This window comes from Sturnira hondurensis, unplaced genomic scaffold, assembly GCF_014824575.4.
Source record: "Sturnira hondurensis isolate 20B ecotype Veracruz unplaced genomic scaffold, ASM1482457v3 Scaffold0012092, whole genome shotgun sequence".
NCBI classification, from domain to species: domain Eukaryota; kingdom Metazoa; phylum Chordata; class Mammalia; order Chiroptera; family Phyllostomidae; genus Sturnira; species Sturnira hondurensis.
This window is the reverse complement of record NW_028084723.1, coordinates 43,734-115,822: the sequence shown is the minus strand read 5'-3', so window position 1 is coordinate 115,822 and position 72,089 is coordinate 43,734. Positions and strand designations below refer to the sequence as shown.

The 72,089-nt window shown below is 43.0% G+C and overlaps 2 gene segments (V, D, J or C); both read right to left on the bottom strand.

Annotated features, from left to right (window-relative positions):
* Window positions 1–26,480: 26,480 nt before the first annotated feature.
* On the bottom strand, window positions 26,481–53,112 carry LOC118997019 (immunoglobulin heavy variable 3-23-like). The segment is given in 4 exon segments: window positions 26,481–26,587; window positions 34,480–34,806; window positions 34,909–34,987; window positions 53,044–53,112. Coding segments are annotated over 4 exon segments (582 nt in total).
* Window positions 53,113–63,745: 10,633 nt separating this feature from the next.
* Window positions 63,746–64,279, bottom strand: LOC118997022 (immunoglobulin heavy variable 2-70D-like). The segment is given in 2 exon segments: window positions 63,746–64,113; window positions 64,206–64,279. Coding segments are annotated over 2 exon segments (414 nt in total).
* Between the last annotated feature and the right edge of the window lie 7,810 nt (window positions 64,280–72,089).

Here is a 72,089-nt window from a genome sequence, read left to right as displayed (position 1 = left end):
AAGGCCATCAAGCATGATTGTCACACTCATTCCCTGAAGGCCTTCAATGGTCAGGCAGGATCTCCTACATTAGTGTCTGACATCTGAGACACTCACACTGTGGGGATGTTACCAAGCACAGGAGGAGACCCAGTGGTCTCATCTTATTCAAGATCATAGACCACAGCTCTACCTTCCCCAGAGACTCGGCCCATATGAGGAGACAGCTGTAAGGCCCCATATCCCAGGGGAAAATTTAACTTGGAATTGGAAGAGAAAGTCGCATGCTGGACAGTCTTTTCCCTGTAAGTGGGACAGCACTAAGTTTCAACTCCCGGGTCCTTCAGGGACCTCTATGAGGACAGTTTTTCCTCTGGAAGTCACTAATCCTGTGATGCAGGTATAGGAGATCAACTGGTTACTGAGACACATTGGAATGAGATCAACAGGCACCCTCATCATTTTGAGCATAAAAAGAAATTGTTGACGAGGTGTCTTTAAAAACATGTGTCTAATACATGTTAGACATGTATTAGACACTTTTAAATGATCTTCCAATCAGATTTAAAAGGTATACTATTTGTGTACAGTTTCGGAATCAGAAAACTCTAGTATATCTATAATTAACAAATATTAATATTATAATTTCAAAGAAGAAATATCTACCATGGCAAAGAAATTTGGGAATATATCAGTCATTCTCTATGTATTCTTTTTTACTAAACATTTTATTGTTGTTCAAGGACAGTTTCCTGACTTTGTGTCTTAATCTATGATTCCATTTTGTTTTCCGTAATTTTCCCCCAAACACAGACAGGTAGGACATCCTGAACTCTTTTAAAAAAAGTTTTTACTCATTTATTTTTAGAGAGAGGAGAAAGAATGGATAAAAGAAGGGAGAGAAACATCAATGTGTGACTACTTCTCACACATCTCTCACTCAGGACCCTGCCCACAACCAAGGCATGAGCCATGACAGGAAACCAAACCAGTGATCCCCCACTTCACAGTCCTGCACTCAATTCACTGAACCACACCAGGCAGGGCCTGAATTCTTGACATTGGACGTTTTGTGATGGTGTCTAAGCCCCCTGTTTCTCTCACACAGGTCCTATGCACATTGCAGAGACCCAAAAATAACCACAGCAGAAATACTCACAATTTTACATCATTGGAAAACCAGAGAAGAAAAAAACCACAATTATGTATGTTTACAACCCAGAAATCTACATTTGCTGAAGATTGTGGCAGTGCCTTAACTGACCTCTTTTCTCAAACTAGTGTTGTCAGTGATGTTGTGGTTCAGGGGGCAGGGAATGAAGTAAATTCTAAGTACAGATTAGCTCACGGGCAAGGGAACATCTACCCTCACAGGAAACCCTCACTCTGAGCCTTTCTAAGCCCTCTTTCTTGGGATGATCTCCATGGTCAGAAGATGCTGGGATCTTCCACAAAACACATAATGTACTTAATGTATAATAAATACTTTCTTCCATAAGACATGCAACTTGGAAACATAGTCTTCATGTTCTCCTCTGTATTTATTTGCTTAATGGTTCTTCGTTGAGACAAATTTCTTTAATTTTAGCGAATTGTACTTTATCAACATTAAAATATAAATTTGTTAGGCATTTTCCCCCAAAGATCTCCCCAGAAAAAGATCAGCCTCCATTTTCCATGTTTATTGGTTACAGAACATATAGGAATTAGAGCAGACTCTTTGAAAACAAATAAGGGGAAGATGCTTCTGTTAGAGTCATATGCTCTGCTGAACACTGCCCAGAAGGCATGAGTCCTGCAGCTGGCCAGGTTAGAAACTGAGCTCTGCGGGACTGTGCCACACTGTTGGGTCTAGCCTCTAATTATATTCAACTACAAGGGTCAGAAAATTTGATTATTCATTGGAATTGGACACAAGAGTGTCTGAAAATGACTTTGCCTCTTGTCCATCAGGGAAAGCTCTCTGTCTTTACAATAAACCCTTCTAACTCAGAGAATTCAGAGGGAAGCACAGAATCAGGAATCCAGAAAACTTGCCCGAGGGAAACTGTTACAGAAAGAGGAAACCACACAAGAAACGAGCCCAACCCTCCACTTGCAGCTGCTCCTCCAGTTGTCCACATTCAAAGATGCTCAGTTCCCACTGATGGTCACAGCTCCTTCTGCTTGAAGTTGTAAGTCCTGTCTCACACTGAGTTTCAATCTCTTTGTGTTTCACTCAGTAATGCATGGCTGTGTCCTCAGCTTTCTAGCTGTTCATCTGTAGATAATCAGTGCTTTCTTTAATTTAAATCATTTCATTGTTTTTCAATTATAGTTGTCTGCATTTTCTACCTATCGTCCTCCTACGCCCACCAAACCAACCTCCCTCCCTTGCTTCCACCCTGCTTTGGTTTTGCCTATATGTCTTTTATAGTACTTTCTTTTTTTATTTTTTATTTTATTTTATTTTATTTATTTATCTTTAGAGGGGAAGGGAAGGAGAGAGGGAGAGAAATATCAATGTATGGTTGCCTCTACCAAGGACACACAATGTATCTTGTGTCCCCTGCCAGGAACTGGCCTGCAACCCAGGCATGTGCCCTGACTGGGATCTGAACCGCGATCATCTGGTTCGCAGGCCCGTGCTCAATGCACTGAGCTACACCAGCCAGGGCGTTTTATAGTACTTTCTGAATACTCTTCCTCAACTATATACCCTTACACGTTTCCTCTGGTTACTGTCAGATTTTTCTTAATTTCAATTTCTTTGGTTATATTTTGTTTACTTTTTTCTTTTGTTGATTAAGTTCCAATTAAAGGTGAGATATGGTATTTGTTCCTCACTGCCTGACTTATTTCATTTAGTATAATGCCCTCCATTTCCATCCATGCTGTCACAAAAGGTAGGAGCCCATTCTTTCTTTCTGCTGCATAGTACTCCATTGTGTAAATGTACCATGGTTTTTTATCCACTCGTTTACTGATGGGTATTTAGGTTTTTCCCAGCATTTGGCTAATGTAAATTGTGCTTCTGTGAACATTGAGGTGCATAGGTTGTTTTGGTTTGGTGTTTCAGGGTTCAAATCCCTAGAGTGAAATCGCTGGGTCAAAAAGAAGTTTTATATTTAATTTTCTGAGGAATTGCCATACTATTTTACCCACTGGCTGCACCAGCCTGCAGTCTCACCAACAGTGCACTAGGGTTCCCTTTTCTCTACATCCCCTCCAACACTTGTTTGTTCATTATTTTATGATGGTCACTCTGACCAGGGTGAAATGGTATCTCATTGCGGTTTTCATGTTCATCTCTCTGATTGCTAGTGATGCTGACCATCTTTTCATATGTAACTGGGCCCTCTGTATGTCCTCCCTGGAGACATGTCTGTTCAAATGTTTTTGTCCATTTTTCAATTGGATTTTTTGTCTTCCTGAAGTGGAGCTGTGTGAGTTCTTTATATATTTTGGAGACCAAAACTTTTCCCAAGGTATCACTGGCAAATATGCTTTCCCATATTGTTGGTTGTATTTTTATTTTAATGTTGTTTTCTGTAGCCATGCAGAAGCTTTTTAATTTTTTGAGGTCCCATTTGTTACTTTTTCCTTTATGTCTCTCTCCTCAGTGGAGATAAGCAGTGCTTTTGAAATAATCACTTTAAATGGTGAAACTGACATTCACTGATGCACTGTATTCTGTTGTGTGACTTTTAGCTTTCTTTCTAGTAACATCTCTGGGCTCCAGTCTCTTTCCTGGGGGATGTGTGATGGAATATTCACTGAAACTGAATCCAGAGCCTGTACAGAAAAATTTCTGACTCCTGCATGCTGTCTCAGGTACTTGTCAGACTCCATCAGCTTCACCTCACATTGGACACCTGTAGACAAGAATCTCTCATTAGGAGTACACACACATTCACATACTCAAGCCCCACTTTATTCATAATGTTATATGTAAAAGCATCAGAACAAGTGCCCAGCTCAGCTCAAACTTCATGGTTCTCCCTCTGTGTTAGCTGCTGAAGTGAGTGCAAACAGCACAGACTCGGGAGCCAGGGCTGCTCTCTCAGGGGTAGGAACATTAGTGGGGATGGGTATACCAGCACATGGAGCACCCCACCTACATTTAGTCATCTGATTAGGAACAGAGAAGTGAAGTCTGTGGGTGAGAGACCCTATTCGACTCAGAGGGACAAGCATCCTTGTTGTGCCAGAGGGTATTTTATAAGAGGATGATTAGTCTGTGTGCCATAGAGTTATTGTTGTTGCTAATATCTACCATTGATCAGTGCAACACAACTTAATTCATTGATGTATTTCACATACACAGTGTTCCATGCTATTCACTTCAGAATAAATGCCCTTTGCAACCTTGTCCATGTGTGGACACACAGAGGGAGGTTCTTTCCCCATTGTCAGCATCCTGGGCCTGAGGTCAGTGGTCACTGCAAGGGCTTTTCTTTGTGCTTCCAATACAGAATTCATGCCCATTGTGTGTCTGTGCACTGAGAACCCATCAGTGTTGATAAAGGGAATGGGAAGAAGGAACAAACACATGTAGAGTGTTTTAACTGCCCTGGATATACTCTGTGCTTAGCCTGCTCTCTTTCTGTGCCTAATGACTTATCAACTGCCATCTCAAGTGACTGTCATGTAAACCACACCAAACAATGAATATGTAAGTGGATACTGTGATCCAGATGCCACACTGTCATTATAATTTACAATGTCTGGGAAGTTTGAAAACATGGTGTGCCTAGTTCAAATGATCAAACCTAAGTGAACCCTTTAATGCCCTTGGCCAATTCTCCTCCTGAGGGTCGCTCCTGTCCACACCTTCAAGCACACATCAGCCATGTTCCTGTGACATGGTGCCTGAGAAAACAACAAATTTCACCTCCAGTGCAACCTCATTCTTTGCTGATGTGGTAAATACTGAAAGGGTTCATGGATTAAACCTACTTCTAATGCTGCCTTCCTGCTACATCTGCTTAGGAGCCTACCATAATATCCAATCTGAACACTTTTATCTGTGGAAGAAAATAACAGAGAAAAATTGCCCTGAAACATCACTGGAAGAACAGCCAGGAAGTATTTTTTACAACACAAACAGCAGTGAAACTCTAGACAGTCAACACGTGTGGTCATGTTACACTATAGTCCCAAACCATTCTGGGTGTTGTAACAAAGTCCTGTGGCCTGAGATTTTGGTCAAAAAAAGAAATCTATTACTCAGATCTGGATGTGAAAATGCAAGAATAGATGCTGACCATTTAGGTGACTGGTAAGATTCCACTTCGTAGATGGCTGTTCACTCTAATCTCAGAGTGTAGATGGGGCAAGGCAGCTTCCTCAGTCCTCTCTCATGAAGGTCCTGACTCCATTCATCAGAGCTCCACTCTGGGACGAACTCTCCTGAGGCCAGGCATTCTAACACTATAATATGAGTCTCAAATTTTAATGTGTGAGTTTTTGAGTGACATAGTCTCTCATAGAAACACCAAACTAATAAAATCATGTTTCTGTCCAGCTGGAAGGCTACTCCAGCAGACCTTCCCAAACTGAGGATCCCTATAGTCTTGTAGAAACTTTCCAACTTTGGGAGCAGAAAAAGGATGCAAGTCCTTCAGAGCAAACCAAATACCTTGTATAGTAAACAGGTTCCAGCCTAAATTCTGAAATAAGATGCCCATATAATTTAATATTACTTCCTCTTGTTGCTTACAAATAACAACTATTCTCATTTTCTAGGGCCTGAATTTGTTTTCTACTCATAATGGTTGTTTGTTTCATGTTTTCACTCGTAATTCCTGGAATTTGATGGAATAAGAAGTAAGGATAATTTTTTCATGTTGGATGCTGACATGGTAAGATTCATCCTTATATCTCCTCTTGTGCACAGGTGGAACATATGTAGGGAAAGTGTTGATTCTCTCTAGTTCCATGCAGGTGTGAGATCAGAACCACACAAACCCATCCTGTGAACAGTATCCTTTTTAACCTTGTCAAGGATGATAAAAACCAGAATGAGGATCCTTACCTGAAGTTAAACAGCCATTCCTGACTTGCTGAAAAGTCTGCCCTGCTCTCAGCAGACTCCACAATAAAGTGACAAATTGTTTCATAGTCCCTTTTTGTGTGTGATATTACCATCCTGGATACCTGTACCAAGTTAGGGTGGTGGTCACTCTACACCTACATGCTGTCAACTGCTATTGGTGTCATGAACATGGAGTCAAGCCAACACTGTCTCCCCCAGGGCAGTTTTCCTCTGGCATTGGGCTCATATGCCTTTGTGCCCACCATTCAGCATTCATGGGTCTGTTGTTGGCTGGCTTGGACTCTGAGCTGTGTGGGGCTGAGCTGCACTGTTCAGTCCAGCAAAACGTCTGGTTGGATTTCACTCATGTGGGTCATGAAGATTTGATGATTCAACTATGATTCATTAGGGTAACATTAAGCAAATGTTGTGACTTTCTGCCTCCTGTGTGTGTGAAAATGTTTTCCTCCTATTACAGCAAGCCTCTGAAATTCACATAGCTAGGAAGTAAGCATGGAAACATGAAGAAAGTCAGGCTCCCAGAGATAAACTGCTGTGTGGAGAATTAATCCCACACCTGCCAGGAAACCAACAGTTAATATGCATTTGCAGCTGTTCTTGTACTGAACCCAGTACTCAAAGTGCCCTACGCGCCCCCTGGTTTCCTGAGAATCCCCTGCAGGCCAGCCTGCTTTTCTCCTTCAGGGAGGTGTGTGTCTGAGCCCACAACGTCTTCCCCTCACTGTGTCTCTCACAAAGTAATACACGGCCCTGTCCTCAGCTCCCAGGTTGTTCATTTGCAGGTAGAGCTTGTTCTTGCCATTATCTCTGGAGATGGTGAATTGGCCTTTCACAGAGTTGGCATACTATGTACTACCACCATCAATATTAATTGCCGAAACCCATTCCAGCCCCTTCCCTGGAGCCTAGTGGACCCAGCTCATCTAGTAGCTACTGAAGGTGAATCCAGAGGCTGCACAGAAGAGTCTCAGAAACCACCCCCCAGGCTTCACCAAGCCTCCCCCTGACTCCACCAACTGCACTTCACACTGGACATCTTCAAACACAAAGATATCAGGTCAGACAACTCTTGCCTGTCCACTTACCTTTCAGATGTATCCACTCACATACTCAGTGTCTCCCATTCTCTAGAGATTACCTATTAAAAGAGCAACAAAGAAAACCCAGATGAGCCCAAACTCCATGGTGAGTGGTCTGTGTTCTGTCCTGAGAAGAAACTGAGAACATGTGGGAATGCTCGGCTGGTCTCCTTTCCCAGAGCTGTAGGGCTGGGGCTCAGCTGCTTTTCATGAGCAGAGGAGTCCTATTTCCATGTCCTATTTCGATGCCATGCTGTGATGCCATAGACTGTGCTAGAACCTGGATTTTGCTTCCAGAATGTCATATGTGTGATGCTGGGCCAGAGACAAGAACAAAAATTTCCCTTTACTTTCATGTATTTACTTTTCCCAGAGCACAAGTCCAGTTTCCACAAATAAGCGAATGTTCTAAAACTCGGTAGGCATCACCTTGTCTAAATCCCCAAAAGTAACCCTGACCAAGGATTCCAAGAAGGCACCTCAATGAAACACTTCACTCAGAGGACAAGGAGGCTCCAAGTGGGCCCCCTGCCCAATCACAACAATCAACAGGAGCCCTTTCTACAGCATCTTCTCTGCCTCTTCCCCACAGTGTATCTGGTATCCTGAAACCTTCCCTGAGTTTCTGATGTTCCCATGGCAGCATCAGCCCTGGTCTCAGATCCTCACTGTATATGATGAAGCCAGGGAGCCCATCATCCTGCCATCTCCTCTGCTCAGCCAAACCGTCCCACCCACCATGGTCTGTGACACACTCACCATGCGGGTCATACCACTGTGATTCTCACACAGGAAAACACAGCCAAGTCCTTGGCTTTAAGACTGATCAGCATGAGGTAGTCTGTGCTCATGGACATGTCTGCAGTCATGGTGACTCTGCTCTGGCACTTCTGTGTGTACTTTCCTTCACTATCATGAGGGTGATTCTCCCATCCACTCAAGCACTTGTCCTTGGACCTTTTACACCCGCTGTTTCCAGTGTCTGATGAAGGTGTATCCAGAATCCNCACACTCACCATGCGGGTCATACCACTGTGATTCTCACACAGGAAAACCCAGCCAAGTCCTTGGCTTTAAGACTGATCAGCATGAGGTAATCTGTGCTCATGGACATGTCTGCAGTCATGGTGACTCTGCTCTGGCACTTCTGTGTGTACTTTCCTTCACTATCATGAGGGTGATTCTCCCATCCACTCAAGCACTTGTCCTTGGACCTTTTACACCCGCTGTTTCCAGTGTCTGATGAAGGTGTATCCAGAATCCTTCCAGAAAATATGCACTGAGGTTTCCTCTACTCAGCTGCTGACAACACCAGCTGAACCTGGGAGTGAACAATATGGAGAGGAGACAGGAGTTTGTGGAAAAGCTCATTGAATGTCCCTGGTCCCCCTAAATCAATGGACTGGAGAGCTCCTTATCTGTAGGCTCCAAGGAATAGGCCTCTCCAGCTTCTGTCTATGGTGAGAGGCTGGACAATCAGGACTCATGTAGGGGAGGGTGTTTGCGATTGATGCTCAGGGTACAGGAAGACCCACATTTAACATAGTCTACTTCTCATTTGCATATGCAGACAGTAGAGGGCTTCATAGCTGAAGACTTGACCCCACCTGAGAGAAGGTAGAGGACACAGAGACAATGATCTGAGGGAGTCTAAGGGTCCACGTCCTACACGGAGTTATAGAATATGGGTACCCTGGCAGACCTCTGAGCTCTGTGCTTGTATAACTCCTCCCACTGAGGAACAAGCTTGTCACTGTGTACCCACATTTGAGAGACATCGAGACCTTCTGGACCAATTCTGGGCTTTATTGTCTGAATGTCTTCTTCCTGGATCAGTGTGTCTCAAAAACTCTCCACCTAGTGAGTTAATAAAACAATCCCTGTTCACACTACCGTATCATTTAAAGATAAAGAAGCCCTAGAAATAGAATAGACTCTGGTTCTCATGTATCATGGAGTGCAGGGAATACCCTGATAGAATAGGATATTTACAGTCACCACATGTCCAAATCTTTTTTTAGAGGCCTTCATGAAAAGAGAAAGACACAGGTCCTCACAGGAAAGTCCTTACCAGCTCCTCCACAACTGCTCCTGGGACAGCTGATCCCAGCTTCCGGGTCCTTCCCACTCCCTGATGACAGGTTTGCATCATGCTGGGGCAGTTCCTGTTGAGCCTCAAACAGCATCCCTAGTCCGGAATTCAGTGTTGTGTCCTGACTTCCAGAAACTCCCTCAGGGACATTGTGTGCTTTAATTCTCTGGACAGAAAGAACTGACCTTGCTGTACCTGCAAGATGCACTAACACAGGCAACACCCATTGGCCTTGAAGTTCTTGGGAGGCTTGGAGGCCTCTGATGTCCTCAATTGCTCTGGGAGAAGGTCCCACTTGAGTTTTTCTGCATGTGGCACAAATCACACTGCACTTCTACTGTTCAATGAATGACAAACACTAGCTGTGCTGGTTTTCATGAAAATGTCCTCCAAGTCTTCCTTCTTTGCTGCACTTGTCACTTGGAAAGGACCCCCAATGGGTTTCAGGTCTCACGGTGTGTCTTTTGATTCGAGGTTATCTCTGTGTGAGACACCCAAGTTGTTTGTTTGTTTATTCTTTGTGCTCCATTCACATGGCTATCTTCCTTTCTGACCATGTACCCCATGGACCTCAGACTCCGCATCCAACATGGAGACAGACTCACTGCTCAGGAACCCACATCTGCACCTCTTGGTCCCTGCAGGAATCAGCATCTCCTCCTGCACCTGGGTTCCTGATTAAACCCTGATGGACTTGTCAACAACGGTCAAGGCATCAGGAATAGAATTATGACACCCCTAGCTCTGGCTGGTGTAGCTCAGTGGATTGAGCACTGGACTGCAAACTACATGATCGCGGATTGATTTCCAGTCAGGGCACATGCCTGAGTTGTAAGCCAGTTCCCAGGAGGGAACACATGAGAGGCAACCCCACACTGATATTTCTCTCCCTCTCTCCTTCCCTTCCCCTCTAAAGATAAATAAATAAAATCTTTACAAAAAATTAAAAAATAAAGAGTAAATCTACTCCCAATTGTGTGATTATATAAAAAAATAATTATGACACCCCTGGTTGTTACTCAAACTCCTTTTCAAAGGATCCATTCTCTAGGCCTGGCAATTGAAGCACTGTGGTGATGCTCCCTATGCGGGCTCTGCATCCTCCAAATCCAGTCGCCCAGCAGGCACGGAGTTCTCCCTTAGTTCCAGGGACAGACATGAGCATCAGTTTTGGTTTTCACTGTGTGTACTGAGGAAGTCTGCATTTTTGGCAGGACCTTGGACGACCAATGCTGGATTTATCCAGGATGTTTCAGGTATGTGTGCCACCTGAAGCATATCTGAAAGTCAGTTCAGGCACTGCATGTTTATCCCCATGTAGATGCTGTCATCATGCGTTGTCACACTTGGGAACTGCATCAAGTAAATGGTATTTCTAAAGAAGTATTCACAGTAATCTGATAAATCACATAAATCTCTATCATTTCAGGAAATATACATCACTAATATGTGCACTAAGCAAGGTTTCTGAGTCAGCATAGCTCATGAACACAGGCAGCAGGGTGGTGCTTGCAGAGTTGGAGGAGGAAATTGGGAGGTGTTTCCTGGCTGGCAGTTTCCATCATGAGGTGGAATCACAGCTGGTAGTCTGCAGTAGAGCTCAAGCATGGAATGAGTCACAGTGTGTTTTACTGTCAGGAATTTGTGGTGGACACATCACATGTGAAGGGTTCTTACTGTGAAAAGTTGTCGGGAGAGGGGCCATGTTAAAATAGAGTGGGAACAGCCATTACAGAAAAATCACTTGGCATACCTTCGCTGTCCATCCTGTGCAGGGCGTAGACTCAGCACAGTCACCTTCACACTGGGTCCCCAACACAGCATTTCACACAACTGTTTGCATGGAAAACAGAAGGAGGTAACCTGACTAAGGGACTGAAAGTTGCAGACAACTTTCTAAATTTTCATCACCATGTGGAGGTAAAGACTAACAAAGCTTGTCTGCTGTTATAGGAGTTCCTCCCCACCATTCCTACACCTGCATCCCTCCCTTTCTCACACACACCCCATGCCTTCAAACCAGTCACAGCAGAATTGGGGTTTTTTTCTTATCTGTGCATCCCAAAGGGCATTTCTTTGTGATCTTACATGAACACTGGTTGCTGCTCACTTGTCTTTTGTATTACAATATCATTACAATACTTCAAAGGAAATCCTGCTCTAAGCAACTACATAGAGCTACCTTGAGGACGTCATGCTGAGAAATCCTGCTCTAAGCAACTACATAGAGCTACCTTGAGGAAGTCATGCTGAGTGAAGTGAGCACAGTTGAGCAAACAACAAATGGTTCCTCATGCATTGGAAATGCAGGCAGTGCAGAAGCACCAGAAAAAGACAGCATGGTGGTTGCCCAGAGCTGCTGGGGGAGCATGTGGAGTTGCCTTTCCAGGGAAGAAGCATCCTGTGAAGTAGGTGGTTAGGTTCTAGAGGTCATTTGATCACCACTGCACCTGGGGTTATCAAGAAGTATTTGTATTTGGTTTGTGCCAAAGGTAGATCTAATATGGAGTTCTCAACACAACACAAAAGGTCAGACAAGACTTCACCTCAAGTGTGAGGGCATGAAGAGTTACAAGGGCTTCTGTCAAAGTCAGAATGAAGAAACTACTTTTAAATGTTTTACCATGACTGAAGTTGGTCCTACTGTAATGTGGACCATGAAGAATTTACACCAGAACAGACACCAACAGTGGCAACAGCTGGACAACATACACAAAGACAAAGTGTCCTTCATTCAAGCCCAAGCTGCTGGCTGATGATGTTGAGATCCAGGCAGGTGCCACCAAATGACAGTGGGGTCCAATTGACCCCACTCCTGGGATGGAGGCTTTGTCCTGGACCCAGCAACCCTGGGACTCTGGTTCACTGACTGCCTCACTCTGACTTGCTGGCAGGGTTCACCCATCAGGACAGGTGGTCACTAGCTGCCATGTAATAAGATCTGAGCACCCAGCTCCTTACTGAGTGTAAAGAGCACCCATCTTTGTCCCCATCAGCAGGTGAACCAACCTGCCTTAGGGTTAGGTCAGAAAAATGGTTGGTAATCATCTAACATGTGGAATTCCAAACCGATTCCCATGCAGATGCTTTCATTTCCACCAACGAGTGGAGGTGCTGGAGGTCTGGGTTGGTGATAGGTCTTTGCAGGTGATGAGGGACATAAGAAAATCAGCTATCTGGAGTCCTGAACCTGTATGAGAACCAAAGAAGGAGGCACCTGGAGGAGACAGCTGCTGTGAGACCAACAGCAGACCTGGTGGTGGACACTGTGCATCCACAGGAGCCTGGAGGTGTTTGTTTCCGTGGGGAGCCATCCATTTTTTATGACCTGCTGAAAACCAGGGAACAGTCAGTCTTCACATGGTGGAGCTCCCCACCTGGAACAATGAGAAGGTGACAGAAAGCTCAGTCAATCCCTATCATTTGGGGTGGCCCTGTGAGCACCAGGGCATACCACTCTGTAGTCTCTGAGCCTGACCACTTCAATTCTGAGTGATTATTGAGTCACCTGCATTGATGTCTGCAGCAGCTGATCATTATTGTCACTGCTGAGTAGAATTACATTCTACTCAGATATTCACAGACATTCCCTAGTTTCTCACTATAAAATAAGGACATTTGTGTTGTTTATAGATTCAAATTCAAGTAAAGGGGCTTAAATCTCTCTCTCTCTCTCTCTCTCTCTCTCTCTCTCTCTCTCTCTCTCTCTCTGTGTGTGTGTGTGTGTGTGTGTGTGTGTGTGTGTACATAAAACTCATGATTCTAAAGCAACCACCCATAGAGGTAAATGAAGGACTCAGGTTAAATATAATTTCTCAAGAAACTGATTCACTATGTCAAGAAAGAATAACAGGGCATAGAGGGACTTGGTGAAGGAGAGATATACAGCCATGCTTATTTTGCATCTGCACATGACTATCACACCTCCTTATTTATTGTCTGCAGTGAGAATCTGTGGAATTAGTTTTACAGATAAGAGGAAAGAGGAGGGAAGAGTTGGAGTTGAGAGTTTTGAGAGGAAAATTCTGTTCCCAAAGAAAGTAGCTTTTTAATCGCCAAAGTACACAGTTCCCCCTAGTGTTGTTCACTATGTTCACTGGACTGCATATCCCTTGATGTCCTGAGTGACCCTGCAGCCCAGCCCTCCTGTCTCCTGCAAGGAAGTTTGAGTCTGGGTTTATGCTGATTTCTCCTGGCCGTGAGTCTCACACAGTAATACACGACTTTTTTCTCAGACTGTATGGTGTTAAAAAAATTTGGGCATTGGAGGTGTCCCTAATGATGCTGAGTCAAGATTTCAGAATTGAGTTAGAGTATGTGGTTCAACCACTATTTATAGCACTGACCCACTGCACACCTTTCGGAGCTTTGTCAGTCCAGTGCATAGAATATCTTCTTAAAGAGAATACAGAGATTCCAGAGACGGTCTGCATGGCCTTCATCCAACCTGGGTCCAACTCCTGCACCTGCATATAAGACAGGACATTGGGGACAAGGGACAACGATCTCTGTCAGTAATATTCAATTACTACCTTCCTATAGACCCCTGTGTGTCATCACTTATTTGTGGAAACTGGACTTGTGCTTGGGGAAAAGTAAATACATAAAGTAAAAGTAAATACTGACCCTGTCGGGCTGTCACTGGTCAAAGGAGGAGACCCAGCAGTCTCACCTTCTTCTAGAACTCAGCTCTGCCTTCCCTAAAGACTTCAGCTATGTGAAAGGAGAGAGCTAGGAACACCCATAGCTCAGGGGAGGACTAACCATGGAGCTGGGAAATAAATTTGCAGGTGGGGCAGTCTTTCCCATATCAATATGGTGAGACTGAGGTCAGGTATCTGGTCATTCTTGAACCTCTGTGGGGACACCACTTTGCTCAAACTCACTCAACATGTGTGTCAGGGATAGGGGATCCCCTCTGTTATGAGAAACATTGAAATATGATTGAAAGACAGCCTCACTTTTATGAGCATAAGAAGAAATGCACTAGTAGAGAAGAAAGCACTTTTAAATTCTCATGCATCTTCTAAACAGATTCATATGGGATTACCATTTATTCAGATAGTTTATATAATCAAACACTGATACATGTGTACCATTAACAATTTTTTATTTTAAAATGTTTTATTCATTTATTTTAGAGAGGGTAAGGGAGAGAGAATGAAAGGGGGGGAAACATCAATGTGTGGTTGCCTCTGGAGCACCCCCCAGTGGGGTCCTGGCTCACAACCCAGGCATGCATCCTGACTGGAAATCAAACCAGTGACCCTTTTGTTCACAGTCCAGCACTGAGCCACACCACTGAGCCACATCAGCCATTGACCCAAAATTGTATAATAGTAAGTTGAGATGTAAATAAAATCTACCATGGTGTATAAAGTTAAAAAGAAAGCAAGTAGTTTTCAATATTGTATTTTCTTTATTTGTAACTTTTTTTTTTATTGGAGACACTTCAATTCAATCAAAGTCAAATGAGGCTAAATATTTTTTTTTATTTTTAGAATATTTTGATTATTTCCACATCTTCCTTTGCAATATATTTCCTTTTGAATACCCATGGCATATTACAGAAATCCTAAACTAATGATATGAGAGATAGTCACATTTTTACATGGAAAAAATTATTAGAAATAACAATAGCAATTAGGTGTGGGAACCTTGGAGAATTTTTATGTGTTGAAACTTTTACAGCATAGTTTAACTGATCAGTTAAACAGATCAGTTTAACTGATCTGTTTTATCAGTCTAGAGTTGTAAGTGATGACGTGAAAAGGCAGGTTAATGAGGAGAATTTTCACAAAGATTTGTGTACAAGAGAGGGACCTTCAACCTTGACGTCATACCCTCTCTTCCAGGCTCTCTGTGTCCTGTTTCTGGGGATGGTCACTGTGGTCAGAGGGTGCTGGGCCCCCCCACAGGACATATAATGTTGTTAATGTAAAATTCTCACATTTTTCAATCAGACATTACTTGGAAATATCTTCTCTGTCTCAGTTTGTCTTTTAATTATCTTAATGTAATTGTTTTCGGTTTGCTGGCACATATATTTTTAATTATACAGTGAGCAATTAATCCCTATTTTTATGGTTTTTTATTGCATGATGTTAAAAAATCTTCTCAGAAACTGGTCAGCCATTTTTGGGAACTGCCCTGCCTGGTTTCAGAAGCTAACCCCCATGGCTATAGCTGGGTAAAGAGACCTTGGGATCATAAGCCACTAAGGAGATAAAGCTTATCTCTCTGGTAGGGGTGCCATCTCTGCCCCTTTTTACTTTACCCAGCTTTGCTCCCAGCAGATGACTGGTTAGCCAATGATAGGTAAGATTCTGCAAGGGAGAGACAATCTAACACAGGATTGCAACGGGGCCCTCAAGGAAGAACTGGGGTGAGCTATAAAAATAGGAAGTGATGGATCCTCACACCTTGGTTTTGACATAGCCTGAACCCTCATTCTATTTTCAAGAAGTCTCCTAATCCCTTGGCTGCCTTACTTCCCCTTCCGGACTTTAGCCTTAAACAATGACAGGTGGTAGTGCAGCCTTGGGCAGGAGTGGGTGGTTCCCTGGGATGATCAAGCCTAAGAAAAAATGCATAAAATCCTATGAAACCTGCTTTGCTGGTACCCTCAATTTAAATGATATGGGTCTAATAACAAAATGAGTTTGTTTCCCCAAAGTTATATGGCCCTTTAGCCAAATGACACTGATTCAAAATAATCCCTCATAGTTCTTTGAATGTTATCTATTGTTTGATCATTACTGCCTGACAATGATTGAGCTTTATATATAAGCCCTGTATTTTTATACAATTTAAACTCAATAAAAGCCCATTCAAGAATAGGCTTTTGGCTCTTCTCCTTTGAGAGATCAAGCACCTTTTCTCTCCAAACAGATCATGTCTTCATAGACTTATTCTCATATGTGGTGGATGGGGGCTCTGTGGGCATACCCCTCCCAACAAGCATCCATTGTCCATGCTGATTGGTAACAGTGGCCATAAGAACTAGAACAAGCTCTGGATCCATGAGGGGATCATTGCTGGAAAAATTACTCATAACCTGGGAGTGACTTTTAATATGGCTAATGGGACGATGCTGGAGATAGTTTGAGTCACATAAAAGAAATACTCCAGGCCCTGGCTGGCATAGCTCAGTGGATTGAGCACGGGCCTGCAAACCAGAGGATCGCGGTTCGATTCCCAGTCATGGCACATGCCTGGGTTGCAGGCCAGTTCCCTGCAGGCCAACTCCCAGCAGGGGACGCATGAAAGGCAACCATACATTGATGTTTCTCTCCCTCCCTCCTTCCCCTCCAAAGATAAATAAATAAATAAAATCTTAAAAAAAGAGAACTACTCCAGATTTTTTTGAACAGATTGTTACTAGCCCTATGGGTTTAAAGACTCTTTTAGGAAGTGCAGGGCAAGAATGAGACAGATTACATCATCTTAGAGAACACAGAGATATTTATTAATAGGGGTTTCTCTGGTTTCCAGAACTGTGAGACGACAAAACAGACTGAGTGGTGAGAATATGCTTTTCTGTTACTGGGACTGGGAGACACTGAGAAGCTAGAGATGCATGAAGGAGGCTGGTGGGAAGGCTGTTGGTTTATAAGCACATGAGAGGCTACTTAAGAAGGCCTTTCTGCATCAATACTAGAAAAATCTTAAAGATAATAGAACATAATAATCCCTGAAATAAATGTGAATCATAGTATCTACAATCAGTCATGTTGGCTGTGGCTGTCTGCATTTTTTTGGTAACTGTGACTTATTTTATGACCAAAGGACATTGTTATGTATGATTACTTCAAAGATCATGGGATTCAATGTCTATTCCAAGGTAATCTGGATGAATTGTAATATGATAAGTATATATAACAAAAGAAGGCAGAGGATTAGAATACAGGACAAGAAGAAAGTGATGTGATTACTGATGCCAAAATGACCTTTTCAAGGATGCAGAGAAGGAGGGAGAGGTCTTGGAATGATAATGCAGCTCTAGGAGCAGGAAAAGGCACACTGACAGACTCCAACATATGAGGTTGTTCAGGCTGCTGTAACAGTGTGCCGTGGACTTGGAAGTTGGTAAATAACAACACATATGACCCACAGACCTGGAGGCTGGAAGTCCAGACAGACTCCAGGAGCTAGTGTAACAGGAAATAAGCTTGACACTACTCTGTGTTACAAAGAAATAGAATCACAAGAAGATGTACTAAACAACTCATTAAAATAACTCATATGGACAGTTTCTTTGCAAGCATATTGCAAGTGCCAGTAGTTCCAGTCCTGCTTGTGCAAAAAATGGCTTTGACCACAATTTTGGGTAATACTGGTCAACAAGGCGCAGGAATTTGGCTGGCGCTAACCAAATCCAAGATGCTCTAATTAAAGATATATGTTGGGACCAATAAAGACACTGTCTGCACATACCTGGCCTCTCTGCCTGATCCCCTTGGTCTCCTTGCCTCTCTCCCTCCTTCTAAGCCCTCCTTCACGCAGTGAGATGTTAAGAAGGGCCTTTAGATAAGACCTGACTTTGCTTACAGTTTTTGCTAAACTGGCTAGGACAATCTGGATCCCTGGTAAGGGGCAGATGGCCCTGGTTGAGCTCCCAGCTGCTTGTGAGAGGCTGGCAACATGGCAAGGATTACAGCAGTTTCCCCACAGCTGTTCATAGTTCTTTATCTCAGGGGCCCTTCCTTCCCCCCCTCTCCAGTCATCCCCTGACTTTAAAAGCTTTGATGAAGAAAGGAAATAGGTCTCTGGGGAGTTGAGTGACTCCAAACTGGATAAAGTGCCTCATGTGCACAGCCATGAGACTCCAACCCCAGAATATGTGTTCTCTGAACCATCTTCGACTTTGTATGAATCAATAGGCGTTGCATGGTGAAAAACATGGGTCAGTGACTAACAAAAGTCCTGGTTCCCATGTGTGGCACTTTTGGTGTTCTGGTTAATGGACTTCTGGTTTATGAATATTTGCCCTATGTGAAAGCTCTCATCTGTTCTTTTGGGACCTCTGTGAGATCAATTTATCTCCCTCAAGTGAAACTTTGTTTCCAGCTGTTCCATGTTTACCTCCTTATCTTTTTCAGGACTTCACTTGCTATTTGCTGTTTTGTTCACACAGAAAATTTATGTCATTTTCATCTGGGCGTTGGGCCATTGAAAACTTTGAAGGTCATTCATGCTAATGTTACAGTCTCTCCTTTTAGAAGATTTAGTTTGAGAATATTTTGCGGTTGAAGTTTTTCTTTCATTTAGATCTTATTTTTTTGTTGTTTTTTTTTTGTTTGTTTGTAAATGGCTGGCTGTGTCTTGATCCCATCAGAAAATCTATTTAATACATTTCAGTTGACTGTTCAATTTACAGATATAAGGAAATTACTACTTATAATTATTTTGCAAAAGATGTAATAATTAGAATACAATATCTTTGGTGCAAGATTTCATGCTGTTCCATCATAAAGATTCTACTTAGGAAGTATTTCTATAACGGTTCAAAGAGGGTGAGAAACTCTGACTCCCTTCCCAGAATGTAAGCTCAGAAAGAAGAGAAATGAGAAGATAAGTCTTCCAGAAACTCTTAATCCTCTTCCTGGAGGGGTGGGATCAGTGGTGGCCCAGGTAACAGTGGGATAGAAAATTCAGTCCCCCAATGTCTGTGCAGGTGCAGAAATAGAAAGGACAACAGCCTCATTTCTTTTTGTTTTTTAATATTTTATTTATTTATCTTTAGAGAGGAAAGGAAGGAGAGAAGGAGAGAAACATCTGTATGGTTGCCTCTCTTGAGTCCCCTGCTGGGAACTGGCGCACAACACAGGCATGTTGCCCTGACTGGGAATCGAACCACGATCGTGTGGTTCACAGGCCCGTGCTCAATCCATTGAGCTACACCAGCCAGGGCAGCCTCATTTCAATGGAAAGAGGAAGAACTTGTATTTTTTAAGTCAAGTCACTCTCCATCCAGGCCTGATATCTCCCCCACCTCTCCTCCAGCCTCCTTAACATTGGCAAGGCTAGATGAAAAAAAAGGAATTCTTGTTTTTAACCACTATTACCAACAATATTGTTTATATGTGTGGTAAAAGGAGAATTCTCTAAAGTGAAATTTTTCAGTGTGATATGGCCTGGAAAAATAATTGATATTAAGAAATAAGTAGCATAGATGGTAGGTAGAAAAAAGAGGGAAGGTTAGGAATACTATGGGAAATACAGAATCTAAAGAACTTGTGATACATGGACATGAATGAAAGGGGGGAATGGTGAGGGAGGGGTGTGCAGGGTGGAGGGGAGTGAAGGGGGGGAATGGGGCAACTGTAATGGCATAATCAATAAAATATATATTTTTAACAAAGAAATTCAGCCTTGGTTGTTCTGGCTCAGTGGCTGAGCATTGGCCTATGAACCAAAGTGTCACGGATTTGATTCCCATTCAGAGCACATGCATGGGTTTCAGGCCATGTTCATAGTAGAGGGTGCTTGAGAGACAATCACACATTGCTGTTTTTCTGCCTCTCTCATTTCTTCCCTTCTCCTCTCTAAAATTAAATAAATAAACAAAACTTTAATAATGATTCATGCTGTTTATTCTGTTACAGAATCTGTCAAGGTAAGAGCTTCGGTAACATTTGACTTTAAATTTCCATACTCGCTAAGAACTAATAAATAGAGGTAATTAAAATAAAAAGTTTTAAAAAAATTTATATGGCCTTTGGTAACTTGGAACTTTGAAATTTCAGTAAGTTTAATGCTGAAATTGTTAAATATCTGGATATTTTGAAGTGTCAGGAAACTAAATGTTAATTGATCTGATTTTCCTACTTTGGCTTCTTAATGCAGAGAAACTAGAAAGTGGATTTGGATCTGTTAGTGAATACAGCTTGTTCATTATTTGAAATATGTTCCTTGAAAATATGAATGTGTTTGGCAGTGGGAAATATACCTGTTCCTGAAAGTTATATAGTGTCCATGTAAGTACCATTTAAAAATGCTAGTTACTTATGTTCAATTGTCACTACAAATCTTGGTTTCTAATAATTAGCAATTATAATTAATTTGGCAAGAATTTTTTTTAATAGTAGAGGCTATAGAGTATGAAAACAGAAGCTGAAGAAAGTAATTTGTTCTAAAGTTGGTTATTTTAACTAATTTTCAAAATAAATAAAGGGGACTGTATGCAACACAGAGAGCTTACACAAATTAAAGTTATGTTAAAAAGAGCTCTTGAGAGGAAATTAAATAATTCAGCTGAATCATGAATTCAACTAGGTAAATGAATCTAAGTATCAAAAGTAGCTAAATCAGAATTTTTTGGTTGTTCTTCAGTTACTTAAAAGTGGAAAACATTTTCACTTTTTCTTGGAAAGAAGAAATTGTGTACTTTTTAAAAGAGTGATGTGTTTTTGGTATATGGTGTAAGTTGGTGCTCGAGTTTCATTTTTTTGCATGTGGCTGTCCAGTTCTCCCAACACCATTTGTTGAAGAGGTTATCTCTACTCCATTTTATGTTACTGCCCCCTTTGTCGAATATTAATTGACTGTAGAGGTTTGGGTTTATTTCTGGGCTCTCTGTTCTATTCCATTGGTCTATGTGCCTGCATTTATGCCAGTACCAGGCTGTTTTGCTTTCAGTGGCCTTGTAGTATAGTTTGATATCAGGTATTGAATTGGCTTTTGGTCATTGCAATGGTTCCTTGAATGCTGCACAGATTTTACATTTTTCTCATAAAGAAGGAATTTTGGCCCTGGCTGGCTTAGCTCAGTGGATTGAGCATGGGTTGCAAACCAAAGTGTCGCTGGTTCAATTCCCAGTCAGGGCACATGCCTGGGTTTCAGGCCAAGTCCTTGCTTGGGGGTACACAAGTGGCAGCCACACATTAATGTTTCTCTTCTTTCCTTCTTCTTTCTTTAAATATAAATAAGAATAAAAAAATAAATAAGAAGAAATTTTGAGCCAATTATGCCTACTTGATATGGTTATAAGGCATTGAAAGTTTTGTCAAATAATAAATATGTTTTATTTATACACACATAACTTTATTAGTAATATGGATATTTAAAGATCATATAAAAATCTCAAAGAGTATATAAAGTCCTGGTATAACCTGATTTGTGATTTTAAGATATCTTAAAATGCATATTTATTTGTCGGTTGCATTATAATCAGAACTATAACCATGTCATTTTAAGTTTCTTTCTTTGTTGTTTAGGGGTAGTCATTGTTTGATCTTAGTGCATTAACAAACATGTTACATCTTTGGAAAGATCTATGGGGAGAATTATGACTTACTGTAAGTCTTGTATTTCTGAGAATACATTTTCATATCCCATTTTTAGTGAGATAAATATTATTATGACTTCATGGATTAACTGGATTTGTAACAATACTGGCAAATAAATACAAACAAATTTATCATGAGATAGGATTAGTGAAGATGATTGTAGTTTTGTGAATTATGATGAAAATATTGCTAGCTTTTAATATTTTGTGTTTCAGATATAAGAAAACTTTCATAATTCTTAAAGCAGTTTGGATATTATACTCACATAAGCAATATTGGGGCATGTATCTCTTTATCCTTGTTTGATCACTTTGGAATTTGGGTACCCTTATGGATAATGTTATTATTTCCATGGCAATATAGTAAAGTAGATCCAATAGGAACCTAATGCATTTATAACAAGACACATAAAGCCAATTTCCAATTGTGGTTTTATTAATCAAGACTTTGTAATTCCATGTCTGAGAGATATATGCCTAGACTCTGGATATCAGTAGCACTTTAAAAAAATCCAGATTGGAGAAACTGAGTGATATCTTTTTTATTTAGAAATTCATGGAGGTCTTTACAGGCAAGGAGTGAAGGTTGCTTTTTTGGGAGATGGTAAGGAAGAACCTCAAGACATTTTGGAGGACCTGAGAAGTTGTGAAACCCACTCAAACCTATAAGTATATCAGGAAACACCCAATAGCAAACATGTAGCTTTGACTTCTCTGCACCCTGGGGCCAATTAAAACTCAAAGTGGCAATTCTCTATAAGAGTCAAGCAAAGCACATTGGAGAGAACCATCATAGTCCATTTTTATTCCTGTTATGTTTATGCAAATAATCAGGCTGATTGAAACTGGACTTAATGCAGTTTATGAATTAGTGTTAATTTCTCTTTTTGATAAGAAATGAGGGTAATCCTATGAAGAGAAATGAAGTGTGAACAGACAGTGTACTACACAGTTATGGACATTAAGGTCCAGTTCAGTTAATTTCATGCAAAGTAATAGTGTTCATTTATGAACAGAACTGGGTCCTATATTTTTCAGGAATTTATTTTATAATACTGATGTTAGTGACACATTTTACTCCTCCCTGTCACAGTCCCTACTCCTAGTCATGGAATACAATGTCTAGGCACCAAGGCCACCATATTCCATGCCCAGAGCTCAACTCCTCTCTGACCAAGAACAGGGCTCCATCGGTTCTGAAGGGAAATGTCACTCTTCTTCAGCAGCAGTTGCAATAAAGGTCAGGTGCCATTTTTCCCTAAAAGGATTCAGAGCCACATTCTTGAGGAGGAAATAGAGTATGCAGATAGACAGACAAAATGAGAGGGAGAATGAAGGGCAGGTACAGAAGGTCACAATGACAGAAATCTCAGGTGCCTGGCAGCAGACGTGATAAATAAAAATGAATAAAGAGGCATACAGGCAGATGCTGCACTGCAGTGGTAACTCAGCTGATGAATGATGGGCCCAGGGGCTACTCTGACATCTCACAACCACCATTATTTATCCACAGTTGCCTCAGATACACTTTGGATTCACATACTTTGTATCAGACACCAAACTGACTTAAATAAAGAAACAGAGTTGGCAATAGGGTTAATGAGACAAATGCAGCAACAAGCCTCCTTCAACCCATTAGAATCCCAAGTCATATTTAAAGTTATCACACTACTTTCTCTATTTGACTGAATGTCCCATCATGTTTCTCTCAGCCACATCAACACAAATACTCAGGAACTCTCATTCTCCATAAATTGCCTCTTAAAATTACAATAAAGAAAACTCAGCTGATCCCAAACCTCATGGTGAGTGGTCTGTGTTCTGTCCTGAGGAGAGGATGGGAAAGCCCTGGAATCCTGAGCTGGGCTCCTGTCTTAGAGCTGCAGGGTCTTGTCTGTTCCTTTTGTGAGCAGTGGGGCCCTATTTGCATGCATTTATACTATCTACGAAGCTCTGTAGTTGGACAGTGACATGGAGGACAGGGTCCCAGTGTATGTCATTTCTAAGGGCACATGTCTGGAAAACTGTAGTTGAACAAGAATTTATAGAAAAAAGAATTACCCCCTCCCTGCCTTGTGCTGTTTGGTTCAGTTGGTTGGAGTGCTGTCGTGTAACCAAGAGAAAATGGTTTTGATCCCAGATTCAAGAGCATATGATTCCTTGTCTGGGTGTGTATGGGAAGAAGCTGATCTCTCTCTCTCTCTCTCTCTCTCTCTCTCTCTCTCTCTCTCTCTCTCTCTCTCTCTCTCTCTCTCTCTCTCCCCCCTGCATTTCCTCTCCCTTTTTTTCTAGAAATACAATGAAAAATGTATTCTGGTGAAGATGAAAATAGGAATAAAAAATAAAATAATTAATTTCTACATTTGGTCCTGTGTACTCTCCAGTTTTCCAACTCTTCCAGAAGATACACACACAACCTAGGAGAGTAAATCTTCATAAGTCGGGAGGGGATCAAAATGAGAAATCCCTTTGAAAGTCACCAGTAATGAATTCACCAAGAGAATCTAACCCTTATGGCCAGAGCAAGTTTGTGTTCAGGAGATTGAAAATTCTTTCTGATTTTTTTCCCCCTACAAAGTGATCAGAGTGTGAACTGAGAACAGAGTGTGACCCTAGAGCATGGGAACACTGTGTTAGAGTAGGTGGAACATCTGTGTGGAGATCATTAGGAGAGAGAAGTGTGAACTTCTTCAGAGAAGAAGACAGAGCTCTCAGGTCATGTTCACTCAGTGGAGTTTGGTGCTCAATGTGGAGCAGTCTCAATACCTCATCTTTTTTCTAGATTCTGAGGTAAAGCCAGGTACCGATATTGAGGAAACAGAATAAACTCAGTCATGACCAGATCTGCTTAGGTGATGATGCAGGTAGAAATCGAGGAGTAACTGTGTTTTAATTTTACTATGGAGAATCTTCAAGGAAATATTTCATATGAAATAATAGATATCAGCACAATGCCATTGATAAGAATATTATTTTATTTGTTCATTGATTAAAGGATGAAAAATTATTCAAGTAACCTTCCATTACTGGCTGATGGATCTAAGTTTGTATAAACAGTTCATCCTTGGAGGTTCAGCCTTAGGTACACAGTCAGCATCTGTGTCTGTGCACATGTTATGTAGCTGGAATCAGGAAGCAGGAGAGAGAGTAGGTTTCAGTCCCCTGGTTTGTCTGTAGTTAATTTCAGAAGAACCATCTCCTCTCCATCACAGTCCCTATCCATGTCTGCATAGGATCCTTGGTAGTGCTGCCTCCATGGCCATACATGATGGGCATCCACTGTACTTGAACCTGATATACTGAGTATATAAATGTGTTAATGGGAAGAGGAAGCCTGTTCATGAGGATACATTAACATGCATGGTGAGTGAAGTTCACCTGAACTAACATGCATGCAGGATGGTCATTCCTCTACACTGTGATTTTCCTCATCATTTAATCAGCTCAGTTTTTCACCTTTTTTTTAAATGAAATAGCCACACACAATATATAGACTCGCTCAGGTAAGAAAGCACTGGTTTCAAAATGTATCCATATTCCAGATTCCAGGTGAGGCCCACACATCTTTGTTGTTCATCTTGGACAGACAGGTGTCATGACTAATTTCCAAGATTGAGCTCACAATTATTTAGTCTCCATCAGGGTATATTCATGGCAAACCTCCAATTTATTCGTGACTCTCATGGATAATCTGAACCTCATAGCATTTCTGGATGGATCACACATCAGTATTAAACCTGGAAGTCAGTGACCGGGACTAGTATAATAACAGAACCTGAGTCGCATCCATTCCTCCACCTGATGTAAAATCAGACCAGACATCAGAAGACACTGCAGATGCCAGGTATTGTCAATCAGGGTGAGAACAGAAAAGAAGCACAGATCTGAAGAACAGTGTATGGTTTCTATTATCTGATACAAAGTGGGTTCTCTCCTCTCTGGGAAACCCCAACAGATGAAAACCTGAGGAACTCACTCATCCATCCTGGAAACTAGAATAATGTGAGTTTGGAACTCAGTACAAAGCACACTATGTGAGCAAAAAAAAATGCTGCAATAACTCATTGTGCAAATGAGCAGACTTAACCTGGTTAATTATCCCATCTGAGCCTTCAAAGGATATATGTAAAAAATCCAAAGCAGGTGCTATGAAAGGTCAAAGTTTAGCTCATTATTTTAGTTAAAGATGGAGCTCCTACCCTTTGAAACAACATGGATGGAACTGAAAAGCATTATGCTGAGCGAAATAAGCCAGGCGGTGAAAGACAAATACCATACAATATCACCGTTAACAGGAATCTAAACAACAAGACAAACAAGCAAGCAAAATATGTCGTTACTCTCAAATACGGAACAGGCTGACAGGGTCCAGAGGGGAGAGGGGAGAGAATCATAGGGGAAAAGGGGATGGACTCACATTGAACAAGTATAAAGGACACATGGACAATAATTAAGGTGGGGGGTCAGAAATAAGAGGGAGGTGGGGAGCACTGGGGGGCAAGGCTGGGAATATAAGACAAGACTGTACTTGAACAAGAATTAAATAAAAATAAAAATAAAAAAAGGAATGGAAGAGATTATAGCTGTTTATCTCACTCACATATTTGAGGCCTCAAGAAAGGTTCTTTTTGGAATCAGAATATTTCAAATAAATCTTGTTAAACTCTCTATTAAACTGCACATATGGGATAGACACACGGGTTTTATCTGCATTCACTGCTCTAGTGACAACTTCCAAAGACAGCAGATATTGTTTCCTGTGCCTGTGTTACCAGAAACAGCTAATCCAGCAGCTGTGAGGGTAATACCTGACCAGAGACCAATCCTCAATGGCCCTTTGAACCATTTAGATGTTTTCATCCAGCTTCACTGTCCATGGGGAGTGAATATGTTGCATTTCTTGTGCAGGTGTTTCTGTGATGCCTTCAGGTCATCCCCTGACAAATCCTACTGCCCATTCAGCTGATAGAAGATGCTTGAATTTGCATTTTTCCACTAGTGCATTCAGGGAAGGAGGTGCTCACAGTACAGCATCATCACAAACCAGCACTGTGCAATGTAGCCAGGGCTCTTATACTCACGGTCACCACCACTCGCAATCTCTGCAAAGACTGAAAACAACATTTTTACATAAAACTTATTTAAAGTCTCAGAAACCTGAACAGTCGAGTCCCAAAGTCCTCCCACTACCACTGGTGGCCCATTGTTCTCCCCTCAGGACACATCAGCTGTCCTCTGTGACATGGGAACTGGAAGAACCATGCATTCAGTGACCTTCACTCACAGTTGGCCTCTGACCTACTGCATAAGGATAAGAAAATATGATGGAAATGGTCTCTGTATTATTTTATCCCCTGAATCTGGTTACATTCAGCTGATATTGGTCAGTAGGTTTGATGTGTCTTCTGAATCGGTCACAACAGTGTCTAAAAGAGACTCTTCCTATTGATCACATGAGAATGCTGTGTTTCCAACACATTTTCTACCCCAGAGACATCATTAGTGACACAGAATCAGGGACCCAGATAATTTTGTGGAGGAAAACTGTTAATGAAGAAGAAACCAGCAGAAACCCAGCCCAAACCTTCAGCTTCACCTGCTCCTGAAAGCTCCTTGAGTTTAGGTATCCAGAGGGATTCCTAGTGGTTGAAGCTCCTCACACAGGATGGGGTGTGCCTAGGCTCATGCTAACTTCCCTTCACCATGTGTCTTATACAGTAATACACAGGTGTGTCCTCAGCTCTCAATCTGTGCAGCTCCGTGCACGCTGTGTTCATGGATATGTCTGTGGTCATGGTGACTCTGCCCTGGATCCTCTGTGCATAGATTGAAGCACTATATTGAGGATCAACTTGCCCCATCCATACAGCTCTTTTTCTTGGGTCTGTCGCACCCAGTGCACAGCATACCTGGTGAAGTTGTGTCCAGAAGCCTTGCAGGAGACCTTCCCCAAGGCCTCAGGTATCCTCACTTCGGCACCCACCTGCACCTGCTGAATCATGCAGTGGGCACTTATGAACAGCATTGAGAGTGGGAGAAAAATCTCACTTTAGTGTACATGATCACCTCCTCAAACCTGGAACTGCAAAGTCCCTTACCTCTGGCAATTGCTACCAGGAAGAGAACTCTCCAGATTCAGTCCAGGGTGAGGGACTATATCATCAGGAATTTTATCGGTGGTGGTGTTTACGGTTGATGCTCAGGGAACACAGACCCACATTCAAACTAGTCTACTTCTTCTCATTTGCCTAAGTATAGGGAAGAGCTTTCCATAGCTGAAGAGATGACTCCACCTGAGAGAAAGTAGAGGACACAGCGGCAATACTCCAAATGAGTCTGAGGGTTCAAGCCCTACACAGTGTTGTAGGATATGGGTCCCCTAGAAGATCTCTGAGTTCTGTGAAGACATAGCTCCTCCCACTGAGGAACAAGCTCCAATGGAACATGCTCCTCGTTGCAAACCCAATTTTTAGAGACATGGAAAGCTCCCAATTCTGGGATTTAATGCCTGAATATATTATTTCTGGATCAGTGTCTCTACAAAATTCTCTACCTCATGAGTCAATAAAGCCATTCGTATTCACAGCTCCTCACAATACAGATAGATATACAGAAAACCCACAAATACCATTGATTGTGTTTCTCATGTATTATGGGGTTCGGTGAAAGCCCTTATAAGATATTTACAGAAACCATATGTCCAACTCTTCCTTTGGAGGTTTTCATGAAAAGAAAAGGACACAGGCCCTCTCAGGAAACAGGGAATCTTGTCCCAGCTTCTCCTGAACCTGCTCCTTGGGCAGCTGCTGTGAGCTTGTGAGACCCACCCTCCCCCTGATGCCAGCTCTGCATCATGTTGGGGAGGTTCCTGTCAGGGATCATAGAGAATGAACGTCTCAGCATCTCTAGTCCAGAATTAAATGTCCCCTGACTTCCAGAAACTCCCCCAGGGACACTGTGTGCTTTAAATCTCTGAACACAGAGAACCAAACTTACTAAACCTCAGGGATTCTGCAGGCCCTCATAGCTGGGGTTCTGTGAAGACACCAGGAAGCTCCTTCCCTGAACCTGCCTGATGCACTGACGCAAACAACACCCCTGAGCCCTGAAGCTATTGGGAGCCTTGGGAGTCTCTAATGTCCTCAGGTTTCTCTGGTGGTAGGTCATATCTGATTGTCCCTGCATGTGGCCCAAATCCTACTGCACTTCTACTGCTCAATGAATGACAAAAATACACCACGATGATTTTTGTGCTAATGCACTCCAAGTCTCCCTTCTCTGCTGTACTTATCACTTGGGCAGTGCCCCCAGTGGATTCTAGGCCAGGGTTTGTCTTCCTAGGTGAGGTCATCTCTGTGCGTGTCATCCAAGTTTTTGTCTATTCTCGGTGCTATATCCACATGGTTATCTTCTCTTCTGAGCATACCTCAGACTCTGCATCCCATGTGGAGACAGACTCATTGTTCAGTGACCCACAGCTTCAGTGGTTAGTCCCTTCAGGAATCACCATGTCTTCCTGCACTTGGGTTTCTTGTTCAACCCTCATAGACTTGCCCATGTTGGTTGAGGCATCATGGGTAGAATTTAGAAACAATTGGTCATTGCTCTGACTCCCTCTCAAAGGAGACATTCTCTAGGACTGGTCATCGAGGAGCTGTGGTGATGTTCCCCTCCTGGGCTCTGAGTTCTCCAAAGCTATCAGTCCAGTAGGAGCTGAGTACTTGCTTAGTCCCAGGGACAGACAAGAATGTCTGTTTAAGATTTTGCTGTCTAAGGAATGTCCCAGGTGCCTACTATCAAGGAGAACACAGAGAATGTTTCCATTTTTTAGGACAATGGGTCAGTGCTCTATTTATCAAGCATGTATCACTTATGTGTGTCACCAAGGCATTTATGTCATTGCATATTTATCCTCTATGTCAATCTTGCTATGACCATGTATAACCACTTTTGCACCTGCACCAAGCATTCTTTTTAGGCAAATGTTCACACTAATATAAGGAATCAGATATATCTCTATCATTTCAGTTAATGTTAATCCTGAGCTTTTCCACATTAAGGCATTTTGCAGTTGGTGGTTTTGCAAGATCATGTTGGAAGAAAATTGCCTGCAAGATCAATCACTGAGGACCCTGGCTGAGGACCAGGGCATCCAGGGAGGAAGAATACCTCTGCTTCAACTCTAGAATCCACCACACAGGCAGGAATGGGTTAATTTATGCTCTTCAGTTTGTTTCAGTCAGTATCTTGGTGGAGTGAAGGGTGTTCATTTGCATTGGGAAAAACAATCTGCTTTTCTGAGCCACCATTTCACAGGTAAGTTCACCTTTAATCACACAGAAAAAAAACATGATTAACCATCAGATGAATGTTTAGGCACCTTGTAATATACACAAACAAACACAAAACCAACAGTCAAAACAGAGCTATTTAGGGGAAGAGTTCCAAGGCAAAGGTAATATGCATCTACCCAATGCATGTAGATAGTGTGAAGCAACCACTTTAGACTGTGGTGAATGATTTCCTAGGTACCTGTGGGGGCAACTTTGCCCTCAAGTCCCCCCATCTGCCATGGATGAAAGTAAACATTACCAAAACATGTTCTGCTTGGGGAGGAGAAGTGGCCAGTTTCTCAGAGGAAAAAGGCCAGGAGCCCCTTCCTCCAGGGCCCTTTATTGGGTTGTAATATACAGGAATACAGGGTGACAAGGATCAAACAAAATATAACATTTCAAAGAAATCTGAGGGCTTTCTCTGAGTCAGTATCTGTCAGGAAAGGGAGTTTGCAAAAACTTTGGGAGACATACTCATTTCCTGCTTGGACCCTTATCATATGAATGAAAACACTCTTAATAGAGCAGGTTTCATAGGGGTTTTTAGGAATTATTTTTATGCCAGATTTCCCCCAGATACCGCTCTAACAAGGCAAGGAGCTGCATCCATCCCCATCAGGTTTTCAGGGTTAAGTGGATTAGAGCCAGGAAGTGCTTCTCCCAGAGGACATGGGGACTGGGGCTATGCCACATAGCTGGGGGGGGGAGGGTCCATTGCTCCCTCTTTGTCACAGCCCCCCTGAGCTCTTCCATGCTGGCCTTCCAAGTGATCAAGTCTGGCTTAGGCTGCCCCTCACTGGGAGGAGTCTTATCCATCATGAACATTGACCATGGTTTGGGGACAGGGGGAGAAAACTGAGGCAGCATTAGCTACCAGAAACAAGCTTTGTCTCCTTTGTGGCTTGCAATCCAAAGGGTGCCCAGTCATCCTTAGCCATGTGGGGGTAGTTACAATTTCTGAAACCAGGAAGAGTGGTTCCCAACAGGTACCTACATGTTGAATGTCAGGTGAAGAGGAAGCTCCCTGCCAGAAATGAAGCAAAACCTTAATGAACCTCCATGTGTCCCATGCCCTGCAGAACCTGTGGGCCTTGAGTGTCCCACTTATTTGTCATGCCACCTGTAAGGAGGCTTGTGTCTGCGCTCACAATAATTTCACCTCTCTGTGTCTTCTGCACAGTAATACAGGGAAGAGTCCTTAGCTTTCAAGCTGTTCATTTGCAGATAGGCAGTGCTTTGGGAATCATTTCTTGAGATGGCAAATCTGCCTTTCACAGATGCAGCATATTCTGTTGTGTGACTGTTAGCTTTGTTTCTAATAAAATCTATCCACTCCATTTCCTTTCCTGGCGCCTGAGGGATCCAGTTTATATAGCAGTCACTGAACATGAATCCAGAATCTTTGCAAGAGAGTCTCAGAGACCCTCCAGGCTGCCTCATGTCTGCACCAGACTCTGCCAACTGCACCTCACATCTGACACCTGTGAACAAGAGACTTTCATTAGCAGCAGAAACACACACACACACACACACACACACACACACACACAGAATACCTCAGTCTCTCTGTAATGCTACCATGTAAAAGCTTCAGACCGAGTGCCCAGCTCAGCTCAAACTTCATGGTGCTTCATTTTTTTTAACTGCTGCAGTGAGTGCAAACTTCAGAGACCTGGAGGTTGGAACTGATCTCCCTGATGTGCAGGGACAGCTGCAAATCTAGGTTTATCTGCACATATTGATGTACATTTACATGTTATTCTTCGCTTAGTGACAGATAAGTCAATTCTCTGAGTGAAGGTCCCCATTTGACTAGAGAAAAAAGCACAACCATTCTAACAAGGGAAAGTTTTATGAGGGGGTAGTATCTGCACGTGCTGTATAGGTATTATAGCGATTGCTAAATTATATCATCTGGCAATTTAACACGATGTAAGTTACAGTGATATTGAGCGTGCACAGTGTTTCAGGATACTAAGCTCAGCATAAATTCTTTGTATGGCATTGTCCATCTGTGGACATACAGAGACAATCATTCCCATCATCAGCCTTCTTGGCTGAAGTCAGTGTGAACTGCAAGGTCTGCTGTCTTGTGCTTTTAAGTCAGAATCCCTGGCCATTGTGCATCTGTGCATGGAAAGTCCATCATTGCAGAGAAAGAGAGTGGGAAGAAGAAACAAACACTTATAGAGCATTTCAACTGCCCTGGACACCCTCTCTGCTCAGCCTCTTCACCCCCTTCCCCCAATCTCTTGACAACTGTCACATCCAGTGACTGAGGCACACACAGCACATTAATAATTATTCCATAAGGGGTAATTATAATCAAATGTTGCACTGTCATTGTCATATGCAATCTCTGGGAAATTTCAAAAACGTCATACTTAGTTTAATTCATAAAACCTACATAAACCTTCAGTCCTGCTTGTTTAATGTTACACGAAGGTGGCATTCATGCCCTCACCTACAAGTGCACATCAGACTTGTCCCTGTGACCTGGTGATTGGAAGAAACATGCATTTATGGATTTTACCTCCAATGAACAGTGGACCTTCCTCCATGAAGATGTCACTAATACTAAAAGTGTTCATGTATTATACCCACTTCTAATCCTTGCTTCTCACTACATCTGTTTAACAGCCCCCCATGACTTTTGACCAGGAAATTTTGCCTATAAAAAACACCAGAGAGAAAATACCCTTGAATATCACTGGAAAGACACTAATGCTGTACTCTTAACAACACACATGGCAGGAAATCTCCAGGGAGGCAGCCCTTGTGGTCATGCCACTCTACAACCCTACTGCATTCTTGGTGCTGTAACAATCTACTGTGGACTGGGTCATTAGCCCACAAAAGAGATGTATTTATCAATAATCTGGAGGTGAGAAATACAGTAACAGCTGCCAGCAGATTGATGTCAGTTACAGAAAAGATTCCTATATTACTCTTCTCTCACTGTAATCTCAGAGGGTGGATGGGGCAAGGGAGCTTCCTCTGTCCTTTGTTATAAAGGACTTGATCCCATTCATGACAGCTCTACCCCAGAAACATCACTTGCCCCAAGGCCCCATGTCTTAACACCGTCACATGGGCTTCAGGTTTTAATAACCTGGGAGTTTGGGAGTGACACCAGATCATAGCAACAGCAATATAATCCAATTATGGCTCCACCCAATTGGAAGGATGGTTCAGTAGAGCTCCCCAAACTGATTATCCCCATAAATCTGTGGATTCTTCCATATGTGTAAGCAGGAAAAGCAGGAAGTGGATCCAAGTCCTTCAGAACAAGCTGATGTCCTGGTAGAATGCACAGGTTCTACCCTACACTTTGAACAAACATGCCCATATAATTTTTATTTCCCCACTTATTGCATACATATAGCCATTATTCTTATTTTCTATGGGCTAAAATTATTTTCTATCCATTATTATACGTGGCTGTGCATTCTCACTCGTTTTCCCTATGTGCTCAGTGAAATAAGGAGCCAGGCTCTAATGTTCAATGTCTGATGCTGACATGTTGGGGTTCACCTCGCTCTCTCCTCCTGCACATGTGGGAAATCTGATGTGGAAATGGGGATTCTCCCTAGTTTGATGCAGGTGGGAGGGAGATAAGAACCACACAAACCCCTCCTGTGAGCAGGACCCTCCTCAGGGGTGAACAATAAATCCTTAACAGACTCCTTTACCTGACATCATGCAGCAATTCCTGACCAGCCGAAAAGTGTGCCCTGCTCTGAACAGACTCCTCAATGAAGGGACAGAAATTTTCACAGCCCCTCTGTGTGTGTGACATTGTCACCCTGGATATCCACAACAAGGTATACTGGGGGGTCCCTCTATGTCCACATGATGTCAACTGCTATTGATGTCATGAATGCACAATTAAGGTTTTGCTTTCCCCTCTGGGACTGCATTCCTGTAACTCTGGTGCCCATTATCCAGCATGCATGTGTCCTGCTGCTGGTCACCTTGGACTCTGAGCTGGGTGCGGATGGGCTCCTTGTTGACTCCAGCCCAACAGGAGCATCTGGTTGGATTCAGCTGATGTGGGTCAGTTGGTTCACTGATTCATTAGAATAGGGGTAACAAATGTGCGTGACACTCTGACTTTGGAGAATGTGAGAATGCTTTCCTCTGAGGACAAGCCTCTGTAACTCAGATACTGAAGAGGTCAGCTCAGAACCATAAAGGGAGTGCGGTTCCTAGAGGAAAACTGCTGTATGTAGAGTCAACCCACACCTGCAGGGAAACATGCTCTTTTTAATTATTTTAATTTTAATTGCTGTTTAAGTGCAGGTTTCTGCCTTTTACACCTCCCCACCAGGCCCTTTCCACCTCCTTCCCATTTCCAAACCCCACCTTGTTTTTGTTCATGGGTCCTTTATACCTGACCAACCCTTCCCCCTTTCCCCTGAAACTCCCACCCTTCTTCTCTCTGTTCACTGTCAGTCTGTTCTTCATTTCAGTGGCTTTGGTTATATTTCGTGTGTTTGTTTGTTTTGGTGATTAGGTTCTTACTAAAGGAAACAATCCCTTAAAGTTCATATGAAGCTCCTTCCAAACTGATAACGGTGCTCTGTGTGACCCAAGCGCCCACTGGTGTCCTGAGCCCTCCCTACACCCCAGCTTGTTTCTCCCATAGGGAAGTTTATGTCTATGCTCACACTGACTTCCACTCACTGTGTCTCTCGCACAGTAATACACAGCTGTGTCCTCGAATCTCAGGTTATTCATTTGCAGGTAGAGCATATTCTTGCTATTTTCTTTGGAGATGGTGAATCGGCCCTTCACAGAGTTGGCGTAGTATGTGCTACCACCGCCATAATTAATTTTTGATATCCACTCCAGCCCCTTCCCTGGAGCCTGGCGGACCCAGTGCATATAGTAGTCACTGAAGGTGAATCCAGAAGCCACACAGGAGAGTCTCAGAGACCCCTCAGGTTGCACCAAGCCTCCTCCAGACTCCACCAGCTGCACATCACACCAGATACCTGCAAACACAAAGTCATCCTTGTCAGAAAACTGTCACATTCTCACCCTTTCTCTCAGTCATATGAACTCACATGCCCAGTTTCTCATTCTCCATAAATTACCTCTTAAAGTTGCAACAAGGAAAACCCAGCTGAGCCCAAACACCATGGTGAGTGTTCTGTGTTCTGTCCTGAGCAGAGACTGTCAACTCCTGGGAATCCTGAGCTGGGCTCCTGTCTCAGAGCTGCAGGATCAGGGCTGGGCTGCTTTTCATGAGCAGAGGGACCATATTTGCATGCCCTCCTCCTATATATTGAGCTCTGGGTTTGAATGGTGACATAAAAGACAATGCCTTAATGTGTCACATACATAAAGTTGCATGTCTGTTAAGAATTACTTTGCACATTTGAGCCTCTGTCATCACTATTGATCCACATGTTCCAGGAGCTGGGCACAGGACCTTAGAGAGTAAATGTTCATAAAAGATCAGTATTTAAAATGAGAGATAACTTTGAATGTCACAAGTATTGAACAAACCAGGAGAATTTATGCTCATGACTAGAGGTAGCGTTAAAGCCCCAGAAGGTCCGTGTTCAGGTGAGAGGAAGTTCCATCTGGACCTATTTCTTTTAGAAAGGTATCAGAGTATGCACTAAGAATAAAGTGTGACCTTGAGCACATGGGCCCAGTGTTGGAGGGGGTCTGTGTGGGGCATTGGAGACAGAAGTATGAAATTTACAGAAATGCACACAGTGCTCCTGGGACACATTTCATTAGTGGAGTTTGGTGCTGAATGTTCAGCATCTTCACTGCTCACCTTTGTTTTTATTTCCAAGACTCTGTGGTATAACCAGGTTCCACCATCGGGGACATTGAACAATATCAGTCATGACTAGATCTGCTTAGGTAAATATGTAGGTTGAAATTGGGGAGTAAGTATTTTTAAATTATAACAATTTCATTATGATAAACCTTCATACCAATCACTAATGCAAAATAACAGAAAATAAATGAAACCATCATTGCTGTGAAAAGTCTCATTTTCTTTGTTCATTGATTGCTAAGTAAATTAATCCATAAAATTGCAACCCCATCCTGTGATTGGTCTGTTCAGGCATTATGGTTCTGTGTTATTTTCACCATCAGCATTTGTGGCTCTGTGGACCTGTGACATAGTTCTAATCAATAATGTAAGAAACAGATCCATCCCTGCTTCATCAGAAGTAAATTTCAGAAGCTTGATCTCCTCCATTTTCATCCACTTTCATATCTCAACATGACCCTTGAGAATATTGTCACTTTTCTGTGTGAGACAGTTGTCATCTCTGCATGAAGTCATATGCTCTGTGGATCAGTGTTCAGAAAAAAAAAAAAGGACTTTCCCATGTACATGGATGGTGGCATTAAGCAATCCTGGAGCCAGTATTTCCAGTTTTTTGTTCCTTATGATGTAATTTGTCCTCCTCACACAGCAAGTTCAAGTTGTCTTGTAACTTTTCTCAGAAATGGCCTCACATAGGCATATTATTGGTAATATCAAAAAGAACTGATTTGAAAATTAACCCACCATTTTTACTCAGTCATAGAACATGATATCCTCAGCCGTAAGATAATTAAATCTTACTATTTGGGACTGGGAGAGACCTAGAGAGTATTACGCTGAATAAAAAAAATCCAGATGGAGTAACACCAATGCCATGTGATTTCACTTATATGTGGAATCTAATGAAGAAAAAAAAGCAGAATAGAAACAGACTCATAGACCTGGATTTGGGAGCCTGGATGGAAAGGGAAAAGTGACAAAGTAGTACACTTTGACAGTTACAGGGTAAACACAGGAGGTAAGTCACAGCACTCATAATAAAGTCAATAATATTGTAATAATTGTGTGTGGTGCAAGGTGGGTACTGAAAACACTGGCCCATCACATCACAAACTGTGTCTGACCACTCTGCTGCAGGCTAGAAGATCAAATAATATAATGAATAATGGCAATTGGAATTGCAAAAGAAAAAAATATTTAACCCAAATTCCAGGGTACCACAGGCAAGAGACATGGCTGAATTCTAGGGCTTTACTCACAGGTTTCACCTTTACTGTGAAAATTCTGAACTTCTTTATGTTTATTAGAGACTCTCATTGAGAACCCTGGCCTAGCATTATTTCTCTGGTGGTCCCTACCTCAGTAACTCCTTAGGAACTGCTAATTAGGACATAGTATTTTTTAAGATTTTTTTTAAAATTTATTTATCTTTAGAGAGGAAGGGAAGGAGAGAAGGAGAGAAATATCAATGTATGGTTGCTTCTCGCGAGTCCCCTGCTGGGAATTGGCCTGCAACCAAGGCACGTGCCCTGACTGGGGATCAAACCGCGATTGTGTGGTTCGTAGGCCCACGCTCAATCCACTGAACTACGCCGCTGGCGCAGGACATAGTACTTTAATCTGACTTGCAAAAGGGCTTTTCCTGATCCTCCCAAAGATTTCAACTCTGTGGGTTATTTACGTTACACACACCCCATGCACAAAGCCTTGGGGTGTGTGGTTGTCACCAGCATGGATACCCACACAAAGCTGTTGTGTGTCCCTCTGCCTCTGTGTGCTGTCACCTGTACTTGGTGCTGTGAGCATGATGCCAAGTGATGGGTGATTCTCTCAAGGTACAGATAGACCCATATTTAACCGAGACCACCTCTTCTCATTTGCATATTCATGAGGAAGAATGTTTCATAGTGGAAGACATGACCGATGTGGGAGAAGACAGAGGGCATAGGGACCATGCTCAGTGGGAGACTAAGGATGAAAAGTCCTAATCTATGTAGTAGGACAGGTGTCACCGAAAAGATCCCTGAGCTCTGTGCAGACATAGTTCCTTCCATGGAGGAACAGGCCCCCGTAGGACATGCTCTTTATTGTGAAACCGCCTTTGAGTCACACACAGACCACTTTGGGGCTTTAATGCCTGAAGGTCTCATTTCTGGATCAGAGTGGCTGCAAAATGCTGCATCTAGTGAGTTAACAAAACCATCCTTGCATCTGGTTACTCAGAATTCAGATCTAAAGAAGCCACAGAAATATGCTCACTGACTGCGGTTCTCTTGTATTATTGAGTTTGGTAAATGTTCTGATAAAATAGGATATTTACAATCACCTCATGTGCAATCTTATTTTAGATGTTTTCTGGAAAACGGAAAAACATAGGCCTTCAGAAGAAATTCCTCCCAGTTCCATCTGCACTTACCTCTGGGAAGCATTCTTGACTTCCTATGTGCCACAAACCCCCTGTTGCTCAGCATGCACCCTACAGGGGAGGGTCCTCTCTGCATTGACAGGATGTGGAATTCTCAGCATCTCTAGTCCAAAATTATAGGCTGTGCTCTGACTTCAGTATTCTCCCTCAAGGACATTTTGTTCTTATAGACCTCAGGATACAGAGAATTGGCCTTATTAAACTCTGCAAGGAGCCCCCAGACCAGAGCTCTGCTAAGCAACCAGGGGGTCCAGTATCTGGAGCTGCAAGATGCACTGACTCATCCAACACCCACGAACCCTCAATCCCTCAGGAGCTTTGAGTACACTGAGATCCTCAGGTTCCTTTGCCTGCAGGATCCTTTTAAGTAGCCCTGCATGTGGTCCTAATGCCACTGCACTTCCAGTACTCAATAAATCACTTGTTCACAGTGATGGTTTTTATGGTGATGATCTACAGTTCTCCATTGTGCTCTGTTCTTAGCACATGTGTAGGTCTGCCACACTGACCCTAACCTAGCAAGTCCCCTGATTTGACAATAGAAAAAAAGCAAACATCACTGACATACAGAATGGCAAGTGTCCACTCTTTGTTTTTTCCTGCTTTTCAAGGGCCTGGAACCTTAAGACTCTTGTGAGAAGGTTCCTTGCTTGTCTTCAGGAGGGTCAGACCCAGAGGACAATTTTTCTAGTCAGAGTAGTCAACACTGACCCAATATGTGGGGAGATCACACTGTATGGAGTCCAAGGGTCCCCATTCTCAGAGCTTACAACCAGGAGACCTGAGAGAAGACCCATGGGGGATGGGTGTCCCCACAGGAGCAGAATCAGGTACTAAGGCAGGGACAGGGAACCCAGAAAATTGGCCCTGGCTACTTAGAGTCCCCTTTACACAGTGATAGGACTTTTTACACTATGTGCACTCATGTCTTCAGTGTCCCCTGGTATCCTGAGCACACCCTGCACTTCAACACTTTTGTCTTTCCAAAGACATATTTTTCTCTGTGGTTGCACTAGTTTTATTTCTCTGAACCTCTCACACAACAATACAAGGAGGTGTCTGTATGCAGATGTACATCCACATGCATCCAGACTGGAAAGAGGGTTGAAGGCATGAGATAGACCAATACCATATTCACTTTGGTGGGAAAATTTTACAAGAAATATTTTGGAAATATTCACTTCTCAACACGAGTTCTTGTCACCGAGGATTTCAGTGTTGCAAAGATAAACCCCCACAACTTTTGGATGCAAAACTGAGTAGGGATGGAGTCAGTGGAAAAAAACATTCTAGAGTCCTGGGCAGTTTTTCTTAAAGAAACCACACACAGACTTACTCATACTCAATTCCTCTGAACAACAGCACCAGGGTAGTAGCTTGAAAGGCACCAGTGGCATACAAGGAAGAAATGAAGTGTCTGACATTAAGGCAAGTGCTGGGTGGCAGCTTTTCCCTGACAGAAAGTCAAATAGATTGTTATTTTTCTCTTCTCATACCTCCCTATACAGACCCATTAAGCCAGCATGCAAATGCCACATCAGAGACTCCATCAACCACAATAAAACTATTTTTCCTGCACTGGAGTTCCCTAAGGCAACATACTATTCAATGTACAGCTTCACTCAAGATATTAACATGTTTTTTTTTCCATATAAAGGCAGGTGTTAACTCATGCTTCACAACTTCCTGAAACCCTGATCATTTGTTAAGTGCCCAGAGGTCTGGTACTAGTATCTGCCAGTATAGGTTCACAGTTTGGCTTCTCCTGGCATACTCCAAGCCCACCACAATAGCATCCATCTGCAGACTGTTTTATAGCTAATTCATGGTGTCCCCAGGCCGAACACAGGTGGGTCTGAACTTGGCTTGAACTACCCAGGGAACCTGAGAGACTGTACACCCAGTGGAGAAATTCTGAAATTATAGGAGCACAAATGCCTATTCCCTTCTCAGATGATCCCCAAAAGAGTTCAAAAGTTGTTGGTCACTGCTCATAGCCAAACCTTGCAGCATACTAGCATATGGAAATACCTCGCATTGACCTGACAACAATAATCAGGACTCAATTCCAAGAGAGGATGTACTCAGTGCACTCAATGTGTGCACCTCAATACCCAACTTTCATAATAGGGGAGGATATCCACCTGGCCCCTACAGAACACCTACTATGGTAGGCCACACTACCAAGAAAGAGAGTCAAAGCAGCTCTACCTAGTACATGGAAACAAATAACAAGAGGCTGCCAAAATTAGGAGACATTAAATGAAAGTGCAAATCAAATCTCCATAAAAACTAGTGAACAAAATGGAGATAAGCAATCTGCCAGATGCAGAGTTCAAAAAACTCATTATAAGGATGTTCAAGGAATGTAGTGAGGATCTCAACATCATGGAAAGAAAGATCTAATCAGAAAAGAAAGATAGATATAATAATGCAAATTAAAACAAACAATTTACAGGAAAATAATAGTAGAGAGCATGACCCAGAATTAAATCAATGATTTGGAATATAAGGAAACAGGAAAATGGTGGTGAAGTAGGACAGAGTGACTCCAGTTCTTGTATCCTTGGGAGAAAATCCTGGCAGATCTACTGAGGAACAGCGCAATCAATTCCCCAACCAAAAATTCCCCAGCATTTATGAAAATAAGGGACCAGAGATAGTGATGGACCAGACAGCTACAGTTCGGTGGGGTCTCAGGGATGAGAGTAAGGACGGAGGCGGCCGGGACTTACTCTGCTGCTTGTCGGCAGCCCTCTGACGGTGCATAACAACGGCCCTGGAGCCATGGCTGCTGCAGCGGTTGGGGCCCGGGGGCTTCTGTCTGTGCCCAGGAAGAGGGGCGTCTGCCATGGAGGACTCATCAGGAGCTAGGCACACCAGAGTAAAGTCAAAAGCAGCAGCAGCGGGACCAGCAGCCCTGGGCTGGCACCTAATGGCCTTTGAGCTGCTGCTGCCACAGCTTTTAGGGCCTAGAGGCTTCAGTCTACAGTCAGCGTCGGGGCATCTGCCACAGAGGACTCATTGGGAGCCAGGCACCTGTGAGTAAAGACAAAAGCGGCAGAGACAGGGCCGGCTGCCTTCGGCCAGCCCATAATGCCTCAGAGCCGCCACCGCTGCTGCGTTAGTGGTGAAGAGACTTCCCTCTGTGGCCAGTGCCACGGAGGACTCATCAGTAGCCCAGCACCCTGGGGAGCCTTGGGCCGGCTGCAGAGTCCTTGGAAGGGAGCTGGTTCCCTCCCTCCCCATCTAGGTGGGGCTGGGTGACAGAGACCTGTCGGCCTAGGCTTGCAGGAGGGTAGCAAGAACAGGGAGCCATGTTCAGTTGTGATCTCTGTGGTTGCCAGCCCACCAGCCCAGGGAAATTTGAGAGGAGCATTGTCCTAACCTGTCGGGTTGGGGATTGGGCTGGGCTGAGAGGCAGGCTTTCTGGAGAAGTTTTTATTGGAAAGTAGACTGAGGTGTTCTCCTGCGAAGGCAGCTTGACTTGCTTCTCACCCAGCCACAGGACTGGGAAGGACCAGTACCAGATCCCAAAGGACACAGGCAGCCTGTTAGGTGGGCAGACGCCCGCATCCCGTTCTGGTAGCCTGGATGGTGCCTGGGTGGGCTCCTGGGCCTACAACCCAGCCCAGAGAGGGGTCCTGCCAAAACCAGAAAAACCGGAATGGACAGTGTGAAACCAACAAGGGAGGGATTTTTGTTTTTTGTTTTTTTAACTTTTTTTTCAGTAATTGTATACTTTTTAATTTTATTGTTGCTGTATTTTTCAGTAATTTGTTCCTCTCCTTTCTTTTTTCCTGTTTTAGTCCCTCTTCCTTTCATCCCAAATTTATTGTTTTTTCCTAACTTCTCCTTCCCTTTTTTTCTGTTTGTTTCTTTGTTTGTTTCTTTCTGGCTTTCTATACCACTGTAAATACTTCACAACACATCTATCGGGTCTTAGCCCACTTTACAGGTTCCTGAATTCTATTACTGTAGTGATTAACTCTACTTGCTCACACACTACGCCTATTTACTATTCTTTACTCTCACCTTACCTCAAAATCTGACCACCCACAACCTCACTGCTTTCTAGATACAACTCACAATCCTTCCCTCCCCAACAAGAGACTTATCTTTGGTCTATCCTGTCTTCATAGTTGGGTTGAAGATTACAGTTAACACTGTATATAGCCTAAAGTTCTTCTATCGCTTCTCTATGGGCTGTGACTGAAAATATCATAAAGTACTCTCCTGCTGTCATAAACCATTTTGCCTCCCCCTCCAACTGATCACACACACACAAATAAAGGAGTAGGTGGAAGCAGAGAACATCAAGATACCTGAGGAGACTGAACCACTCAATTTCACAGGTATTATACCGCAGAACTTCACACAATAAACCCAGGGAGTCAGAAAAGATCAGTTTAAGAAGCTGAGGCTAACAAGAAGAATCTCATAAACAATGGGAAGACAAAGAAACAATGCCCAAATGAAAGAAAAGGTGGAAGTCTCAGAAATAATGTCAGATGAAAGAGAGGCAAGTCAGCTATCAGATATTGAATTCAAAGCACTACTTATCAGGAAATTCAAAGAGCTCACAATGAGCAACCAGAAACTAGAGGGGAGCTACCAGAAACTAAAGGGGAGCTACAATGATCTCTCCACAAACTTTATCAACATGAAAAAGGAAATAGAAACTATCAGCAAAGGCCAGGAGGAAATGAATAATACAATTTTGGAACTAAAGAACACAGCAGAAGGAATGAAAAATAGGATCAATTACGCAGAAGATCAGATCAGCGAGTTGGAGGACACAGTAGAAAGAATCTCCCAGAAAGAGCAAGAAAGGGAAAAGAGGCTCAAAAAGAATGAAGAGAGATTAAGAGAAATGCAAGGCAATATGAAATGTAACAATATCCGAATAATAGGAATACCAGAAGGAGAAGAAGAACAAAAGATAGAAAGCCTATATGAAAGAGTAATGATAGAAAAATTTCCCAATTTGATGAGAGAAAATGTTACACAAATCCACAAATCACAGAGAGCCCCATTCAAGAGGAATCCAAAGAAGCCCACTTCAAGACACGCCATCATTAAAATGGCAAAATTCCAAGACAAAGACAGGATCTTAAAGGCAGCAAGGGAGAAAAATGAAGTAACATACAAAGGAGCCCCAATAAGTATAGCTACTGACTTCTCAATGGAAACACTCCTAGCAAGAAGAGGATGGCAAGAAATGTTTCTTTTTTTAAGAGACTTTATTTTATTTATCTTAGAGGGGAAGGGAAGGAGAGAGAGAGACCAATGTATGGTTGCCTCTCATGCCTCCCCTGCCAGGAACAGGGAACTGGCCTGCAACCAAGGCATGTGCCCTGACTGGGAATCGAACTGTGATCATGTGGTTGGCAGGCCCATGCTCAATCCACTGAGCTACAGCAGCCAGGGTGGCAAGAAATATTTCAAGTAAAGAGAACCAGAGGCCTACAAGGAAGGCTACTTTACGCAGCAAAGCTCTCAATCAAGATAGAAGACCAAATAAAGAGCTTCTTAGACAAAAGAATTCTAAAAAAAATGCCTCCACCATACCAGCTCCACAAGAAATACTAAAAGGTCAGCTTTAAGGAAAGGAAGGAAAAGAGAGATACAGAGAAAAACTCTGGTACAAAAATGGCAATGAAAAAGTACCTATCAATAATAACCTTAAATGTAAATGGATTAAATGCGCCAATCAAAAGACATAGAATAGCTGAATGGATGAGAAAGCATAACCCACACATATGCTGCTTACAGGAGACTAACCTCAGGACTAACAACCATCACAGACTAAAAGTGAAAGGATGGAAACAAATTTTCCAAGGAAATGGTCAAGAAAAAAAAGCCGGGGTAGCAATTCTAATATCAGACAAAATAGATTTCAAAAAAAGGGCCATAAAGAGAGACCCAGAAGGTCACTTCATAATACTCAAGGGGAGAATCCACCAAGAAGACATTAACATTGTAAATATGTATGCACTCAACATAGGAGCACCCAAATATATAAGAAAAATCCTAGAAGACTTCAAGAAAGATATTGACAGCAACACAATTATAGTGGGGGATTTTTGCACCCCACTGTCAAAAATGAACAGATCTTCCAAACAAAATGTAAAAAAAAAGATATAGCTGCACTAAACAACACCCTAGATGAAATAGACTTGACGGACATATATATATATAGAGAGAGCCCTTCATCCCACACATGGAACATTTTCTAAGATAGACCACATGATAGGACAATAAACAAGCCTCAGCAAATTCAAGAAAATTGAAATCATACCAAGCATTTTCTCTGACGACAAGAGTCTGAAATTAGAAAACAACCCCAAGGGAAAAAAAAAAACTTGAAACACCCCAAATCATGGAGACTTAATGGTATGCTATTAAACAACGAATGGGTCAAGATTGAAATTAGGGAGGAAATCAAAAACTTTCAGGAAACAAATAAAAATGAACTAACAACAACCCAAAACTTATGGGACACGGCAAAGGCAGTCCTGAGAGGGAAGTTCATAGCAAAACACACTTACCTAAAGAAGATAGAAAAATTCCAAACAAACAACCTAACCCTATGCCTGCAAGAACTTGAAGAACAACAACAAAGACAGCCCAGAGCAAGTAGAAGGAAGGAAATAACCAAGACCAGAGTAGAATTTAATGACAAGACCAAAGCATTTAATGACAGAACTGTATGCCAAAAATTTGAAAACCAAGGTGAAGTGGACAAATTTCAAGAAAAATATAATCTCCAAAACTCAATGAAGAAGAAGTACAAAGCCTGAACAGACCAATAACAGCAAATGAAATTGAAGCAGTAATCAAAAACTCCCATCACACTAACGCCCTGGAACAGATGGTTTCACAGAACTGTAAAAAGCATTTAAGGAAGAGCGAACCTCTATTCTTCACAGTTTATTCCAAAAAATTCAAAATGATGGGGAACTTGCAAACTCCTTTTATGAAACCAGCATCATCCTAATTTCAAAACCAGATAGAGACACAACAAAGAAAGAAAACTTCAGGCCAATATCGCTGATAAACATAGATGCTAAAATCCTCAACAAAATATTGGCAAATCAAATCCAAAAATACATCAAAAAGATCATACAGCACGACCAAGTGTGATTCATCCCGGGGATGCAAGGATGGTTCAATATCTACAAATTAGCAATGTAATACACCACATAAACAAAAGCAAGCACAAAAACCACATGGTCATATCAACAGTTGCAGAAAAACTCTTGATAAGGTACAATGCACATTTATGATAAAGGCACTCAGCAAAGTGTGAATAGAGGGAGCATTCCTTAATATACTAAAGGCGATATATGAAAGACATACAGCCAACATCATGCTCAATGGGCAAAAATTAAAAGCTTTTCCACTAAGATCAGGAACAAGACATGGATGCCCACTTTCACCACTTCTATTCAATATAGTATTACAAGTTCTAGCCACAGCGATCAGACAGGAAAAGGAAATAAAAGACATCCAAATCGGAAAGGAGGAAACAAAACTGGCATTGTTTGCAGATGACATGATAGTGTACATGGAAAATCCTATAGCCTCTACCAAAAAACTGCTCGAACTAATAAATGAGTTTGGCAAATCAGCGGGTTACAAAGTCAATATCCAGAAGTTAAGGCATTTTGTTTAACTAACAATGAATCACCAGAAGCAGAAATCAAGAAAAAATCCCATTTGATATAGCAAAACCAAAATAAAATATCTGGGAATAAATGTAACCAGGGAGGTAAAATACCTGTATACAGAAAACGACACAACACTGAAAAAAGAAATCAAGGAAGACACAAACAAATGGAAACATATACCATGTTCATGGATTGGAATAATTAACATCATCAAAATGTCCATAATACCCAAAGCAATTTACAGATTCAATGCAGTACCTATTAAAGTACCAATGGCATATTTTACAGACATAGAACAAACTCTTCAAAAATTTATATGGAACCATAAAAGACCCCGAATAGCAGCTGCAATTTTGAGAAAGAAGAACAAAGTAGGAGGGATCACAATACCTGATATCAAACTATATTACAAGGCCACTGTAATCAAAACAGTCTGGTACTGGCACGAAAACAGGCACATAGACCAATGGAATAGAACAGAGAGCCCAGAAATAAACCCAACTCTCTACAGTCAATTAATATTCGACAAAGGGGGCAATAACATAAAATGGAGTAAAGACAGCCTTTTCAACAATTGGTGTTGGGAGAACTGGACAGCTACATGCAAAAAAAATGAAACTTGAGCACCAATTTACACCATACACCAAAATAAATTCAAGGTGGATAAAAGACTTAAATATAAGCCGTGAAACCATTAAAGCCCTAGAGAAGAGCATTGGCAAGAAAATCTCAGATATTCCAAGCAGCAATATTTTTACTGATACGCCCCCTAGAGCAAGGGTTATAAAGGAAAGAATAAACAAATGGGATCTCATCAAAATTAAAAGCTTCTGCATGGCTAAGGAAAACAGTATCAAGGTAAAAAGAGAAGCAACAGCTTTGAAAAACATATTTGCCAATGATACCTCAGATAAGGGTTTAATCTCCAAAATATACATAGAAGTCATTCAACTCCACTCAAAGAAAACAAGCAACCCGATCAAAAAATGGGCAGAGGACTTGAACAGACAGTTCTCCAAGCAGGACATACATAGGATCCAGAGACACATGAAAAGATGCTCCATATCGCTAGCTATCAGAGAGATGTAAATGAAAACCAAAATGAGATATCACTTAACACCAGTCAGAATGGCTATCATAGACAAAGAAACAAACAACAAGTGCTGGAGAGGTTGTGGGGAAAAGGGGACCCTAGTTCACTGTTGGTGGGATTACAGACTGGTACAACCGCTATGGAAAATAGTATGGAATTTTCTAAGAAAACTAAAAATGGACGTGGCTTTTGACCCAGCAATTCTACTCTTGGGAGTATATCCTAAGAACCCTGAAACACCAATCCAAAAGGTCCTATGCACCCCGGTGTTCATAGCAGCACAATTCACAATAGCCAAGAGTTGGAAGCAACCTAGATGCCCATCGGTAAATGACTGGATCAAAAAACTATGGTACATTTACACAATGGAATTCTATGCTGCAGAAAGGAAGAAGGAACTACTACCCTTTCAACATCATGGATGGAACTGGAAAGCATTATGCTGAGCGAAATAAGCCAGGCGGTGAAAGACAAATATCATATGATCTCACCGTTAACAGGAATCTAAACAAAACAAACAAGCAAGAAAAATATGACCAATGACACTCAAACATGGAAAAGGCTGACAGGGTCCAGAGGGGTGAGGGGTGAGAATCATAGGGGAAAAGGGAATGGACTCACATGAACAAGTATAAAGGACACATGGTGAATAACTAAGGGTGGGGGGCGGAAAGGGGAGGGAGGTGGGGAGCATGGGGCGGGGGGCGGGCAGGGTTGGGAATATAAGACAGAAGTCTGTACTTGAACAAGAATTAAATATAATTATATAAATTTAAAAAATATGATTATTAGGGAACACGGTTATAGATTAAAAAGCAAGTTCACCATGGTGAGCTGTGGTTGTGGAAATAAAGAAGTAATACTTTTGCACAAAACTATGTGAGACAGTGTGTCACAGTTTGTGACTGCATGTGTCACTGTGTGACAATATGTTGCTGTGTGACTATATGTGACTGTGTGACCAACTGTCTTGTGATTCTCTGTGTCACTGCTTGTCATTGTGTGTGTGATGGTGTGCGTGATTGTAGTGTGAATGTGTGTGTGACTGTGTATACTAGTCTCATACTAAGCAAGCAGGAGGGATGCTTGTCACTCTATGCTGGAAGATATATTCACTCTGTACACATTTTTGCCTACTGAGGAATTTAACATGAAACTTATTTATAATTGGAAAAAAGTTGTCTGTTTCTGTCTAGAAGATCTTTTGATTAAACATGTGCCCTGTCTGACTATTATGATCATAGTCAGGGCCTGTTGAACTTCAGAGCCAGTGAGGTGGGATTCCCTGGACTGCTCCTAGAATCCAACATGCTCCCAATGAAAATCCCACCCACAACAAACCTGAAACACTTGGGTCTCACATGAAAGAGAGTGAGTTTGATGAGGCACATCTCAGGCCTCAGACTCCCAAGTCCCCAGTGTGGTGTTAGCACTGCTTCCTGAAGAAGAGAGGGGCTCCTCCTAATGATAGATGTGGGAGATCCTGCGTGTGGAGCACTGAGCTCACAACCTTACCTGGATTCCATGTGGACATAAAAATGACAGCTGAGGCCCAGGAGCCCTCAACCTGATCAGGCTCATCAGCAAATGGAGGGCCCGTGGTGTCTGGGCCCAGGACATGGAGGGACACACAGAGAGTCAGACATCATGTGCAGCTGTGTCCACTTGAGATATGGGTGTAAACCTGCACACACAGACAAATCCACCAACCAGATGCCTGCAGAGCTCAGTGTCATGGGTGAAAAGACACCAGGCAAAGGCATGTATATCAACGTGTATCTTCAGACATATGTTTCAACAACTGAGCCATTTATTAAAAATTAGCAAATGTTATAAAGAAACACATTAAGCCTTTACTTTTCCATAAAAGTCATGCCAGTACTAAGAGTAGAAAATCCCTTAGAAACACGCATATAAGTATGCAAACATGAAATTACAAAGCACACACACTCACAAAAACAAAAATTGTATGTTCAGATAAAGCACACAGTATCAACACAGAGATGCACATATTAACTGACACACTACAACACAGAGTAGCAGTTGCACACATAATACAAGGTTAGGATGGAAGGTATACATGCAGGAGTTTTCTTCTCAAAGAGAAGAATTACAGGCTTATTCAATAATCTTGTTTCCAGCCTCTCTCTGCACCTGCTAACCTGATGGCCCCAGATGTCCAGTGTCCTGAGAACCCCTAGAGCCCAACTCCACCTTTGCCCCCTGAAGATGGATTTTGGTGTCTGGGCTGGCACTTTCTCACTCCATTAGTGTTGTCCAGTAATCTAGGGCCATGTCCTTGGTGGTCATGGAGTTCATCTGCAGGGAGATACTGATGCAGAATATCTTCCTGGGTCAAGAGACTGTTCTGTAAGAAAATTTGGGGTGGGGTATGCACTAGTCCTGGCTTTCATCCTTGCAGCTCCTGTATGGGGTTCACCAGCCCTGAGCCTGACTTGTGCAGCTCACCTTGGACAGAACACCTGAGGACAAGGAGAACACATTTAGTAAGAAATACTGCACCATTCAACCTTTTTACATTCACTAGCTGAAGCTCTCAGAATTCAGTTTTGATCAATGAGAAGATCTCCAAGCATGCTATGCTCGTGATGCATTCTTGTCCTTGGGGTCACACCTCTGGTGACAGAGAGGGAAACACAGGCTTTCTAGTGGGCTGCATCTCCCCAGGGTCTGGTTCTCATTGATTCCCTTGTTCTGTGGGCTGTGGGAGACTCAAAACACAGAATGCCTCATTCATGTGCACACATCACAGAGAGTCACAATCATGTGTCAGCAAGTTGACATGAGTATACACCCAAATGCACTCACTCACACTATCCCACACAACTTCAAGCAGCTCAACAAGGAGGCCTGTTCCCAGATTCCTGTGGTGCAGCTGAGAGCAGATCCTCAGGGAACCAGAATGGCTGAACCCAAATTCGCAGGAACATCCAGATTCCTGCTGCTGGGGATGATGAGTGTTCTCTTATATAACATGGCTCTGCAGAGTGATTAACTTAGGGATGACTGAGTTAAAGGTGTTGACATGGGGAGATTATTAATTCCCTGGTTGGGACATAAATGTGACCACGTGTCCTTTTCAAATGGAAACTAAAGAAAACCAGAGTAAAAACACTGTGATCATTCAAACAGATGTTGGGGTGCATTTCCACATCCACCCAGTAAATGAGGGGCAGGAAGGTAACATGCGGCAAGGAGGACAAAGACCTGAGGGGTGGAGGTCCTGAGGAATGATCACAACCCCTGCAGTGTGAGGTGTGAGTGTCAGAAGGAAGGACACATGTGAGGATATTGTGTGTATGCTTTGGAGCAGAGAGCCTGAGCTCAGCATACAGGGGTTTGGACTAGCCTGGACTCCACATTTTGGGAGGCATTTACAAATATAAGTAAGACAAAAGCACTCAGAGTGTTTTATTGTCAAGAAGAAAAAGAACACACAGAAGAATGGTGAAGGAGAGGTCCCAGACATTGGGTGGAATCTTATCTTCAACAGACAGTGTCATTTCTTCCTTTGCTGTCTGCAATGACCATGTAAGAAATGAGAACCACAACGAAGGAAAAAGTATTCCTTGATGCAGCTGGGAATTTTCAGAGGAAATCCGTGCTCCCAAGTGGAAGCACATCCATATCCATCCAGGCCAACACTAGCCCCTGCATTTGCTGTCTGTGGTCCCTGGGCCATGAGCATCCACTACAGTCAGCCTTTCTGTCTCCCCCAAAAAGGCTTGAGTCTGGGCTCACACTTACTTCCCTTTATTGTGTCACTGGCACAGTAATACAGGGCCAAGTCCTCAGTTCTGTGAGCCCCATGACCCCTATGAGCCCTGAGGTCATGGACTCCACATGTCCCCAGCTAACCAGCCCATGACTTGCAAGGGAGGGCCCTGTCTGGGCTCACAGGGTATGGTCCTCTCATGGATGGATGCTGAGTTCAGGGTGCTCCCTTGGGAACACCATGTGTTTCAACATCTCTGGACACAGAGAATTGGTCATACTAAACCTCAGTGACTCTGCAGAGAGCCTCATAACCAGTGCTGCATGAATCACCAAAGAGCCTCTTCCCTGGAGCTGGCTGAGGCACTGACACAGCCAACTCATCTGAGTTCAGAAGCTGTCTGGAGCTTTGGGGGCTTCTGATGCCCTCCAGTTCCTCTGCCTGCAGGTCCTATCTGAATATTCCTGCATGTGGCCCTAATCTCACTGCATATCTACTGCTCGGCAAACCACACACACACACACACACACACACACACACACAGTGATGATTTTCATAGTAATTAACTATTAACTCCAGGTATCCCTTATCTCCTGTTCCTCCCATATGGGCAGGGCCCACCCACATGGATTTCAGGCCTGGATGTGACTTTGTAAGTGACTGGGTGTTGGGTTGCTCAGTGAGGGACACACTGTCTTTCTGTCCTTTCTGGATATCTCATCCTGATGATTATCTCTCTTTCTACCAGCTGCCTATGGACCTCAGACCTCAGCACTCCACATGGAGACAGACTCACTGCTCAGAGACTCCCAGCAGCACATTCCAGTTGTTGGAGGAACTACCACCTCCCCATGCACGTGAGCCTCAGTTTCAACCCCATGGACATTCCCAGACTGACCAAGGCATCACAGGTGAGAACTCTGACACTACTGGTCATTACTCAGGCTGTCTGTCAAAGGTGTTCTTCTCTAGGGTTGGTCATGGGGGGGCGCTGTGGTGATGTTTCCCATGTGGACTCCGTGTGCTCCACATCTATCAGCCCTGCAAGCACTGAGTTCTCACTTAGATCCAGAGAAGGCAAGAACATCTGTTTTGGTTTGCACTGTCTGGGGAATGTCCCAGGTAGCTCCTACCTTGGAGAGGACTGAGAAAGCCCCCTTTTTCACAGGACAAGGGAACTGTGCTGGATTGGCAAACATGTGTCAGTTATGTGTGCTCCCATTTCATTTCAGTCACTGCATGTTTATCCTCTATGTTGAACTTGGTATTATCATGTATTATCACACTTGGGATCTGACTCAAGCAGACATTCCCCTTACAAAATATCCACAGTAATCTGATGAGTCAAATGCATCATTTTGGTTTCAGTAAATGTTTGCCAGGAATGTTCCCAAACCAAAAAAAAATTACACTTGGTTGTTGTTCAAGATGGAGAAGGAGAAAAATCATTTGCACATCAAGGACTGAGGGCTTGTGTGCTGTGGCTTGTCATCAGCGTTGTCTGCTGAAGTTGACTCCATGAGCTCTTATGCCACACGGCCCTGCTTTTTTCAACCCTCTGTAATTTCCTCTGCGATGCCATGAAGCTCTGGTATTTTCAAAGGGCTTTAAAAGTCGAGGGCACACTGAATGTTAGCCAAATGCTTTGCAAATTGTAAGTTGATGTTAATGGGATCCTTGCTTTGTTCACTGAGTGTTGGTTACTATTTCAAGAAAACACATTTGTGGGCTCTGATGGCCAAACTTGGGCAAGCCAGCATGCCTTCTGCTTTATGGTAGCATATATCATGCCCCCCCCAGAAAATGAGACCTAAAAATGATACTTAGATTTACATTTCCATGAAATTCGTGTTCATACTATGGTCAGTGAGACCTCCCACAATTCCATGAGGTGCAGGTTACAGGTAGCAGACCCAGGAGACCTACTCTCAGAACTCAGCCTGGTTTGACAGCTGACCTCCAGAGTGCCCAGGGAAGAAGATCTCTGTCCCAGCTTCAGAATCCATCATTAGGGCAGGAGAGTCTTAATTGACCCTCCATCACTCTTTGTTCCAGCCTGCGCCTCAGTGGATTGGAGGGTGCACATCTTTATTGGTGAAAACAATTTGTTTTTCTGAGACACCAATAAGTTTACCCCTAAACACACTTGGACAAACCCAGGAATGACTTTCATCCAGATCTTTGGGCGTCTTGTGATCCAGTCAAAATAAAACAAAAACCAACTGTCATAACAAAACTATTTAGCAAAAGAGTTCCAAGTCTGAGACAATATGCATCTGTCCATTGTGTTCAGGTGGAGGAGAAATGACCATTTCTCCTCCACATCATAGTTATAGCTTTCTTAGGTAACTACAGGTGGAAGATCAGTTTGACTGGAAGCTCCTGATCAGAAAATAGACTAAGCCTTAACCCCCATCTTCCCTGTTCCAAAACAATCTGTAGTCCTTGAGTGCCCCCTTCAGCCTAGTTCTCTTGTCTCTTGCAGGGAGGTTTGTGTCTGGACTCACCCTGATTTTCCTCACTGTGTCTGTCCCACATTCATACACAGTCTTCTCATCAGTAGTGAGACTGCTCATTGTTAAATAAACTTGGCTCTCAATAGGTGTCCTTGGTGATGCTGAGGCAGGATTGCAGTGTGGGGATGTAGTTTTTACCCCCACCAGTCTATAATGTACTGGCCTATTCCAGCCTTTTCCCTGGAGCCTGGGGACCTCATTGAAGAGAATACAGAGAGAGTTCAGGTGAGGGACAAAGTCTTAAAGGCTTCACGAGTTCTGGGCACAACTCAAGCAGCTGTACCGGGAACAACACACCTGGGAATGAGGAGCAGCATATCCTGTCAGTCACATGCAATCACCCTCATCCCATAGACCAGTGTCTGACATATGAGACACTCACCCAGGGGAGGCTGTCACCAGGTATAGAAAGAGACCCAGGAGTTCCATCTTATTCTAGAGCACAGCTCTGCTTTCCCCAAGACCTCAAACTCCTGTGAGGAGAGAGCTGGGGACCCCCACAGCCCAGGGCAGGGTTTGCACTTGATCTGGCAGTGAAATTTGCATATGGGGACACCTTTCTCATATAAGTGGGGAAAGAAAGAGGCCTGACACCCTGGTCATTTTTGGACTTCTGTGGGGATACCTCCTCTCTTGAGTTCACTCACCATGTGCATCCTGGACAGGACATCATCTGTTTTATGAGACACATTGGAATAATATCAAGTGATGACATCACCTTAGTGAGCATGAGAAGAAATGTTGGACTAGATGAATGGGTGAAGTTTGGAATTCTCATGCATCTTTCAAACAGATTGGGAAGGAATTTCCATTTGTTCAGATAGTTTCTGTAACCCAACACTTACCAAATATTTATCAACATATATTTATATGCAAATGATGTTTACCTCGGTGTAAAAGCTTAAAAATAAAGCAAGCTGGTTTCAATATTGTATTTTCTTTATGACATTTTTATTTGAGTAACTTCATCCCAACTGCAGGCAAGAAAGACTTATGAATTCAGTTTTGGAAGATTCTGATTGTGTCTACAGCTCTCTGTGCTGACACTACCCTTATGCATGCCCATAGAATATTTCAGAGTCCTAAACTGATTATGTGAGAAAAATTTGCTTTTTTACATGGAAAAACATTTAGAAATAACTATAGTAACTACACATGTATACCATAGAGAATTTTCATATTGTGAACTGATTATGAAAGCAGGTTTACTGATCGGTTTTCTCAGCCTAGTGTTGTCATTGAAGTTGCGGTTCTGGGGGTCAGAAATGAGAATAATTCCTAGCATAGATTTTCTCACAGAAAAGGGAATTTCTTCTCTGGTAGGACATGCCACTCCCTCCTTCTATGGGCTCTGTTTCTGGGGATGGTCAGTGTGGTCAGAGTCTGCTGAGCTCCCCCACACAACATGTAACTTTCTTAGTGCATAATAAACACTTTATCCTTTCAGGCATGTTATTTACAATATACTCTTCCCTTTTAGGCTTCTCTTCAATTCCCTTAATAGTCTCCTTGGTGGGAGAAAAGTTTTCCATTTCAACAAAGTTTTATTTAACAATTTTTTTTAAATGGGGCCTGTTCTGGTGTTTTGTTTAAAATCTTGACAGAATATCATCCCCCTCCATTGTCCATGGACTAAGAAACCCTGGTATGAATAGAGTGCTCATGGAAAGTGGTAGAGCAATGGTGGTTGGAGTGCTTAATGTTACTGATAACTGATTCCTGTGCCAGTGTGACCAGAAGACCAACGTTCCACAGCCTGAGTCCCTGATTCACATCAAGGACTGATTCACTTAATGGGACTCTACACTGTGAATCTCCCTACAGTATGCAGCAGAGCCAACTAGACTCTCCCCTGAGAAACTGTGTCATGTAAAACTCATGCAAGTACAGGAGGAACATCCTAAGATGTGATGAGGATGCTCGCAGAGATGACAGGGACATGGTCTCAGAGCTTCTTTCATGAGAATGACTGTGGCCAAGCAGGGCCGGACTGCTGAGACACTGAGAGAGACATAAATAGACAGACTGGAACTGACACATGGGCATGTTAACAGGCCAGTGAGAGTGCTTTGTAGAGCTTGGTGTACAGATCTAACATTGGAACAAGGGAGAGAGAATGTACCTGGTGAGTGTTAAGTCTAAAGACACAGTGCTCTCAGTGTGTCTGAAAGGATAGTGGGGTATTCAATCTTGTTCTTCTGTGTAGAAGAGGTTCATGTATCCTACCCTTCAGGGGATGTTTGGGAACACTATAGCAGAGGTGATACTGTCCCCTAATGGTTACCCTGAGGCTTTGAACTGCAAGACCCTTGGACTTAACCAGATGACTGTCCATCCCTCCAAGACTTGGGGCAGGAAGAGATCAATTAAAAGTCATGATTTTACTCTCTGAACAGGAGCGGAACAGGCAGACATGAGCAATGAGGCCATTTTGTATCATTTGCATTGTCCTTATTAATGAAACATGTGGGACCATCTTTGGTTGATTTGGTATTTGCAACTTTTGTGGGGTTTTTTTTAAGATTTTAAAATTTATCTTTAGAGAGGAAGGGAAGGAGAGAAGGAGAGGAATATCAATGTATGGTTGCCTCTCGTGAGTCCCCTGATGGGAACTGGCCTGCAACCTAGGCTTGTGCCCTGACTAGGAGTCAAACTGCATTTGTGTGGTTCGCAGGCCCATGCTCAATCCACTGAGCTACACTAGCCATGGATTTGGTTTGGTTTTAAATGCAGAAACAAGTTAACTGATAGTTTTAGAGGTGTTGAATAATTAGGAATAATATGAATTTAAAATGGGTTGACTTAGACTGTGTAATTCCAAGGTAAATTTACATCTGTGTGTGTCCACCATACTGTTAAATGGGAATGAAATCAGGCTCCCTGCTTTTTCCTTCTTACTCTCCCTACCATCACTCCTGTGATGTGGTTCCACCACCCCTGAGGGCTTGTTACACTGTTGCATTGTTTCATGACCTGAATTTCTGACTGCCCTATTCACCATGCATTCTGTGCTTTGTGATTGAAGTGGACATCATTTGGAGAAAACATCAGGTGGGACTATAGAAAGTTCCATTCCATCACACACCTTAAAAACACCACTTCTGTAATCCTGTCTTCTGCTGGATCACCAACCATGTGATATTTATGACTCAATAACCGGCATGGAAAAATAGCATTTTCCAGGTCAGTAGCCTGACAGCAGGCACCAAGGTTATGGTAGTTTCCTAAGCACTGAAGTCACATCTGTTAGGAAAGCCATATTTGCTGCTACACTGGATTAAGTTCATAAAATTTTATTGTTATTCTCAGATATCCATTTCTCATGCATAAGCCAAGTAGGTGATTGAATGAGGGTATGGTAGGAAAGCTCTGGTTTTTTGAAGTCATTAATTTTTGCAGGAGTTTCTGAATCCCTTATTTTGGTTTCCTGTATAGAGTGTTTTAGTAGATTTTTTGTGGTCTTTTTCTTCAGAATGTTCCCACTCCATAGGTCTGAGAAACTACGTGAGGAATCCTCTATTTGCAGTTCTTCCTATGAAGACCAATTATACCATCATAAAAGGTGACATGACTATGAGATGGGGTCAAGAACCCTCTGTGTCCCTTGTGAGAAGGGCATTTAATGAACCTCCACTGTGCACCTGATCTTCATAAGCCCCCACTGTGACTGAGGTACCAGAGACATCTGAGATCTTCTGAAATCAATGACTGCTCAGAGATAATAATCAGTAATCTTTGGAAGTTGGAAGTCTTATTACTTCCTGTTCTTCAGCTCAGTCACCCTGGAGCAGTCACAGTACTTTTAGGAAATCTGGAAATATTAATATTGCACAGTTTTAGAGTGTGATGCCATCTGTCATCAAGGTGCCTGGCCTCTTCAATTAATTGTTTTTGAGTCTATGAACATGTTCAAGGTCCTAAAGTGATTGAATGGCTTTGATTCTCTGTGATGGTTATTCAAGATGCAATCTGTTCACTTGGCTTAGAACTCTTCTGTGTGGAAATACCAAGTAAGAGTTTAGTAGACTCTTCAGACATTAACTTTCTGAAAACATTGTGACCCAAGTCCCATTTTCCAGGTCGCTGTTAACCAGGCTGTTCTTACTTTTGCTTGGACTCTCAGTCTGTCAGTCATGGTGAGTATACTCACCACGTACTTGGTGCTAAGGTCTGTCAGTTAACAGGTTCCACAGCAGAGGAAACACAATACAAGCAAGCTTCCTTGCATAAAGGTCTTGGATTATTACATCATTCTTAAGTGAAATGAAACAATGCTACTTGGAGAGAAGGAAAATACAGGCCTCGAAAGAGGAAATGCACATGATGATGATGGAGCATCTTGTACTGAGGCAAAATGAGGAAGTGACAAAGGAGGCTCAGGGTATTTCAAGAAGACACTGGAGCCAAGAGGATGGTAAATAAAATGGACAGAAAATGCTTCACACTCCAACAAAATTAATATTATAATATTGGATTCAAATGAAACAAAAATAAATATGCATGAGTCCATACTGATTTCAATAAAACACTTTTTGTAAACTTCCAGTCCAGATGACTGTGTAGATAAACACAGCTTGCTTCCTCACACAACCATATAAAAATTACAACTAAACTACAGACCAACCATTATTCAGAGCCACCAGAAATCATGTTCAATGGAAGTTCTACAATCACAGAATAAACAAGAAACCACACTGAGACTTGAAGGAGGGGGAGAGAGTCTGAATGATGGGCCCTAGAGCTATGAATGGTGAGTAAAAATCAAGAGGATATTCTCAGGAGTGAGAGGAACCAGCCCCACATAAGGCCTCCAAGACTCTGATTCCATTGCCAGGAAGTTAAGTTCATAACTTCTGGGAGTAAAAAAGCGTCAGCAACGAGATGCTAGAAGATGGAAACTACTCGAGTCCTATTTAGTGGACTGACAGCGCCCATACACAGACTTACTCAGACTCATTTCCTCGGAGCTCCAGCACCAGTGCAGCAGTTTGAAAGGCACCAGAGATATAGAGGGAGGAACTGATTTGTCTGGCATCAGGGCAAGTGCTGGGTCTGGGTCAGCTCCCTCCCAGACAGAAGTGCTGGCATGGCTATTTTCCTTAGACGAGACCTAAACCTGCAGAGCCAGCAGGTGGCACCTTATCTGAGACTCCATCAATCTGGTTCACACTGTTTACCATACCCAGGTGATTCCATGAGGCTCTGTCCCATGCAACTTTCAGGGCCATCCAAGCTGCTTCCACTTCCTTTTCCAAATGAATGCGTTTACTCATACTTCACACTTTCCTTAATTATCTCGAACAGAAACAATATCTGGTTTTGGTAAGCCTTAGATTTCTCACTAAGTGGACCCAGGCCTGGCACTAACAGAAGTTGGCCTTGGTTCACATACTGACTTTGCTTGGGTACCCCCAGCCCATCACAATTAGTAATCATCTGAAGATCACATTGTAGCTTATGACATTAATTCTGGATAGGACACAGGTGGAGGGTGACCTTTGCCAGCACCCCCATGGGAGATCCCAGGGCTTGTACATATTTTGGACAAATCAGAAAACAATTTGAAGCTTCACCATCAACCACTTCCACAACTGACATACTCAAAGGATGAACTTTGAGTTTGGGCATCAGAGCCCTGGCTCTATGGAGTGTTACCCTGCACAGCTTATCTTCCACAGTTGTCAGGGTTTGGTGGTTAGTGGTGACAGCCAGTCCTTGCAGCTGATTGGTCTGTGCAAATCTCTTCCACTAACATAACAAGAACAATCGAGATTCAATTACAAGAGGAGGGTGTATATAGCACTTGTGGTGGAGGTACTTTGAGTCCCTGCTTGGATGATTGGGGAAGGTGAGCACTGGATCTTACAGGGCATTTACTATGGTAAGCCATACTATCAAGCCAGGGAGATGTGGTAGCTTTTCCTAATACACAGAAACTAACACAATGATGCTGCCAAAATAAGGATACAAATGAAAACGGCCTAAATGAAAGAAGAAAACAAAACTCAAGAAAAAAATCAAACAAATGGAGACAAGCAATTTACTGGATAATGATTTCACCACACTGGTTATAAGGATGTTCAATGATGTTGAACATCATTAGTGGGAGGTAGATGATCTCAGAGGGGCATTCAACAGCATAAAACAGCTATGGAAACAATAACAAATAAGCACTAAAAATGAAGTATACACCACCTGAAATGAAGAAAAACTTACAGACAATCAACTGTAGTGTCAGTTTGTCCCATCTACTCAAGCTCTATCCTGGGACCTGACACATATAATGGTTAGTGAAGGTGTATCCAGGAGCTTTGCAGGAGACCTTCCCTGGAGTCACAGGCTGCCTTACTTCAGCCCCAGACTGCACCACCTGCACCTGGGCATGGATACCGGTGTAGAGAAGACAGGAGTGAATGGAACTGTGCCTTAAATATCCCTGGTCCCCTCATCAATCCAGCAACCTGGGAGCCCCTTGACTGTACCAACTGCTCCCAGGAATTGGACTCTAGCTCCAGTCCTCCGTGAGAGGAAGTGCAGTCAGGACTTCTGTAGAAGAGGGCGGGGCTGTGGGTGACGCTCTCAGGGAACAGAAGAACACACATTTGACTTAGCCTAGCTCTTCTCATTTGTATATTCATGGGACAGCACATTTCATAGCTGAAGACTTGACCTCATTTGAGAGAAGATAGAGGACACAGGTATCATGCTCACAGGGAATCAAAGGGTCTAAGTCCTAATCGTGCTGTAAGGTATAAGTCTCCTCTCAAGTTCCTGAGTTCTGTGCACACATAGTCCCTCCCACAGGCCCCCACAGGGGTCAATGTATTTTCAAAATGCTGCACCTGGTGTGTTAATAAATCCATCACTGTGTCCAGCCCTTAAAATTCCCACATGAAATTCCTTAGAAATAGCCCCATTGACTGTGGTTTTCTATTCTTATCAAGTTTGGTCAATGATCTGATAGAATAGGATAGCTAAAGTTGCCACTTATCCAGCTCTTATTTTACATTTTTCTGAACAGGAAAACCCAGGCCCTCAGAATAAATCCCTTAAAAATATCTCTGCACCTGATATTGTGGAAACAGCTCTGAATTTATTGGTCTCATGTGTCTTCTGCTGCCAAGCACATTTCCTGAACAGGAAAGTCCCTTCTAGGCTCAAAGGGCATGGATGTCTTGATGTCTCCAAGGAAAAAACAAATAAAATATTTGTGCAGTATATGAATAAGATGCCATGATAGATGAAACATGTCAAAAGTGGTTTGTGAAGTTTCATCATGGTGATTTCTCCCTGAATTTTGCTCCATGGTCAGGTAGGCCAGTTGAAATTGATAGTGATCAAATTAAAACATTAAGTGAGAATGATTACTGTTATTCCACACAAGTGATAAAATTACTGGTAAAAATTGGACAAAAAAAACTTTTGGGGCAACCCACTGATATGAAAATTAACCCATCTCTTTACTCAGCCATAAAAAAATAAACCTTTCCATTTGTTACAACATGGATGAATATAGGGGGTATTATTATTCTGAGTTAAACTAGTGTGACAGATATACAGAAATACAACATGATTTCACTTATATGTGGAATCTAAAGAACAAAATAAATAAACAAGTAGAACAGAAACAGACACTGAGACCCTGAAAACAGAGTAAGGATTTATAGAGGGGTGGAAATTTGGGAGCCTGGGTGAAAACAGTAAAGGGACTAAGAAGCACAAATCTGCAGTTAGGGATTAAACACAGGGATGTAAATACTGCACAGTCAATAATATTGCAAATACCATGTGTGGTACTAGGCAGTACTGGATCTATAAGGCCATCACATCATAAATTATGTAAATGACCATTTTGCCTTAGCCTCATATGAAATACTATGTATAATTTCAACAGGAATTGAAGAGAAAGAAATGAAAATTATCCCAAATTCTTCTGAAGCTAAGGCCAGGCTGTGGGTCAGAGTGGTACAGGAAGGAGAAGTGGCTGAATTCAGGACTGTGCTCATATGTGCCATCTTTTTTGGGAATATTCAGAAAGCTTCTCAGTTTATGAGAGACTCCCATTGAGACCCACATTCTAGTATTATTTGCTGGTGGATCATTCCTCAGTAAACAAATTGGTGAATGCTAGCCAGAACTACTTAGTCTAATAATCTGACTTGCTGAAAGGCCTTTCCTGTCTCTCCCAGAAATTTAAACACTTAGCATGATAAACATTCCATGTCCCATTGTGTGTGTGTGTCTGTGTGTGTGTGTCTGTGTGTGTGTGTGTGTGTGTCCTATCAGTCTGGGCATCTACCTCTCTGTGGTGTCACCTGGGTTTGGTGCTGTGAGCATGACAAGTCAATGACCATCATCACTGGGTATAATTGTCCATGGGAATTGGGTTCATACATTGCTTGTGTGCACTGTCCAGCATGCACATGTCCAGCTGCTGACCAGCTTGGACACAATTGTGTATATTGGGCTGACTATTGTGTCCAGCAGAGAGTCTTGGTAGATTCAGCCAACGTGTGCCCAAAGCTTTGATGATTCATTAGAACTTGGCACCAGTGCCTGAAGGAGACTCTGCCTTTGGTCCACATAATATTACTTTCTTCCTTTACAATTGACTTTTCTCATGCAGATATTTCAGAGGTGAGTACTTAATGAGGAATCCAGAGAGGTTCCCTAAAGGGAATAGCTACAGGAAGAGGAAACCAGACAGGAAACTAGCAGAAACATCCAAGTGCACCTGCTCATTTTATATTTCTTGTGTTCAGAGACAGTGAGCAACCCCTAGTGGTTATTGCCTTGGTTATGTCCATGTGGTCACAGGTGCTAACATTGAACATCTGTACCTATACCCCTTCCAGTGACCCCAATTGCTCCTGTAACCCTAGTAAATGGCACAATGGGGCATGATCAGTGAGGATGTAGGACCCCTTTTCTGTAACAAGAGCATGAACAGGTGTCTGCATCTAGGGTTATCTGTCCTCCAGGACTGTATACACCTCTGGACTCAGAGACCTCACACAAGTGGACAAGCTTGTGTATGACTTGTGACATAGTCCTTGATCAGCTGGCATGAGTTAGGTTCACCTAGAACTGTTGCAGACAACTGATGCTAAAATCTGCCTTGGGCCCAGGACCACTATTGTGGAGGCACAGGGTCTCTGTTCTATCTTATCTTTTATCAGAGGCATTTCCTCTCTGCCCTATCTGTTATGCAGAAGCTAAACTTTCTGGGAACCTTACGTCTGCTTCCCTGTAATGCAGCCCCAGAACCCAGAACATGCCCATCTGACTCCTGGAGAGAAGACTGACTGTGAGATACAGTCCAAAAATCCAACTCTGTGTATATTGCTGGCATGTTCACATTCCCTAAGCAAGCTGAAGGGGATCACCAAAATATAAGGGCCACTTGGCATTCCAATCTCCCCAATCCCTCCCAGGCTCTCAAAGGGACAAATGATTCTCTCACCCCTGTGCTGTGCAACCAGGATGGTGGGGCCAACTACTGAGTCCAGGTCCCACTGCTTTGAAATACTACAGTACTAGGGCTGGATGAACGTAGCACTTCAGCAGGTGGGTGTGGGGTGCTGCCCATGGACCCAAGGTGAGCAAAAGGGGTACTTTTCCTCAAGCCACACAGTCCAGACTCCCAGTGATTATCTGCCCACAGTCCTTCTAAAGACTAAAGGGTCCCTGAAAGTTGCTACTGGGTGAGCCAAGCAGACCCTTCTTACATCCTGGAACGGTTGCAAGGACCCTCCAGCAGTCACAGATCCTGGTCTTGTAACAATGGGGTCGCTCCCTCCCTGAGAGACTTTGCTCAGAGTCTCCCAGATGGAACTAATCATCAAAAATTCCCATCACCAGATGTTATATGGGCTCCCATTCCCATATCTGTTGCTGTGGATCGAGGGCCCCTGTATGGGCTGAGACTCCATACACCCATGGGGAGAGAGCTCTGTGATGCAATAACCATTGGAATCTCCAGTCACTGCACCTGCAGAAGGGGTCTCACTCTCTCCTTCTCTTGTCTCATCTTGGTCCCCATTCTTGTTTATAGAATTTCATACCAGCTACTTCTCACCTGCCTTTTCAAGTTGATTGCCCTGGTTCAAGCATGTGAATGGAGCTTCAAGCTTTCTAATCAACTAATGCTTCTTTAACATAAAATTCGATCTTTTTAACAAATGAAGACTTTGTATTTATTTGTATTCTGCCACTTGGAAGAACAGGGATCCATGAAACAATAACATTCAGTAGATTACATTTTTGTCATATGTAATTGACCTTGTTGTGTCAAATTTTTATGAAATAGAATTTGCATCTAGCCTGCCTGCACCACAATCAAGGATTTGGGTCATGTTAGGCACAGGTGGCAAACACGAGGCTTCCAGGCTGAATCCTGCCCTCTACCTTGTTTTATTCAGACTTGCACCTTGTTTCTACCCAGTGGCAGTGCTGAGCTCCTTGGCTCTATGTAAGGAGTAGTTACATTTATACAGTCCTAAAATTATATTTGGCACTTTGAAGGAAACCATGAGGTGGATGTGGTTCCTGAAAGAAATGAGTTTGACATCCTTGTTCTAAGGAGAGAAGAGAAAGGAAGGCGAGGCTCTGAGCCTGTGGGAGGCAAAAGGAAACACCTGAGCCTGGCAGGAGCACCATCTCCTCATGCTTTCCTGTTCTGCACATGTGGGGCTCAACTGACACCCACCAAGGTTCTTGTACAGGACGACCCTGGAATGTGTCTCTGTGCTCTCCGTGCACAATAGTATGTGGCTGTGTCTTCAGGGCCCATGCTGGTCATTGTGAGAATCACCTGGCTTTGGGAGGTGTCCTTGGAGATGGTGAGCCTGATCCTCAGAGTTGGGTTGTAATACTTATCATCATCCCACCAAACATCTGAGAGCCACTCCAGTGCCTTCCCGGGGGGCTGACGGATCCAGGCTACCCCCATATCAGTAGTGTCCAGTGAGAACCCGGAGAAGGAGCAGGTCAGTGTGAGGGTCTGGGAGGGTCTCACCAGCCCAGGGCCAGACTCCTTCAGGGTGACCTGAGACAGAACCCCTGTGGAGAAAGGACGAGAATAGGTGAAGGCACTTGAGTAAGAGAACAGAATTCTTTTCATCCCGTATGATGTCCCAGAGTGGGGCACTCACATGAAGGGACAGTCAGCAACAGGAGAGTTGACCAGAGCATGTCCATGGCGGGCAGAGGAGACACTGCCACAGGCTCAATTCCCTGCTTTTAAACCCAGAGAAGGAGGGGCTGGGTGAGATTTGCATTCACTCCCATGGTCTTGACCCCTCAGGAACTCAGGGCTCTGCAGTAGGGGAGCAAGTCTGTGCTGGAGGAGCAGTGAGGCATGAGCTCTGGGCTCCCCATTTGCTTGTGCTTGGGACACTGCCATTCAGGACCACAACCCTCAGAGCACAAAGCCTTCAGAAAGACCTTATGCTGTGGAAAAGACAAGGTAGTGAGGCCCTATCTACCAAACAGCATCCTTCCCTGGAGGCTCATCAAGGGACCTTGCCCTGTGCATCCTGTCCTAGAAGGGTGGGCTTAGAGACCTGGACAAGAGCAGAGGGGTGAGCCTAGGCTAGAGGATATTCTGGCAACGGCACCCTCTGCACTGTTAGTGGGAATGTGAATTGGTGCAGCTGCTAAGGAAAACAATGTTGAAGTTCTTCCAAAAATTAAAAAGAAACTTATAACCCTGATATTCCATGTCTTGGTGTTTCCAAAGCAAACAAAATCACTACATCAAAGAGTTCTCTATAGTCCCATACTCATTTAAGCATTATATTCAACAGCCAAGACATGGATGAAGTAAGTATATACGATGGAATAATATTCACCATGAAGAGAATAAAATCCTGCTATTAGTGACAACATAAATGCACATTGAGAGCCTAATGGCAGACTAAGTAAATGAGATATAGAAAGACAAATATTGTATGATCTTACTTGTATGTGAAATCTTTAAAAATTATTAAAAATCCTTGGCTGGTGTAGCTCAGTGCACTGAGTGCGAGCCTGCAAAGCAGAGTATTGTGGTTCGGTTCCTAGTGAGGGTACATGCCTGGGTTGCAGGCCAGTTCCCAGCATGGGCCAGTTCCCAGTTGGGGATGCATGAGAAGTAACCATACATTGACATTTCTCTCCCTTTCCCCTTCCCTTCCCTTTTAAAGATAAATAAATAAAATCTTTTTAAAAAATCATTAAAAAGATCCTATTTTGGTTCTCTGAGGTAGCTTTTGGGCAGTTGGAGAATTGGATGATGATGATCTAAAGGGACAAACTTCTACTTGTAGTATGAACAAGTTCAGAGATGTAATGGACAATAGCAAAAAAAAGTGTTGGGAACTACTCTGTCTGATTTCAGATATTGTAACTGGCCTCCATCTCTAATACTGAGTGAGCGACCTTTGAAATGCAAGCCACTAAGGAGACAAAGCTTATCTCTGGTAGCAAATGCTGCTTCTGCTTCATCCCCCTGTCCCCATGCTTGTTCTGATAGAGACGAGTAAGACCCCCTAGAGGAGGGTCATCCTAAGTCAGCACAATTACCTGTGAGGCCATCATGGAAGATCTCAAGGGGCTGCAACAAAGAGGGAGTGATGGACCCTCACCCCCTGGCTATTCTGACATAGCCTGAGTCCCCATGTTCTATGGAAGAAGTGCTTCCTGACTCTAATCCACTTAAGCCTGAAAACCTATGATGGGGGAGGTAATGAAGCCCCTTGCCAGCTAGAGTGGGATCTGGGTTGATCGGGCATAAGAAAGAGTTCCTGAAAGTCCTGTGAAGACTGCTTTTCTAAGAATGTTTCCATTCATATGATAAGGGTCCAAGCATGAAATGAGTATGTCTCCCAAAGTTTCTGCAACCCCCTTACCTGATAGACTCTGACTCAGAGTAAGCCCTCAGATTTTTTTGAAATGTTATCTAGTGTTTGCTCCTTGCCACATGTATTCCTGTGTATTACAACCCAATAAAAGCCATTGAGTAAATGGCTCTTGGCCCTCCTACTCGGAGAGATTGGCCACCTCTCCTCCCCAAACAAACCATGTCTTGGTAGTGTTACTCTTATTTGTGGCAGATGGGGGGACTTGTGGGCAAAGTCGCCCCCACAGAAAATCTTTTCAGATGATTCACCATGGATGGAGAAAGTGTCTATCTAGAGTAGGCAAGTGTATGGAAACAGGACGTAGAATGGTGAGTGCCTGAGCTGGGAGGAGGGGAAGGTTACATGCATACAATGTGTCTACTTTTGCCAAATGAAAGTGTTCTGTAATATATTCTATGTGTATGTGAGTGCACTTGATAATATTGAAGTGTATAATTCAGATAACTAATATGGTACTTTTGTACTTTTGACCACAATTCACTATTCAAAAATATATAAACCTGGATATCACAATTTTTGTGTTGTTCCCATTACATCTAGTTTGTGAGACCTGCCCAACCTCTGTAACAGATCAGTTGCATCTCAGACACCACCAGCATGCTGCGTTTACACTGTACAGTGGTCAGGTTTCAGTTTCTGTCCTCATTTACCTTTGCTTTTTTGCTAATAGAAGTAGAAAATGCAGCAGAGAAGGAGATATGCATGGAGACAACAAGCAAAGTACAGAGTTGTCCCACATTTTACCCCCTGTATACTCAACCTGAATATTTCTTCCCATTTTCCCTTCCTATTCATGTGACTATGCACTTATGGTGCATTTTCCTGACATTACAAAGATTATTAGGAAATGCAAAAGTGTTAGATTGAAATAATAGTTTAGTGTTGTCAAATGCAGTTATGGAAATAAAGCAATTATACCCTTGAATCGTGACACAGGAGTTGGTGATGTTTGCTCTGTTGTTATCTGATAATCACCATGTGTGTTGGGATAAGCTTTTTGAACAGGCTCCTGAAAGAATTTGGGCAGTAGGTGTAAATTTGCTCCTACTTAGACTTTTGCAGTTATAGATTTACTTATTAATTCTCAGGATTTCAACACTTTCAAAAACATGATTTTATTTGTGATGGTTGCTACTATAGGAGGTAAGTTAAAAACAAACATTATTTGAAGTCATCAATTAAGTATATGCTGTAGCAAGTGTACAAAGGAAATTTCTGCCCTGAACATTTTTTGGCCTTGCCATTAATGAAGACATGCTGAAAACACCCTGGCACTTTTTATAGTAAACAGTGTGCCTGTGAACCACAGGATCACGGTTCTATTTCCAGTCAGGGCACATGCCTGGGTTGCAGGCCAGTTCCCAGCAGGGGACTCAAAAGAGGCAACCATATATTGATATTTCTCTCCTTCTCTCCTTCCCTTCCCCTCTAAAGATAAATAAATAAAATTTTAAAAAATAGTGTGCAATGATATGAACAGTTTTGCATCACAGCTCAAGTGTGAATGCATGTCTTTTTCAAAAAGAAGTGTGTGGCAGCATGTGTAACTGTGTGTGACTGTTTTGCTGTGTGTGTGAATGTGTGTGACTCTGTTTCTTTTTATTAATTTTTATTTATTTATCTTTAGAGAGGAAGGGAAGGAGAGAAGGGGAGAAATATCAATGTATGGTTGCCACTCATGAGTCCCCTGCTGGGAACTGGCCTGCAACCCAGGCATGTGCCCTGACTGGGAATCAAACTGCGATCCTGTGGTTTGCAGGCCCTCGCTCAATCCACTGAGTTACACCAGCCAGGGCGTGACTCTGTTTCTATGTGGCTTTGTGTAATTATGTGGATGTGATTTTGTATTACCTTGTGTGATAATGGTGTGTGAAACTCTGTGTGACCCTGTAACTTTGCATGTTACTGTGTATGCCTGTGTGCACCTGACTGTGTGTGCATGAAAGTGGTGTGAATTTTTTACTGTGTTTTCACCTCTGTGTGTTCTGCTCAAGTACTAAGCAAACAGGATGAACACTGGCCAACCTATATTAGCAGATATGTTCATTCTGTGCACATTTAGTTATATACTGAAGAGGTCAATATAAACTTTATTTAAAATCGTAACAAAGACATTCATTTCTCTCTAGAAGGGGTTTTGATTAAACATGTCCCCTGTGTGACAATCGTGATCATGGAGAGGGCCTACTGGATATTAGGGCTGCAGTCAGGGTTCCTTGGACTGCCCCTAGGATCCAGCATGCTCCCTGTGCAAATCCAAGCTGCAGAGAGGTTTGAAGTCCTTGCATCAGGAAAAATATCTTGAAGGCATTAAATGAAGCACACCTCAGTTTTCAGAGTCTCGTATCCCCACTGTGGGGTTAGGGCTGCTTCCTGCACATAGAAGAGCTCCTCTTAAGGATGAACATGGGGGAATGCATGTTTGAATAACTCAGCTGGCACCCCTTTCCAGTGTCCATATGGAAACTGAGATGAGTTTGGAGGTCCACCAGCCCTTGTCCAGATTAGGCCTGTCAGCAAATGTCGGGTTCCTGGGATCTGGGACAAGGACAGGGAGGGCGCATAGAGAGTCTGACACTGTGTGCAGCTATGTCCATCTGATAGATGGGCTCAGAACAGGGAACACAGAAAAGTGACCCCCAAGATGCTTGTGGAGCTTAGACTCATGGGAGAAAAGATAAAATATGCACCAAGAGAGGCATGTATGCTAAGATGTGTCTCCAGGCACATTTTTTGGAAGCTAAGCATTTTGTTGAAAACTAGGAAATGCTGTAAAGAAATATTAAACCCCTGCCCTTCAAAAAAAGTCACACACGTGTGAGGATTATAAGAACACTTAGACATATGCAAATTTACATGTACATTCATGTGTGAGCGTACACAGTACACACATAGTAAAACATAAAATTTCACATGCAGGGAAGGCACGCAGTGTTACTCACTCACACACAGATGCACACATTAACAAGAATCCTGTTCCAAGCCTCCATTTTCACCTGCTCACCAGAAGAGCCCTTGGTATCCATGTGTCCTGAGTGCCCCCTGAAGTTCAGTCCCACCCCAAATCCCTCAAAGGGACCTTGGTGCCTGGGCTGGCAATGCCTTGCCAGCTGTGTGTGGTACAGTAACCCATGGCTGTGTCCTCAGTGGTCATAGAGCTCAGCTGCATGGAGAGCTGGAACTGGGGCATGCCCCTGGGGCCAACATTATGTTCTGTTAGAAAATTTGGGGTGTGCACTAACCCTGAATCCCATGTATCCCATCCCCACAGCCCCTCTCAGAGGCTCACTAGTACTTAGCTTGACTTATGCAGCTCCACTGGGATAGGACACCTGGGGCAAGGAGGACACTTCGAGTAGGGGATGCCTCACCTCTCAGCTTCCTTACATAAAATACCCAAGACACGCAGAAGTCAGTTTCTATGAAGAAGATTCCCAAGCATGTTCTATCCATGACACATTCTAGTCTTAATGCTCACACCAGTCGACATAGAGGTAAACACAGGCATCCTAGTGGGTTGCTTTCTCCATGACAGTTCTCATTGACATTGGGTAAGTCCTTCTGTGAGCTGTGGGAGACTCAGAAAAGAGATTAATTCATAGATGTGCACACACAAAACACAACACACAGTCACAAACACACGTGCAAACAAGTTAACAAGTGTACACGACTTAACTTCTGTACATTCCCACACAACTTCTAGCACCCCAGGAAGGAGCATTTTTCCAGGCTCCTGGGGTGCAGGAGAGACCATGATCCTCAGTGCACCATGACAGCTGAGCCTGGACATTCAGAAACATCCAGATTCCTGCTGCTGGAACTGGTGAGTGTTCTCTTAAAGGACTACATCAAAGATGACTCAGTAAGATATGTTGACATGGGGGGATTGTCCTGAATGCTGTGGTTTGGATATAAAAGCAATCATGTGTCCTTTTCCATAGGAAACTAAAGAAAATCAGAATAAAAATACAGTGGCTGATGAAAGCAGATATTACTCTGTGTTTCCACATACACCCAGTAAATGAGGGGCAAGAGGTTAAAATGTGGAAGGGAGAAGATACCTAATAGGCGGAGGTCCTCAGGGATAATGAGAACTCCGGTGGGGGGGGGGGGGCAAGGTGTGGCTGTCAGAAGGAAGGACACATGTGAGGACGTTGTGTGCATGTTGTGGGGATAGGAAGACTGAGTGTAGCACACAGGGGCCTGAACAACTCTAGATCTCTCTTTATGGGAAACATTTCCAATCACAGGGAAGACAAGAGCACTCAGGATGGTTCATTGTCGAGAAAGAACAAGGTAGCAGAGGAGTCAGGTGAAGGAAAAATGACCAGGTACTAGGGGAATTTCATCTGCAAAAACACAATATCACTGTTTCCTTTGCCATATGCCATAAGAATGTGAGAAACCAGAGTCACAAAGGAAGAAGAAGTGTCTCTGGATGAGGCCGAGGGCTTTGCGAAGTAACCGCTGCTACCAAGAGGAAGCCCTTTTCTTCCCCACACAGAGTCACATCTGCCCTTAGGGGCTCATTTCTGTTATTTTGTCTCTGGATTGCCCATGGTTCCTTGAGCACCCCCTGCACCCAGCACCTTTATTCCTTGAAAAAGGTTTGTGTTTGGGATGTCACTGTCTTCCCCTCACTGTAATACATGTCCATGTCCTCAGCTCTCCGGCTGCTCAGCTCCATGCCGGGTGTGCTCATGAATTTGCCTGCAGTCATGCTGACTCTGTCTTGGAATTTTCCTGTGTAGGATGTGTTACCAGTGTTAGGCTAAATACACCCCAGCCATTCATGACTTTGTCCTGTGGATTTTGTATCCAGTCATCCAGTAGCCTGTGAAGGTGTATCCAGAATCCTTTCAGGAGACATTCCCTGAAGCCCCAGGCGTCCTGACCTCAGCCTCAGACTGCACCAGCTGCAACTAGGAGTGGATACCAGTGGGGGTGAGACAGGAGATTGTAGAACTTTCCCTTGACTGTCCCTGGTATCCTCATAAACTCAGGGATGGGGGAGCCTCTTACTTGTGGCCACTGCCATCGGGAAGAGGGTTTTCGAAATCCAGTATATGGTAAGGGGCTGCATCATCAGGACTTCTGTATGGAAGATGTGGCTCTGGATGATGCTCTCAGGGCCCAGGAACACTCATATTCAATCTAGTCTACCTCTCTCCTCTGCATACTCATGAGGCAGAGTGTTTTATAGCTGAAGTCACAACCCCACATGAGACAAGTTGGAGGACACAGAGAGCACATTCAGTGAAAGTCTGATGGACCCAGTTCTAATACCCATGTGAGGATATGTGTCTCCTGCCCTGTCCCTGAGCTCTGTAGAGAAACAGCTCTTCCCCTTGGAAACATGTCCACATAGGATGTGCTTCTCATTGTGACCCCACCTTTGAGTGACACAGAGACACCTAGAAGACTCTGGCCTTGACACCTGAATGTCTTAATACTGGGCCAGCATGTGTACAAAATTCTCCACTTAGTGAGTTAATGAAATAACCCCCGCATCCAGCTCCTTACAAATGAAATATAAAGAAGCCGTAGAAATACACTTATTGTCTGTGATTCTCATGTCTTATCAAGTTTGGTAAAATGCCCTGATGGAATAGTGTATTTACAGTTACCTCATGTCCAACTCTACTTTAGATGTTTTTTATGGGAAGAGCAGGATGCAGGACTTCAGAGGAAATTTCTGCCCAGCTCCCCATCCACCTGATCCTGAGGCACAGCCCTGAACTCATAGGTCTTCCACGCCCCCTGCTGCCCAGTCTGAGTTCTGCAGGGGAGGGTCCTGCCTGGGCTCAAGGGCATGGACATCTCATTGGCAGTAGTTGAGATTTGAAGACAGTACCCTGACTTCAGGATGCTCCCACAGGGGCACCATGTGATTTGCCATCTTTAGACACAGAACTAACCTTACTAAATGGTGGTGATTCCGCAGGGAACCTCCAAAACAAGGGCTCTATGAGCCACCAGAAAGCTCATTTTTGGAGCTGCCTGATGCACTGACTCAGCCAACAATTTCATGTCTGGAATTTCTCAGGGCTTTTGGTCGCCTCTAGTGTCTCAGACTCTTCCATTTGAAGGTCCCATCTGAGGACCACTGATGAGGCCCAAATCCTGCCACATTTA